We start from the raw sequence: 72,089 nt of genomic DNA, 5'->3' as shown, positions 1-72,089 counted from the left end.
AACTTCTCATATAAAGAGGAAAGTGGAATAAAAGGCTTCCCAACTAGATAACTAACTCCATTAACATAACAGGTAAACCAAAATGCAGGGGATACCCACACTCTGGTGACAGTCATTACAAAGATCCAAAGCAAACATAGTTCATCATGACAAACATAAATGCACAGGATAAGCAAACTACCCTGTCCAACTAAGACTGACTAAGAGCGAGACTAACGCTAAGACTATAGCTTCTATGTATATATTTTCGTATTAATTACAAGATCCGACTCTGACGATCTGTGGTTCTAAGTCTATCTTGGTCTTACAGTCGGGATTGCCATAAGACTGGTGTCCATGCCGAGGTGAGCGGTACGAGTGCTGAGTCCCAACGGGAGCGGGGGAACCATCGTCCAGGTGACGACGTTCCGCTCGCTTAGCCCGCAATTGGGCGATCTCAGCACGAGCCCTACTCAGCTCGTCTAATGCATGGTCCAGTTCCGTGTTTAGCACGGCGGCTAGGTTGACTGTGCTGCTCAACCTAGGATTGTCCTCACCGACAGGTGAAACAATCACGCCTCCTGTGCTGCCAGATGGACAGCGGAGGTAATACTTCAGGTTTAGACCGTCGGCTACCCCGCCGAAAACTGAGCAGTAGTGCGAAAGCGCACGCCGTGCGGTATCTTGCATGGCCGCAGCTGAGTCCCGCTCAGAGATAGAATAATGCTCTGAGCAGACCTGTGCACCCCGGAGACTGTTCTCCGGATGGTGCACCAAGCAGGTCGCCTCCCAGCGGTCCGGGTAGACCTCGCGACTGTGCTGGTAGACCACACAGCGATACTCGATGGACCAAGTACGTCGGTCAAGTGCCCGACGTAGCAGGGTGTCGAGTGCATCGTGGAAGTGACACCCGCGAGCAGCGTCGCGAGTGATGGGTCGAGCAACCCATCCTTCCGGCTCCTGGTCAGCAGAAAGGTCGGTGTCGTGGCTCGAGCTGATGTCGCCACCTCCGTCATCTGGGTCTCCTCCAGCAGCTACTCCAGGGGCTGGGGCGCCCAGTGGTGGTGCAGGGGGCGCCTCCAGGGGAAGCACGGGGGAGCAGCTCCTCACAGACTCTATCTCCTGCTGGAGCGAGAAAGAAGAGCCCTGCTGCTCCTATCGTCGACGCTCCTGCTCCTCATGCAGGCGGTGGTGCAGCCTCTCCAAGTGGCTGGACTGACCGGCCACGGGACGGCGAATTGGACGCTCAGCGAGACGAGAGGGTAAGAAGGGGATGATAGACTTCCGTGCAGTGTGTCTAAGACGAGCCATCTACAAAAGACACCGCAAGCATAAGAGTGAGAACAGAACTAGTATGACCAGCAAGTAATGACCCATAAATAAATGAAGGATTAGAATAAAACACAATTTTCAGCAAGGTATTTGTAACACCCTGAATTTGGGGGTATAAAATTTATTTTCTAATATCCACCAAATTCAGGTGTTACTCTCTCAGTTCTTCGCTTTCCTTTCTCTTTTCCCTGAAAATGGAGAATTATTTTGTTTTATAATAGCGTAAACCTAGTGGAATGAGCCCTAGATGCACTTTGGTTGTTGCATTCATGCCATTGCACGGTGTTTCTAAGTGCAAAATGTGTTTAAAACATGTTAACATATCTTATAGAAGCGCTCGGTAAATTTTCATATTTTTCGGAATATTTTTCTATTTTCCGGAAACCAAAATCTATTTATTTGAGGAACTTAAAAATGTTTTTAGAAACTCTAATTATGTTTTTTGAGTTCATTAGCTGCCAAAACATTTATAGGAATTTTTCTAGAATTTTTGAAAGCATATATAATATTTTGAGCACAAAATATGGATTTCTAAGCTTTTTCCGAATTTTAAAAATAGTAAAATCCGAATTTTAACCGAATTTTCATCTCATCCAAACCCTAGATATATATACATGTCCGGCTTCATCTCGTCGCGTCCGTTCCAGAACATTAAACATTTTCTCCAAATCCAATCCCTAGCTCCCGGTATTGCTCGCCAAAGTTCGGGGCGGTTCCAACTCCGGCGACAACTCCGGCGAGCAATTACTCCCAATCCGTGCATCGTCTACCAAATCCGAGGATACCGCTGCGTTCGTCTCGTCGAGGACTTCGTCGCAGCGTGTTCGGTTCGTCGATTGGATCCGCGAATCTCCGGCAATCGACGGATTTCTCCTCGGCTCCGGCGAAGGTCTTCTTCCCGGTGAGAAACCTCCATTGTTGTACCTAGGGTTTCTTCGTGTTCTTCGTTTTCCCGTCCACGCAGGGCCTCCCTCACTCTCCCTTCACCTTCCCCGGCGGCGGCACCCTTCCCCCTCCGTTTCCCCTCCCCGGCGGCGGCGGCGGTGGCCGGCGGTGGCGCCCGCGTTCCCGTGCTCCCGCGCCCGCGCGCCCCTCCCCGGCGGCTGTGGACGTGCCCCGCGCGCCCGGTGCGGCCGCGCCCGCTCCCGGCCGGCCCGGTCTCGTCCTCCCCTGCGCAGCCCCCTCCTCTTCCCCTCCTCTCTCTTCCATGGATGGGAGGCAGAAGATGAGAGGAAGAAGACGATGGCAATTCTGTAAATTTAGTCCGCGCGAATTACAGTATGTTTTGAAACATTCATAACTTTTGCGTTTTAAACCCGATTCGATCCATTCAAGTTGCGTTAGATTCGTATTAAAATTATCTTAATTTAGAAATATTTATCCCAATTTTTGCATATTTTATTTAATTTAGTTAAACGTTTGTTTAACCAGTGGCTACTAGAACGACGTTTCAATTTAATAACCTAATTTAGGAATTGGATTTGCGCATTTATACTTAGTCACCAATATGATTAACCTTAACTGAAATGTTATTTATTAATAATTATTTAGTTTAATCACGTTGTTTATTTATTAGTTTCGCATGTCGGTCCACGCGTGCCGCGGTGCTGTTTCGCGCACGTCGTCGCGTGTCGTTCGCGAGTGTCGCGCATGTTGTTCGCACGCGTTGTCGTGTGCCGTTCGCGTGTGTCGCGCGCCTTGCCGCGTGCCGTTCGCGCGTATCGCGCGTTGTCCGCGTGCTAAGTCGTTTGTGTCCGCTCGTTGCGCACATCGTGTTTACACGTCGTGCGTCGTTAATTCGTCTCGCTTATAATCGCTCATATTCATTAAGTTACTTGCTTAACTGTCAACTATTAAAATAGTAAGTTAGTCAAAACTAAGTAGTAGTATTAATTTACATTTGATTCATATCAATTAATATAATTATGTTGAATTGGATGTTCTAATTAGTACTTGTTTAACGTAAACGCGCTAACCCCTTCGACTGTAGCTTCGACTATCGTGGTTCTTTTCCTCACGTAACCGTAGAGGCGCTCTCTATTTTATATTGCTCGCTTTTATAACATTTTATCTTGTATGGTGTAATGTTCTTATGTATATATATATATATATATGTTTGTTTGATTGTGCCTGTTCGTCTTCGCGTCGCGTTGCAATTAGATCGCGGTTCATTTCTGAGCTTCGAGGAATCGACGATCAAGCATGGCGACCAAGTGATCGAACTCTTCGAGTTCTACGAGATCGAAGACCCTGAGCATCTGTTTGGTGAAGGCAAGTGTCCTCTGACCTATTATGTCCAATTTACTTTATAATTCATCAACCTGCATATCATGATCAACCTAAGGATTGACTAGCTTTGTATTTACCTTGTCCTTGATTACCTTTTGGGTTATTATTGTTTAGCTTTATGCTATTTCTCAACTCTAATCAATGAACATGATGAGAATTATCAATGATACGTTGTTTCCCTCCTTTATTATGATGTTGTATCTGTGGTATTCAAGGGGGCTCGAGCGGTTTCTCGAGTGCTTCTCCGTAAGGACCTGTTCGTTGGATGACCGCCCGGGAAAACAGTGCAACCATGAGGCTGGAATGGGATGCCCTTAGCTGAATAATTAGAGGAACCGGGGTGTAGTTCGCTTAGCCGTCGTGCCGTTAATGGGGCTCGGTGTATGCGGCTCGCTCTGCCAAGTTTGGTTCGCCCCTTGGGGAGGAGTGCGGTGCATTTAGGAAACCTAACGGGCGGCTACAGCCTCGGGGAATCTTTGTAAAGGCTACGTAGTGAAACCCTGCCTATTCACCTTGGTAGTGTTTAAGGGTTTGATCGGCCCGAGGCAAGAGGGAATCACGGCTTGTGGGTAAAGTGTGCAACCTCTGCAGAGTGTTATGAAACTGATATATCAGCCGTGCTCGTGGTTATGAGCGGCCAAGGGAGCTCCATTGATTAGTGATACTTGATCAGAGATGGTTGGTTTACAGATGATGATGAGGATGGTTATGATCATGCTTATGGTAATGGTAAGTGGTATTCTTTCCATTTGGAAAGGGTACTTTGGGTTAAGAACTTGGGTTAATGCTAAAACCTGGCTTTCTACTAGTAATAATAATCTGACCAACTAAAAGCAATTGCTTGACTTAACCCCACATAAAGCTAGTCCACTACAGCCAAACGGGACATTTGCTGAGTACGTTGATGTGTACTCACCCTTGCTTTCACAAAACACCAGGTTGCCTTTGGTGCAATCTATGCTCAGGTAAAGAAGGCGTCGAGGCGGATCTCCAGGAGTTCTAGGACGTCGACGAGTTCGAGGATTAGGCTAGCGACCTCCCCCAGTCAGCTGCCTGTGGTGGGTTGTTTACGTTGGCTACGTTTCGATTCTGTGTACTTTGATTCATATTATGTAAATGGCTCTAGTCTGTAATATTATTACTTACTCTTTGTTGTAATTCGAAGCATTGTGCTATGATGATTCATTTATGTAATCACTGTTTACGTGAATTTCTGATCCTGGCACGTACATGGTTCGCATTCGGTTTACCTTCTAAAACCGGGTGTGACATAAGTGGTATCAAAGCCGTGCTGACTGTAGGACCGCTAGCCTAGAGTAGCATTGGCCGTTTTAAGGATTTATTGATTATTACTTCACCTCATCCTTGATTCTGCTTCAAAATATTAGTCACCTCGACTAATTCTATGTTGTGCTCCTATATGCCCCCTTGCCAAAAGTATTTTATTCTAGTATGGTCTATACTTCTCTCAATTTATTAGATCTGATCTCACTCTTGTGCTTGCGACATCTTTGTAGATGCCCCTGACCATAGCCTTTAGTCTCTTTTGGGACTCTTTCCTCTTCCATTATTAAATTGCTACCATTTGACCTCTATTCCATTTTGTTATTGACATGCTCATATCCTTACATTTTTAATACCCTTATCCCTTGATCTAAAGTACTTACCCTTGTACCTTTGTTGCCTATTTAAACAATTCAGTTTATGTATCCATGACCTTCTTGTCTTCTGAGATCCTTTCTTATTCTGTTGTTAAGTCGCTATCTTTCGGCAATTACTATGCCCTTGGTCTTAGTATGCTCGTATCCTTGGAATCTTGCATATCTTATATTCTTATGTATGCTTATTTTCATACACCAATGAATGTTCAATACATTTCAGTTAACATGTCCTTGATCACCCCTGTTTCTTAACGGTCCATGAGCGATCATTTTATGTTGCCCATCCTTGGTGATCTCATTGTTCCTTTATAACTTCTCTCGATAATGAATTCTTACTTCAACCATTCTATTGCACCCTCACCTATCTTACCCTTAATTGTTTTCTCCACTTCACCACTTCGCGAGTCTTTCCTTCACTCTATCCTTTGTCATGCCTTTTGTTATTATCGCCTTCACCTTAGACACCTCTATATCTTACTTGATGTTTGTCTCATACCTGCCCTTTAAAATCACCTCTCTTCCGTCTCATTCTGAGAGCTATACTTTACCTATCTTTACCTTGGTCGTATCCTCTTCTTTGGCTTGCGAGTTTGTAACTTCGTCCTTTATTGTGCTTTTGTTTGTTATTTGTAACACCCTAAATCCATCAACTGAAAGTAATCTAGTTTAGATTATTAATTTACAATATAAAGAAAAATATTTATGTTTTCAAATAATAACATAGTCATATAAACAAAGATAAGTAATTTTTTAGCAATAAAATTTATCAAGTGTTTGATGCGTTCATGGGGAAACATGTGTTTTGATTGATGTGAATTTTGGATCCAATTTTTGGAATTAATCTTGTGAAGAGAAGCTCATTTGTTCAAATAATAATGAATTATTAAAATAATAAATTTGGTAAGTATGTATTTTGATTTGTTCATAATAAACTTGAGTTTATCTGTCACACCCGGCTTTAAAGAACAAAGCCAGGTGTATCTCATACATGCGCCAAGAAGACAACATATATAATAACAGAGTGTATAGAGATAAATGTCATAAAAACATCAGAGTATTTATTACATAGCGGAAGACTTATTACAAAATAAAAGAATAAACATAAAACGAACTAAGGATCGTTGGCGCCAATGTCAACTGAGAAACGCCACCTAGATCAGATCAAACTCCTCGCCTTGTGGCTCCTCCTGAACCACCTGTTCTTCTCCTGTGGGGGGGTGTGAGACAGCAAGAGTGAGCTCACACATGATCATCGCTCAACAAGTTGTGGGGAATAATGTGACATGAACTCACCAAAGGTGGGAGCTCATGGAGTGTAAGGCTTATCAAAGAGAATGGTTAAAGCTGAGCATTGCTTTTAATGTTGGTCAAACTTTTATTAGCAGTTACTAGATGTAAGTAAATACCAAACCTTAAATAAAGTAATAGAACAAATTAATAATAAACCCATGCAATGCAAATGACAAAATTGAATTTAAGTTCCATAATTTAAACATCAGAGAGTCCTGAGCTGCTCATGACCGTGAGCTCGGCTAGTATACCAGTTTTACACTCTGCAGAGGTTGTACCCTTTACCCACAAGTCATGTTACCCATCTGCCAAGGGGTCGCGAATCCCATACACCTCTACCTAGGAAGCGCGGCAGGGCAACACTACGAGGCCTTTACAAAGTTCCACTAGCTTCCGAAAACCCGCTACAGTTTATAGGAAGTTCCAATGCAGGGTTCCTGGCTGACCGCCATCGCAGCAAAATCAACCAGGGACCTCCCTACACTGACCACCCCCCTACTGCCCTTGCCCCTTTCGGGTAAGGTAGTCTTCCACTAGCTTTCCTAATTAGTCAGCCAAGGGCGTCCCATTAAACCCTTGTGGTGGCACGTGGTTCTCAAGTTAAGCTCTATGTTCCAATTAACAATAATGAACTTGACATGAACATAAACAGAATAACAAGAATAATTGGAACATAGATATAATAAATGATTATCCCAAAACCATGTAAAGCAATAGCAAACTACCCAAGTGATTCAGGGGTAAACAAGGTAATGAGATAAACAAATCTAGGGTGACCTATTGGGTCCCATCAAAATTAACCTATGCATGAATAAGTGATATTAAGAAACATTATTGGGTAAGAAGTGGTCAAGGGCACAACTTGCCTTCAATGAGCTCCTGCTCAGCTACTTCAACCTGCTGCTCACCAGGATCCTCAGCAACGGGCTCTTCTACTCGCCACAATACAAACAAGCACAGGATACAGGGAAAATTAACATTACACCAAGCATGTAAACAAAATACACAATAATAATCTACATATTAAAATAAAAACCTAGGCACTGGAATCATAATTTTCTGAGTTATAGAATTTAAGTTATGCATTTTCAAAGGTTTTGTGTGCTTTAAATAGGATTAAGTGATAAATAAATTTCTTACTGTTTTCATGACATAACAGAGGTTCTAGGTGATAGAGAATAAAAATACAAAATTTTAGGAAGTAGAGTGAGGTAATTTGGAGTTCATATGCATTTTCTATGATTTATTGAAGATCTAGCAATTATTTTCCTATTAAAAATCTATTTAATAATATTTTTCTCTGGTTTTATTATGTTCTGGACTGGGCCTCAAATTTGTAAAAGGGCAGGGTTCTCGGTGTAAGTTTCCTAAGACACAGGGAATAACACACTCTGGACTGCGGGTTGATTAAATGGAAGGCCAGGGGCTCTTTAACAAATAGGCACGACGAAGGGGTATATGCAATTCTCCATCGTTGGATCCTCAGCCAAGCGCCCAGATTAGACCGAGAACTCTACTGAACGGGTATACAACCACCACCGATGGATAAAGATCCAACGACATAGATCTCATCCTGCACTAACTAACCTCAACCACCCGATCGAGATCTAACAGTCGTGGGCGAAATGTTATCTAGATTTAATCTGGCGCGTTCATCAGAAGATCAATGGCCACCGCCACCCCACACCCGATCGGTACGCCGATGCCATCCAGATCGCTCATCGTGAGTTCGACGGCTGGAAAACATCTCACACAACCCCACCGGGTTTCTACAGGAACACCCCCAAATCCGGCGGCGCCATTGTCGACGACCGGAGCTACTCTCCCCCCCTCGGTGCCCTATTCCAAGCGCTAAAACTTGCTAGACGAAGCGGAGTATAGGTAGAATAAAATCGGGAATACCTTACTGTGAATCGCGCAGCAGCAAGCTTCGGCCACGGTGCATGGCGGCCCCGCGGCGGATGAAGAAATCCGGTGAGCAATTAATGGTTGCGCAGTCGCCGATCCCGCCCGACAGCGCCACGGAAAGCTTCACTACGACTCGGGGATTCCGATTGGCGGTGCGCCAAAGGTGGGGAGTTGGTACAGAGGCGGGTTACCGGTGGCGGCTTCCTCTGCATCCGGCGCACGACGGCGATAGGAGTTAGGGCTCGTAGTGCGGCGAAAACGGGTCCTTGGCAGGCGCGGCCGGTCGTCCGTATTTGTAGCCGAGGCGAGACGGACGGTTGCAAAGTCAGCTGGCTCCAACGGGGAGAGGATCTCGGTGGGGTAGCTGGCTTGCCGCGGATTTTGACCATACGGTTATGCTAGAACGAGCGAGCGGAGCGGAATCACGCTGACCGCGTGGTATACCGCTGACCTGGAGAACCACGGCGAAAAGGGGCCACAAGGCAGGAGCAAGGCGTGCGATTTGCCCGGTCTTCACGCGGCCGGATGCGCTATTCTGTTGCAGCGGAGAAGACAACGTCTGTTACGGAGCTCGAGCGGAGGAAGAAACTGGCGTTCCGGTCCCACGTGCAAGAGACTCAAGCGAGGGAGATGGCATCTGGTAGCGCGGGTCCACTTGCCATCGGCTTGCAGCGACGTAGGCGCGCGCGCGGTCACGAAATGGGCAAGCGGGCCCACTGGTCAGCGGGTAGCGCGTGGACGTGTTAGGCTGGGTTAGCGCGCGGGAGTGAAGAGCTGTGGGCTGAAATCGTTTATCCGTGGCCCAGGTAAGCCTTCTTCCCTTTTCTTTTTCTTTTATGTTTTATTTTATGTTTTATTTTATTCCTAATTATTTTGAATCAAATTTGAATTTTGAATATGAGTTTCTCCTTTGAACCCATTATACAAATTCAACCTTAATGTAGAAATATATATTTTTATTTCCTTATGTTTATTTAAATACTATTTGTTTTGCTTTTCCTTTCTAAATTCTAGGATTCTTATTTTTAAAAATTCTAAAGTTCCACTTTGGGATTTTATTGTATTTCTTGTCTCATTATTTCCATGAGTGGATGCACAAACATATAAACACCAGCATGATGCATGATTTAGTAGCATATCTTTTTATTAATTGTTCTTGGACATGGTGTTCACATAAGATGATGCATAAAGATCAAACTCACATAAAGAGGAATTGTTTCTCTATGGGTATTATTTCTAGCAATTTACAAAGTGGGTGTTACAAATCCTACCCCCCTTAAAAATAATCTCGTCCTCGAGATTTAAGAAGATCTAGGGAAAAGGTGGGGAAAATCTATGCGAAGCTCTTCTTCTCTTTCCCAAGTTGCTTCATCTTCACCGTGGTGACTCCATTGCACTTTGCACATCTTTATCACCTTATTTCTTGTAACTCGAGTCAAAGTATCCAAAATCTTGATCGGGTACTCCGTGTAAGTCAAATCACCCTGAACACTTAGCTCTTCCATCGGTAACTGCTCCTCGGGAACACGGAGACACTTCTTGAGTTGAGATACGTGGAATACATTATGCACGTCCGATAGGCTAGCAGGTAACTCAAGTTGGTATGCCATCTCTCCAATTCTCCTAAAGATCAAGAATGGTCCAATATAGCGAGGGGACAATTTGCCCTTAACTTTGAATCTCCTCATTCCACGAAGTGGTGACACCTTGAGATACACATAATCTCCTTCTTCGAATTCCAGTGGCCTCCTTCTATTATCAGCATAACTCTTTTGCCTGGTTTGAGCCACCCTCAAATTCTCCCGAATTATACGAACTTGTTCTTCTGCCTCTTGAATCAATTCAGGCCCAAAGAACTGTCTCTCACCAGTCTGATCCCAATACAAAGGAGTTCTGCACTTCCTCCCATATAAAGCTTCAAAAGGTGACATCTTCAGACTGGCCTGGTAACCATTATTATATGAGAACTCAGCATAAGGTAGACTCTTATCCCAACTTCCTCCATGCTGAAGGGCACATGCTCTCAACATATCTTCCAATACTTGATTAGTCCTTTCAGTCTGTCCATCAGTCTGAGGGTGATAAGCCGTACTAAAATTCAACTTTGTACTCATATTCTCATGAAAGCTTCTCCAAAACCTTGAGGTGAACTGTGAACCTCGATCAGACACGATCTTCTTTGGTACTCCATGTAAACACACAATCCGAGCCATATATAACTCTGCTAGCTGAGAACCTTTATAAGTAGTCTTCACAGGAATAAAGTGAGCCACTTTAGTCAATCTATCCACAATCACCCATATAGCATCATATCCTTTCTGGGTGCGAGGCAATCCAGTAATAAAATCCATACCAATCTCTTCCCATTTCCACTCGGGTATCTTCAGTGGATGCAGTAGTCCAGCTGGCCTCTGGTGTTTAGCCTTAACTCTTTGACATACATCGCACATAGCCACATGTGCAGCTACATCTCTTTTCAATCCATACCACCAATACTTCCGCTTCAAATCCTGATACATCTTGGTACTACCAGGATGAATAGAATAATCCGAGTCGTGGGCCTCTTTCAATATAGTCTCTCGAAGGCTTTCAATATCAGGAACACACATCCTGTCCTTGAACCATATAGTGCCTTGCTCATCTTCCGTGAATTCTGGACCTCGACCTTCAGTAATCAGATCCTTGATCTCTTTTATTTTAGCATCATCAAGTTGACCTCTGCAGATTTCTTGCTCCAAAGTAGGTTCCACATCAATAGTAACTCCTTCAGTATGAGCAACTATCCCCAGGTTAAGTCTCCTGAAATCCTCAACAATCTCATCGGGTAGCTGGGCAACAATAGCTGAATGAACATGCTCCTTTCGACTCAAGGCATCTGCAACCAAATTTGCCTTGCCCGGGTGATAGTGAATCTCCAACTCATAATCCTTAATAAGCTCTAACCAACGGCGTTGCCTAAGGTTGAGATCCTTCTGAGTGAATATATACTTCAAACTCTTGTGATCCGTATATACTTGACACTTGGTTCCCATAATGTAATGTCTCCAAATCTTAAGCGCATGCACAACGACTACCAGTTCTAAGTCATGAGTGGGGTAGCTTAACTCTTGTTTCCGCAACTGATAAGATGCGTAGGCGATCACATGTCCTTGCATGAGCACACAACCTAATCCTTGGCCACATGCATCATAATAAACATCAAATCCTTTTCGTAGATCTGGCATAACCAACACTGGTGGCGACATCAATCTCTTCTTCAATTGATCAAAACTATCTTGGCACTTCTCGTCCCACTTAAATTCTCTTCCCTTCTCCAGAAGCGAGGTCATAGGCTTGGCAATCTTAGAGAATCCTTCAATAAATCTCTGATAGTATCCTGCAAGTCCCAAGAAACTCCGAATCTTCGTAACTGTAGTGGGTATGCTCCACACCACTATATCCTTAACTTTAGCAGGATCCACTGAAATTCCTCCATTAGAAATAATATGACCAAGAAATGGCACCTCGCCAATCCAAAACTCGCATTTGCTGAACTTGGCATATAGCTGGTTATCTCGTAGCTTCTGCAGCACCAATCTCAGATGTTCCTCATGATCGTTATCACTCTGAGAATAAATAAGAATGTCGTCGATGAACACCACGACGAATCTGTCCAAATACTCCATAAACACCTTATTCATCAAGTTCATAAAATAAGCTGGTGCATTGGTTAGTCCAAATGACATAACGATGAACTCATATAATCCATATCAGGTAGAGAAATTCGTCTTGGGAATATCCGATGGTCTAATCCTCATCTGATGGTATCCGGATCGGAGATCAATCTTCGAGAATACTCTAGCACCTCTCATCTGATCAAATAAATCTTCAATACGGGGTAACGGATACTTGTTCTTCACTGTAACATCATTAAGAGATCTTTAATCCACACACATCCGCTGCGATCCATCCTTCTTCTGTACAAACAGAACTGGTGCTCTCCAAGGTGAAGACTCGAACGAATGTACCCAGCCTCTTGCAACTCCATTAAGTGCTTCTTGAGTTCTTTTAACTCTTCTACATACATCATATATGTCCATTTAGAAATAGGAGCAGTGCCAGGTAAGCGATCTATGACAAACTCAACTTCCGTATCTGGTGGCATGCCTGGTAACTCTTTTGGGAAGACATCTAAAAAAATCTCTAACCACACGGATGTTGACACCAACAAACTTCCCATCGACTAAGAATGCAGCTAGTTTGGTGGTGGTAGTTACTGCAACTTCAACTTTAAATCTTTGTCCTTTGGAACTGGTGAGCTCTATGGTCCCTTTAGCACAGTGTATAAACCGCCTTTGCCTTTCTTAACCATGACATACCAAGGATCACGTCTATAGTGCTCTCTTCTAACACTATAGGGGTAGTCAATCTAGGTTAGAAATACAGGTAAGAAAGGAATAATTGTAGACAAGGTGAGTAATTATGAGGCATGTTACTTTGGGGGATTTATTAGCTAAGTGTGTCGCCTACTAAAGCTAATTCATTACCTTATGGTGGTACATGCTAAGATGCCCGTCTATACTATTTCAATCAATCAAAGAAGCAAATCAGGCATTGATCATCAGCACAATCAACCAACATTTTTAAATATAGAAAATAGTTTTGGTTTAGTCTTAGGCCTCCTATCTCTTAAAAATGTCATAGGGGTAGGGATTCTAAGGTGTGAAATCCGTCTTGTCTTAGAGTAGAAAAGGTAAGAATGATCAAAAGTAGAATAGCAAAAGGTGAGACAGGATCAAGGCAAGATGAGTATAGAAAGAATCAGAGTAAGATAAGTAGGTAAGGGTTTGTCCATTTCTATCTAGGTTTCGTCCTACAGTCAACATTTCCTCTGATACCACTTCTGTCACACCCGGCTTTAAAGAACAAAGCCAGGTGTATCTCATACATGCGCCAAGAAGACAACATATATAATAACAGAGTGTATAGAGATAAATGTCATAAAAACATCAGAGTATTTATTACATAGCGGAAGACTTATTACAAAATAAAAGAATAAACATAAAACGAACTAAGGATCGTTGGCGCCAATGTCAACTGAGAAATGCCACCTAGATCAGATCAAACTCCTCGCCTTGTGGCTCCTCCTGAACCACCTGTTCTTCTCCTGTGGGGGGGTGTGAGACAGCAAGAGTGAGCTCACACATGATCATCGCTCAACAAGTTGTGGGGAATAATGTGACATGAACTCACCAAAGGTGGGAGCTCATGGAGTGTAAGGCTTATCAAAGAGAATGGTTAAAGCTGAGCATTGCTTTTAATGTTGGTCAAACTTTTATTAGCAGTTACTAGATGTAAGTAAATACCAAACCTTAAATAAAGTAATAGAACAAATTAATAATAAACCCATGCAATGCAAATGACAAAATTGAATTTAAGTTCCATAATTTAAACATCAGAGAGTCCTGAGCTGCTCATGACCGTGAGCTCGGCTAGTATACCAGTTTTACACTCTGCAGAGGTTGTACCCTTTACCCACAAGTCATGTTACCCATCTGCCAAGGGGTCGCGAATCCCATACACCTCTACCTAGGAAGCGCGGCAGGGCAACACTACGAGGCCTTTACAAAGTTCCACTAGCTTCCGAAAACCCGCTACAGTTTATAGGAAGTTCCAATGCAGGGTTCCTGGCTGACCGCCATCGCAGCAAAATCAACCAGGGACCTCCCTACACTGACCACCCCCCTACTGCCCTTGCCCCTTTCGGGTAAGGTAGTCTTCCACTAGCTTTCCTAATTAGTCAGCCAAGGGCGTCCCATTAAACCCTTGTGGTGGCACGTGGTTCTCAAGTTAAGCTCTATGTTCCAATTAACATTAATGAACTTGACATGAACATAAACAGAATAACAAGAATAATTGGAACATAGATATAATAAATGATTATCCCAAAACCATGTAAAGCAATAGCAAACTACCCAAGTGATTCAGGGGTAAACAAGGTAATGAGATAAACAAATCTAGGGTGACCTATTGGGTCCCATCAAAATTAACCTATGCATGAATAAGTGATATTAAGAAACATTATTGGGTAAGAAGTGGTCAAGGGCACAACTTGCCTTCAATGAGCTCCTGCTCAGCTACTTCAACCTGCTGCTCACCAGGATCCTCAGCAACGGGCTCTTCTACTCGCCACAATACAAACAAGCACAGGATACAGGGAAAATTAACATTACACCAAGCATGTAAACAAAATACACAGTAATAATCTACATATTAAAATAAAAACCTAGGAACTGGAATCATAATTTTCTGAGTTATAGAATTTAAGTTATGCATTTTCAAAGGTTTTGTGTGCTTTAAATAGGATTAAGTGATAAATAAATTTCTTACTGTTTTCATGACATAACAGAGGTTCTAGGTGATAGAGAATAAAAATACAAAATTTTAGGAAGTAGAGTGAGGTAATTTGGAGTTCATATGCATTTTCTATGATTTATTGAAGATCTAGCAATTATTTTCCTATTAAAAATCTATTTAATAATATTTTTCTCTGGTTTTATTATGTTCTGGACTGAGCCTCAAATTTGTAAAAGGGCAGGGTTCTCGGTGTAAGTTTCCTAAGACACAGGGAATAACACACTCTGGACTGCGGGTTGATTAAATGGAAGGCCAGGGGCTCTTTAACAAATAGGCACGACGAAGGGGTATAGGTAATTCTCCATCGTTGGATCCTCAGCCAAGCGCCCAGATTAGACCGAGAACTCTACTGAACGGGTATACAACCACCACTGATGGATAAAGATCCAACGACATAGATCTCATCCTGCACTAACTAACCTCAACCACCCGATCGAGATCTAACAGTCGTGGGCGAAATGTTATCTAGATTTAATCTGGCGCGTTCATCAGAAGATCAATGGCCACCGCCACCCCACACCCGATCGGTACGCCGATGCCATCCAGATCGCTCATCGTGAGTTCGACGGCTGGAAAACATCTCACACAACCCCACCGGGTTTCTACAGGAACACCCCCAAATCCGGCGGCGCCATTGTCGACGACCGGAGCTACTCTCCCCCCCTCGGTGCCCTATTCCAAGCGCTAAAACTTGCTAGACGAAGCGGAGTATAGGTAGAATAAAATCGGGAATACCTTACTGTGAATCGCGCAGCAGCAAGCTTCGGCCACGGTGCATGGCGGCCCCGCGGCGGATGAAGAAATCCGGTGAGCAATTAATGGTTGCGCAGTCGCCGATCCCGCCCGACAGCGCCACGGAAAGCTTCACTACGACTCGGGGATTCCGATTGGCGGTGCGCCAAAGGTGGGGAGTTGGTACAGAGGCGGGTTACCGGTGGCGGCTTCCTCTGCATCCGGCGCACGACGGCGATAGGAGTTAGGGCTCGTAGTGCGGCGAAAACGGGTCCTTGGCAGGCGCGGCCGGTCGTCCGTATTTGTAGCCGAGGCGAGACGGACGGTTGCAAAGTCAGCTGGCTCCAACGGGGAGAGGATCTCGGTGGGGTAGCTGGCTTGCCGCGGATTTCGACCATACGGTTATGCTAGAACGAGCGAGCGGAGCGAAATCACGCTGACCGCGTGGTATACCGCTGACCTGGAGAACCACGGCGAAAAGGGGCCACAAGGCAGGAGCAAGGCGTGCGATTTGCCCGGTCTTCACGCGGCCGGATGCGCTATTCTGTTGCAGCGGAGAAGACAACGTCTGTTACGGAGCTCGAGCGGAGGAAGAAACTGGCGTTCCGGTCCCACGTGCAAGAGACTCAAGCGAGGGAGATGGCATCTGGTAGCGCGGGTCCACTTGCCATCGGCTTGCAGCGACGTAGGCGCGCGCGCGGTCACGAAATGGGCAAGCGGGCCCACTGGTCAGCGGGTAGCGCGTGGACGTGTTAGGCTGGGTTAGCGCGCGGGAGTGAAGAGCTGTGGGCTGAAATCGTTTATCCGTGGCCCAGGTAAGCCTTCTTCCCTTTTCTTTTTCTTTTATGTTTTATTTTATGTTTTATTTTATTCCTAATTATTTTGAATCAAATTTGAATTTTGAATATGAGTTTCTCCTTTGAACCCATTATACAAATTCAACCTTAATGTAGAAATATATATTTTTATTTCCTTATGTTTATTTAAATACTATTTGTTTTGCTTTTCCTTTCTAAATTCTAGGATTCTTATTTTTAAAAATTCTAAAGTTCCACTTTGGGATTTTATTGTATTTCTTGTCTCATTATTTCCATGAGTGGATGCACAAACATATAAACACCAGCATGATGCATGATTTAGTAGCATATCTTTTTATTAATTGTTCTTGGACATGGTGTTCACATAAGATGATGCATAAAGATCAAACTCACATAAAGAGGAATTGTTTCTCTATGGTTATTATTTCTAGCAATTTACAAAGTGGGTGTTACATTATCCTAATTGTAGAATATATATATATATATATGTATATTTTGGAAATGGAAAATAAAAGAAAAATAAAAAAAATCATGCTCACTCACGCACGTCCAGCACATGCAAGCCCATTACGCGCCTCCCTCCCTCTTTCCTGGCATGTGGACCCCACTCACCCCTCCCAGCCCTGGTCGTCTTCCAGCTCCTCACCCGCACGCAAGGACAGCGCAGCCGCCGCTGGGACGTCTGCTGTCGTGCCCTTTTGCCTCCGCGCGGCCACCTCTACACCTCCCCGCTCTGGCCGCGAGTAGAGCAGGCTTATGCCTACACCTGTCCATTTCCTCTCCCCTTCCTCTTCTTTAGTGAGTCGGCAGTTTCCTCTCTTCCCAGCGCCATTAATGGCTACCGAGCTCTTACTCTCCCCTGTCGACCCGTCTCCCCGCCGTCTCCATTAATAGCGCAATCAAGCTTCCGTTTCTATCAATTACATGCTGTAATGGCCTTGATTTACTCTTCCGCCTATAAATGGAGCCCATGACGGAGCCTCCTCCTCATGCTCTGCCGCCGTGCCAAAAATTTCCCCACGCCGAACCTCCACTCGCCATGCTGCTCAAGACCCCCACAGTTCTCTGCTAGTGCTGTTCGCCGCGCACCTCAGTGCTCGCGGCCGATTCCCTGTCCGCATCGAACTCAGCCCCTGCTGCTGCGCCATCCTGTACGCCCACGCTCGCGTCGTGCTGCCGCGCTTGTCTATGTTATTTGGTGTCGACCCGGTTGCTCGCCGACGCCTCACTAGAGCTCGCACCGTCGTCGTCGCCCTGCGTCCCGCCATGCCGCTCGTTGTTCTGGCCTCCCGCACGTCCCATCGCCCATGCCTTTGCTGATTCATTGGACCGTCCACGCCTCTCGCCGGTGTCTGCCACTACGCTCGCTCACTGTCAATGTCGTTGTGGACGGAAGCCGGAGTAGCGTCCTGCTCGCCGTTGTGCCTCGCTGCTCACCGGAGACGTGCCCAAACACTCACTGACGATTTTGCCGTTCACTGCCCGTCGAACACTCTCCCTCGTCGACGTTCATCCAAGACCGCCGTTCATCCCAAGGTTGAAAACAACCCCGAAATATTTATTTGCTAAATCATGTTTTAAATTTATTGTGAATTATTGTTGTAATATTGATGCGATTTGGCGATTCACATGTATAATTTTAGAGATTCGATGTATACGTGTAACCAAAATTTAACACCGCGACAACGCTTTGAATATGCGTAAGATTTTATAATTTTAATAAGTACGGACACTATTCACTACTTCAGTGATTTTCATACTAGAAATGTTTATGGATTTATTTTCACTTTAGTGTGTGGAGCGATAATTGGTTAGTATTGCTATAAATATAATTTTAGTGATATAAGAAATTGAAATAGGAATTGAGCCACGTATTTCCGGTCAAATAAAAATATAGATGAATTCATAAGTATGGAACTTAACTTAGAATTAGTAAGACATTTATTTATGTCATAATAACCATGATTATGTTATTAAAAGTCTCATTTAGTAATTTACAATCAATTCTTAGAATATTAATGTTATAAGAATTAAGTAAACAATTTTAGCCACGCGTATAATTTCTATTTAAGAAAGAAAGGAGAAAACTGAAATAATAGAATTTTATTAAAATAACTTGATTAGGCACTTATACTTTCCTAATAAAGAAAATGATAATATGTTGATAAATATAGGTTTCTTACTAAAGAATTAGAGAATTTATTTCTAACTGTAAAACGACCTTTTAATAGACATCATGATTTTGATTTAATAAGATTCGTTATAGATATTTAAGTATAGCTGCACTAAATAGTAATATGTCTAATAATGATATAATGACTTAAATAAGTGCTCACACTGTCATAACTAAAATGATATTCAATAATATACTAATAAATATAGTATTCATTCTAATTACCTAGATCATTTGTTCCTACAATAGAATTTAAAGATAATTAATAGACTAATTATCCTTTATCATAATCGAACCGATAGTCAATTTGTTCTTAACTAGATTTATGGCATGATTAATGATTTCATAGAATTTAATCCACATTATATACGAATCACTTAGCTTTTCTTAAAGGATAAAATAAAGTAATAAGAGTTTAAGTTCTTTTATAACTTAAAATGTTACTTTATATATATTGACTTCGAATATAATAATATAGGATATTTGTTTTAATGAAATTAAAAGATAGTTATTTGTTTATTACCCTTTTGCATGAAAATCCACTTAAGACTCATAACCTAACTTGTCTTAAATAGGTGATTAATAATATAATTATGATCTTTCCACATAAAAAGTTGTTTAGGCTATTTATGAGCTTGTTATAAAAGTAATGTTTAATAATGTGTTTTATAACTCATTAACCTTAGATATATAACATATATCTTCTCTAAAAAGTTTAAAAGGTTTAATATTGTTATAACATGTTTTATCGTGTTATAAACCCTTTATCTTAGACGTTTCACGTATGACATTTTATAAATGATTAAATTGGCAAACCTAATATTTGTATATTTTAATTAAGATAATTTAAGCTCATGTCTTGTGTTATAAAGTATAGATCACACATTTTTGAAAAGAATACCTTTTTATTATAACTCGTGCGTGTAATGTTTTTGAAAAGCGAACGCTATTTTCGTTAGGCTTTCTTTTAGCTTTACGTATGGTGAATGTTGTATGTTATTGAGTGGTGTTTGTTCTTCTTGTTTGTTTGTGTGATATTCAGTGGTTGATCTAATAGTTGAGAATCAAGTGCTATTCCGTGGAAGAACCTCAAATTTTCAGTAAGCAAGGCAAGTGGACTTCTCCCTCTGCATACTCTGTTTGATCCCAAACAATACATTTAATAAAGTTTATTCTTTTGGATATATATGCATAATTTGACGGGTTACCTATTTAGATAACCTTTCCAACCTTATTCCTTGATCAAACCTGGGAATTATAATTTAATCAAGTAGCTATGCTATTGCTATAACTTAACTTTATGCAGTCACTCCTGTTTATGATATTAATGTTCCAAATGGTAAGTTTACATTATTGTTGTTAACCCGATGGTTAAACAAGATTATTGCATATTAATTGGAACATGGAGTGACCACCCGGGAAAACAGTGCTACCATGAGAACTATCATGGCTCTGGTCTTGGCTAAATAACTAGGGAAGTCTTATGTTGGGTGCTGGTCGTGGTCGACAGGAACGGGGGCATCTGGCAAGCTCTTATAGTTCCGGCTCAGGCAGATTGGATACGGGCATAGTTCCCAAAGCTTTACCCTGTAGTCTGGACTATAAGTTGGTTACGGTAGGTGTGCCTTATGCAGTTTGACCATTTCCAGCATTTGCGTAATGAGGACTCTAGGGAGAAGCCTCGTAGTGAGACCCTGGCCATTCACCTCGGAAGTGAATACGGGTCTAGCTAACCCGGGCTAGAAGGGAATCACGACTCATGGGTAAAGATGCGCCACCTCTGCAGAGTGTAAAACTGATATATCAGCCGTGCTCACGGTTATGAGCAGCCTGGACTCCTCACATGATAATCGAACTTGAAGATGAAAATAAATCGAGATCCGATGATCTGCCAATGGTTTGCTTAAGTGGTTTCACTTAAGTGTTTTTTTGATATACTCTTGTACCTTTGCTTAATGGGAATACTTGGGATTCACACTTATTAGTAAGACAGGTGTTGTTAATAAAATGTTGACCAACTAAAATGCTTACTGCTCAACCTCAGCCTCACCTTGTTAGACTTGCATTAGTTTTTCCCCCACTTGCTGAGCCCCGACCATAAGTGAGCTCACCCTTGCTTAATTTTGATCAGAAGTTTGCAGATGAAGTTATGATGCTGAACTCCATGGATGCTAGTCTAGTGATACCCCCGGTCATCTTCCTGTGGATGGATGTCCATGTTCGTTGTACTTTGATGAATAAAGGTTAAGACATTATGTCTGTTCGAAGTGTAATATGTTAATATAATCGTTATTTATGCTCTTATGCATTGTTCTTTTGATATATTACACTTGTGACGTCATCATATGTGTGGAAATAGATCCTGGCACACATATGTTATGCGCTCGGTTCCACCCCCTGGAACCGGGTGTGACAGAAGTGGTATCAAAGCAATGTGACCGTAGGTCGCTAGATTAGTTAGAAATGGAAAGCCCAGTCAGTCGTTCAAAACTTGACTTAATTGTCTTTATAAAAATTTACTTTATATCAAACTCGTCTCTTTTATTTTCAACTCTTCTTATCTGATTCTTCGTCTATCAGAAGGTTCTAATGAGAAGCATTGCAAGATGATCAAGCTAGGATTTTAGAACTTGAAGCAAAGTTTGCCGGAAGGAACCCTTTCGAAGCTATCAACGATGCTCTGTTCTCTGTCTTATCCCCACTCAGCAAGAAGTTTTGTTATGGGTCCCCTAGATCTATTATTTGACTTCTTGGCTAAGGTGATAGGATTGTTCTTTAGTATTAAGATGTTCGACTAGATCGGTAATGGCGATATTATATTATATTATAAGTGGTTTTCTAATCCCTAATATTGCTATATAACCCTTGACTTCTTATACTTTTGTTTCCTTGCCATTGTATTGCCATCCTTAGACAATATCTACCTTGATATATTAAACTTTTGCCTCTCTACTTTTCCCCTTGATAATGCTTTCTCCCTAACTCACTTCATATCCTTGGTTGTATCATTTATCCTCATTTTAATAGTTCATGGTTATCTTATTTCACTCTTGGCCACCAACAAATTTGTCTTGCCTAACTCCTTGATAATTCTTACCTGACTCCTTGATGTCATAATATCTTTCTTATTTCAAACCTCGTCTCACCTTTTTGTTTTGGTTGAATGAGTAGAATTGGATTGTGTTGTGCTGGTATGCTTGAATTCATTGTCCTTTGTGTTCATGTTTGATTTGCTTCTTTGAAATGATTGTTGGTGTATTGTGTGACTTTTGTCCACAATAGCATCAGTTAACTAGGTAAAACCTTAGATAGATGGGTTTTCTCTGCTCTCTATAATCTGTCTTTGCTCAACCCTATCGTCCCTTCCATTCTTCCATACCCATACAGATGTCAGACCTTGGAATGTCAACGACAAGCGATGTCACTAAATGCAAAGAATGCGGTGTGTTGGCAAATCAAAACAACACTATGAATAAAACAACTGATGAACAGAAATTCAAGACCCAAAGGGATGCACAACCGAACCAACAAACAATTAACCCTGGAACCTGTTGTTGTTGCGAGTATTATGGAATTCCTTGTCGCCAGATCAGTACAAACGAAAGTGAAACTGCAAAACAGAAGAACCGGATTTTATTTTCTGGCATAAACAAACAGATGTCTCCCCAAGAACAACTAATAGCAGATTCTCTCATACCTAATGCACTGTCAGTTGATGAATTGCAAAGTATTCCAGAAAGGAAACATCACAAGGATGCCCAGCCCCAAGAAGAAACACATGAGTGTTACATTGATGGATGGACTATTACTTGCACACAATTTCAACCTCGTCGTCGCATCAGGTCCAAGAAACGAAAAGGGAAACATGGAAAAAGTCAAGAGATAACTTCAAGAAAAGCTTGCTATCAATGTGGACGTGAAGGTCATTACTTCCGTAGTTGTCCAGAGAAGAGTTCACTACAGATCACCTCCGAGATGAAGCTATCTCAGTCTTCAGACATGGAATATGAACAGAAATGCACAGAAACTTCTACCAACAACGTAAAGACAACTCCACCATGTAACTTATCAAGTCGTGCTTGCTTTGGCTATGGTGATACCGGCCATCTTGTTAATGGTTGCCCTAAGAAAGATGTGGAGATCAATAAGGTCCAAAAGAAAAGACAACACCCTCAAACTCATGCATCAACAAAGAATAAACAACGGAAAGAGACCACAAGAAGGATAAGTTATACAGTAACAGGAACCATCCCATATGATAATGCAGTAATTTTTGGAACACTAGTCATTCACACAACCATCGCCACCGTGTTGTATGATCCTCATACAACACATTCTCTTATCAGTGCCCAGTTTGCAACAAAGTATGGTATCTTTAAGTGTCCCTTAAGATCAAGAAAGACCATCAGTACACCCGAAGGAAAAATGTTAGTGGACTACATATGTCCAAAAGTAAGCGTTAAAATCAACGGGATAGATTTTCCAGCTGATCTCCTAGTCATAGAAACAATGGGAAAGGATGTGATTCTTGGAAAGAATTGGTTACAAAGAACTAAAGCAGTAATCCAACATACTGAGAGAACCATGTGTTTGGAAACTCCATCTGGAGAAAGAATAGTAGTTGAAGACAATCGACCTCCAGCTCAGATTGATGCATCTGACAAGGAAGAATAATATATCATTTAGCTAGAAGAAGGAGTATGTCTCTCGAAAAAAAATGTCAAGGTGTTGCCCCTTTCAAGATTTGTAATTGTGCTAAGTGATATATGAATAAATTTGGAGAATCTCTCGCACCTATTGTGTTTTGCTCTTTATAAGGAGAATAAAGTGTGATGCCATCTACTATATGCAAACAATGTGATGCTCTACTCTAGTTGCCCTAAAATCCCGCTCAAGTCTTTCTCTCAATTTGTGCTCAAAGAAATACTCTTGGATCAGAAAGATTATTTGGATATCATGCTCTGAAATCTATAAGGTTCAAAAGATCTTTGTTAAGAAATATAACACCTGTAAACTCTCAAAGTACGATGAAGCTAGTAGGAATATGAAACCACCCTTGTTCCTTGACTAATCTTGGAAATCAAAAAGTTGTGTTCGCCCTTTATCTTCATATCGTACAAGCCTCTTATGCAGTCTGTCTCACTAACCCTTTTACCCTCTGACTAGATGATGAACCCCAATGGAAATGAAGTAAATGATGCCAACGACAATATTCCTACCTTAACAACTATGAACGAGAAAAATGAGTCACCGAGATATTCGATGAACGGAATGAAGAACAACAAAAGGAATAGAAAAATGTTTGGATACATGATTAGTCCACCTCAAGCAAAAGCCACGAAACACATGGATACCCAAACAGAAGAATCAAGTCAGGCTCAGCTACATGAGATACAGACACCCAATGAACCCTCACCCCCTTTTGGTCAAGCAAAGTTAACTCGCAAAGAACTCAAAGCAAGAGGTGCTTGCTACTACTGCAAAAATGAAGGACATCTTATTCGTGATTGCCCCAAGAAGCGTCTAGACCGACTAGAGAAGAAAGCTGCCAAGCATGACCTAAGCAATAATTCAGAAGACCCACCATTTTATAAGTATGATGATGAAGATCGCTTGATTAGCATTCAATGCGGAGTGAAGATACAATAAGTCCCTTATATTTAGAAGAGTTAAAGGGTGAACCAAGATCCTACAAATAACCATATATCTCCTTTGCTTTTCGTGCTAGCCTTTCTTAATCTCGAGGACGAGATTCTTTTTAAGGGGGTAGATTTTGTAACACCCTAAATCCATCAACTGAAAGTAATCTAGTTTAGATTATTAATTTACAATGTAAAGAAAAATATTTATGTTTTCAAATAATAACATAGTCATATAAACAAAGATAAGTAATTTTTTAGCAATAAAATTTATCAAGTGTTTGATGCGTTCATGGCGAAACATGTGTTTTGATTGATGTGAATTTTGGATCCAATTTTTGGAATTAATCTTGTGAAGAGAAGCTCATTTGTTCAAATAATAATGAATTATTAAAATAATAAATTTGGTAAGTATGTATTTTGATTTGTTCATAATAAACTTGAGTTTATCCTAATTGTGGAATATATATATATATATGTATATTTTGGAAATGGAAAATAAAAGAAAAATAAAAAAATCATGCTCACTCACGCACGTCCAGCACATGCAAGCCCATTACGCGCCTCCCTCCCTCTTTCCTGGCATGTGGACCCCACTCACCCCTCCCAGCCCTGGTCGTCTTCCAGCTCCTCACCCGCACGCAAGGACAGCGCAGCCGCCGCTGGGACGTCTGCTGCCGTGCCCTTTTGCCTCCGCGCGGCCAACTCTACACCTCCCCGCTCTGGCCGCGAGTAGAGCAGGCTTATGCCTGCACCTGTCCATTTCCTCTCCCCTTCCTCTTCTTTAGTGAGTCGGCAGTTTCCTCTCTTCCCAGCGCCATTAATGGCTACCGAGCTCTTACTCTCCCCTGTCGACCCGTCTCCCCGCCGTCTCCATTAATAGCGCAATCAAGCTTCCGTTTCTATCAATTACATGCTGTAATGGCCTTGATTTACTCTTCCGCCTATAAATGGAGCCCATGACGGAGCCTCCTCCTCATGCTCTGCCGCCGTGCCAAAAATTTCCCCACGCCGAACCTCCACTCGCCATGCTGCTCAAGACCCCCACAGTTCTCTGCTAGTGCTGTTCGCCGCGCACCTCAGTGCTCGCGGCCGATTCCCTGTCCGCATCGAACTCAGCCCCTGCTGCTGCGCCATCCTGTACGCCCACGCTCGCGTCGTGCTGCCGCGCTTGTCTATGTTATTTGGTGTCGACCCGGTTGCTCGCCGACGCCTCACTAGAGCTCGCACCGTCGTCGTCGCCCCGCGTCCCGCCATGCCGCTCGTTGTTCTGGCCTCCCGCACGTCCCATCGCCCATGCCTTTGCTGATTCATTGGACCGTCCACGCCTCTCGCCGGTGTCTGCCACTACGCTCGCTCAGTGTCAATGCCGTTGTGGACGGAAGCCGGAGTAGCGTCCTGCTCGCCGTTGTGCCTCGCTGCTCACCGGAGACGTGCCCAAACACTCACTGACGATTTTGCCGTTCACTGCCCGTCGAACACTCTCCCTCGTCGACGTTCATCCAAGACCGCCGTTCATCCCAAGGTTGAAAACAACCCCGAAATATTTATTTGCTAAATCATGTTTTAAATTTATTGTGAATTATTGTTGTAATATTGATGCGATTTGGCGATTCACATGTATAATTTTAGAGATTCGATGTATACGTGTAACCAAAATTTAACACCGCGACAACGCTTTGAATATGCGTAAGATTTTATAATTTTAATAAGTACGGACACTATTCACTACTTCAGTGATTTTCATACTAGAAATGTTTATGGATTTATTTTCACTTTAGTGTGTGGAGCGATAATTGGTTAGTATTGCTATAAATATAATTTTAGTGATATAAGAAATTGAAATAGGAATTGAGCCACGTATTTCCGGTCAAATAAAAATATAGATGTTACTATTCATAATAAATGAATTCATAAGTATGGCACTTAACTTAGAATTAGTAAGACATTTATTTATGTCATAATAACCATGATTATGTTATTAAAAGTCTCATTTAGTAATTTACAATCAATTCTTAGAATATTAATGTTATAAGAATTAAGTAAACAATTTTAGCCACGCGTATAATTTCTATTTAAGAAAGAAAGGAGAAAACTGAAATAATAGAATTTTATTAAAATAACTTGATTAGGCACTTATACTTTCCTAATAAAGAAAATGATAATATGTTGATAAATATAGGTTTCTTACTAAAGAATTAGAGAATTTATTTCTAACTGTAAAACGACCTTTTAATAGACATCATGATTTTGATTTAATAAGATTCGTTATAGATATTTAAGTATAGCTGCACTAAATAGTAATATGTCTAATAATGATATAATGACTTAAATAAGTGCTCACACTGTCATAACTAAAATGATATTTAATAATATACTAATAAATATAGTATTCATTCTAATTACCTAGATCATTTGTTCCTACAATAGAATTTAAAGATAATTAATAGACTAATTATCCTTTATCATAATCGAACCGATAGTCAATTTGTTCTTAACTAGATTTATGGCATGATTAATGATTTCATAGAATTTAATCCACATTATATACGAATCACTTAGCTTTTCTTAAAGGATAAAATAAAGTAATAAGAGTTTAAGTTCTTTTATAACTTAAAATGTTACTTTATATATATTGACTTCGAATATAATAATATAGGATATTTGTTTTAATGAAATTAAAAGATAGTTATTTGTTTATTACCCTTTTGCATGAAAATCCACTTAAGACTCATAACCTAACTTGTCTTAAATAGGTGATTAATAATATAATTATGATCTTTCCACATAAAAAGTTGTTTAGGCTATTTATGAGCTTGTTATAAAAGTAATGTTTAATAATGTGTTTTATAACTCATTAACCTTAGATATATAACATATATCTTCTCTAAAAAGTTTAAAAGGTTTAATATTGTTATAACATGTTTTATCGTGTTATAAACCCTTTATCTTAGACGTTTCACGTATGACATTTTATAAATGATTAAATTGGCAAACCTAATATTTGTATATTTTAATTAAGATAATTTAAGCTCATGTCTTGTGTTATAAAGTATAGATCACACATTTTTGAAAAGAATACCTTTTTATTATAACTCGTGCGTGTAATGTTTTTGAAAAGCGAACGCTATTTTCGTTAGGCTTTCTTTTAGCTTTACGTATGGTGAATGTTGTATGTTATTGAGTGGTGTTTGTTCTTCTTGTTTGTTTGTGTGATATTCAGTGGTTGATCTAATAGTTGAGAATCAAGTGCTATTCCGTGGAAGAACCTCAAATTTTCAGTAAGCAAGGCAAGTGGACTTCTCCCTCTGCATACTCTGTTTGATCCCAAACAATACATTTAATAAAGTTTATTCTTTTGGATATATATGCATAATTTGACGGGTTACCTATTTAGATAACCTTTCCAACCTTATTCCTTGATCAAACCTGGGAATTATAATTTAATCAAGTAGCTATGCTATTGCTATAACTTAACTTTATGCAGTCACTCCTGTTTATGATATTAATGTTCCAAATGGTAAGTTTACATTATTGTTGTTAACCCGATGGTTAAACAAGATTATTGCATATTAATTGGAACATGGAGTGACCACCCGGGAAAACAGTGCTACCATGAGAACTATCATGGCTCTGGTCTTGGCTAAATAACTAGGGAAGTCTTATGTTGGGTGCTGGTCGTGGTCGACAGGAACGGGGGCATCTGGCAAGCTCATATAGTTCCGGCTCAGGCAGATTGGATACGGGCATAGTTCCCAAAGCTTTACCCTGTAGTCTGGACTATAAGTTGGTTACGGTAGGTGTGCCTTATGCAGTTTGACCATTTCCAGCATTTGCGTAATGAGGACTCTAGGGAGAAGCCTCGTAGTGAGACCCTGGCCATTCACCTCGGAAGTGAATACGGGTCTAGCTAACCCGGGCTAGAAGGGAATCACGACTCATGGGTAAAGATGCGCCACCTCTGCAGAGTGTAAAACTGATATATCAGCCGTGCTCACGGTTATGAGCAGCCTGGACTCCTCACATGATAATCGAACTTGAAGATGAAAATAAATCGAGATCCGATGATCTGCCAATGGTTTGCTTAAGTGGTTTCACTTAAGTGTTTTTTTGATATACTCTTGTACCTTTGCTTAATGGGAATACTTGGGATTCACACTTATTAGTAAGACAGGTGTTGTTAATAAAATGTTGACCAACTAAAATGCTTACTGCTCAACCTCAGCCTCACCTTGTTAGACTTGCATTAGTTTTTCCCCCACTTGCTGAGCCCCGACCATAAGTGAGCTCACCCTTGCTTAATTTTGATCAGAAGTTTGCAGATGAAGTTATGATGCTGAACTCCATGGATGCTAGTCTAGTGATACCCCCGGTCATCTTCCTGTGGATGGATGTCCATGTTCGTTGTACTTTGATGAATAAAGGTTAAGACATTATGTCTGTTCGAAGTGTAATATGTTAATATAATCGTTATTTATGCTCTTATGCATTGTTCTTTTGATATATTACACTTGTGACGTCATCATATGTGTGGAAATAGATCCTGGCACACATATGCTATGCGCTCGGTTCCACCCCCTGGAACCGGGTGTGACATTATTGCCTCCACCTTTCTCATCTCTCAATCTTACCTTGGTGATTACACTATGTTCGTTATCTAAAACCTCCAATCTCCCACCTTAGTTCAAGCGTGGTCTCTTACTTATCTCACCCGTGGTTATATCCTATAATTTACGTCTTGCAAGACTTATCTTATCTCTATTCTTGATTGTACCTAGATTCCTGGTTTTTTATGCACATTTACCTCTTCCTTTATATCCTTGCCTATTATCACCTTTGACCCTTGACCTCTCTCCATATTTACCATGATGTTTACCTATTTCTTAGCCTCACTTATTCCATTTCAATCCGAGAGTGTTATTTTCCCTATCCTGCTCTTATTCGTTTCCTTTCCCTTTGTCGCTTTGCAAGTCTTGTCTTACCTTAACTTCATCCTTTGTTGAGCTTTTGTTTGATATCATCCTTACCTTTGTAATCTGTAGATCTTGCCTTGATACTTATCTTAGGTCTGCTTGTTGAAATCCCCTCTTTTCTATCTCAATTCGAGAGATATGTTTTACTTATCTCACCCTTGACTATATCCTCTTCTTTACCGCGTGTAGGCCTAGACTTAACTCCATTCGTTATTGTATTTGTACCACTTGCTCTTCTATGCCTTTATCTTTTCTCTTACACCCTTGTCCGTTATCGCCTTTGGCCCTTGCGATATTTATGTCTTCTACCTAAATGCTTACCTTAAATTTATCCTTTAAATCCTCCCCTTTCTTTCAACCCAGTTTGAGAGTTGCGAGTTACCTACCTCTCCCTTGATTTCTCTTCACTTCTTTTCGCCTTACAAGTGTTGTCTTAATTCCATCCTTTGCTGTGTTTTGATTTCCTATCACCATCACCTTGTCATCCATCGATCTTGCCTTGATACTCATCTTTATTCATACTAAAAAAAATCTCCGCTCTTCCACCTCAAATTGAAAGTGGTAGCTCACCTATCTGGCCCTTGGACGTACCCTCTCCTTTTCCATTTGCAAGTCCTAACTCCATCTTTATGGTACTTGTATCTTTTGTCTTATGCCTATCTACCTCCTCTAATACATCCTTGTCCGTTATTACCCTTAAAACCCGCGTGATACCTATGCCCTTGCCCACATGCTTATCTTGAACCTACCCTTTAAAGCCTGCTCTTTTTCATTGCTGTTTGAGGATAATGCCTCACCTACTTCACCATTGATTGCTTCCCCTTCTTTGATGCCTCACAAGTTTTGTCTAAAATACATCCTTGGTTGTGTTTGTCTGTTATCACCTTAACCCTTGTCATCCCTTGAACTTTACCATGATGCTTATCTTGCACCTGCATTTTAAAGCCTCCCCTCCCATTTCAGTTCAAGAGTGTTGTCTTACCCCTCCCCGCTCTTGTTCGTTCCCTTTTTCCTCTGTCGCATTGCAAGTCTTGTCCTAACTCTATCTTTTGGTGTGTTTTTGCCTTTCACCTTCCTTACCATTGTAATCTCTAGATCTTTCTATGATGTTATCTTATGCCTACCTTTTGAAATATCATCTTTTCCATCTCGATTTGAGAATGGTGTTTTACCTATCCTGACCTTGGTTGCATTCTCTCCCTTGTCGGTTACAATCATTGCTTTAGCTCCATCCTTTATTATGCTCATGCCCCTACCCTCCATGTCTTATTATTCCCCTTTCCTTTCGATGGCCTTAGAATAGTTTCCCCTTGGTAAGGAAAGACCACCATTTAATTAAAAGTTACGTATAGCAACGAGATGTTTCCCCTTGTGTTGTTTGTCTTTGTGTTATGACTGATTTGCTTCTTCGTGGTGAGTGTTGATGTGTTGTGGCCCTTGGACCGCAATGGAATCTGTTTACTAGGTGAGTGCCATAGAGTTAAGTAGTTGGGTTCTCCCCCTGCTCTCTCTAATCCGTCTATACTTACCTTTTCTCGTTATTCTTTCCTCTTACACATGTCCTTTTGGCAACCTCCAACTCCTCCAAATAAGTCAAGATCAGAGTCGGTAACATCTTCATCAAGTGTGTATCAATGCTCTTGTTAAGGGGGTTAGCCGCTAACCCTGATGAAGACAATGCGATCAACATCAACCAACAAGATCAGAGTGGCGTAGCGAAAGCGTGTGTGGGTCCTAACCCACAGGTCCAGGAGATCCTCAAGAATTGCATCAATCGGTCTCAAGCATCTGATGGTCAAAGCAACCAATTCACAAGTCAAGCCGGCGGAGGCAAAGTTGAGTTAGAAAAATCTATGAAAGACTAATGAACCAATCTCATTTTCTTGCTAGCCTCTTCTTGAATCTCGAGGACGAGATTCTGTTAAGGGGGTTAGATTTGTAACACCCTGAATTTGGGGGTATAAAATTTCTTTTCTAATATCCACCAAATTCTGGTGTTACTCTCTCAGTTCTTCGCTTTCCTTTATCTTTTCCCTAAAAATGGAGAATTATTTTGTTTTATAATAGCGTAAACCTAGTGGAATGAGCCCTAGATGCACTTTGGTTGTTGCATTCATGCCGTTGCACAGTGTTTCTAAGTGCAAAATGTGTTTAAAACATGTTAACATATCTTATAGAAGCGCTCGGTAAATTTTCATATTTTTCGGAATATTTTTCTATTTTCTGGAAACCAAAATCTATTTATTTGAGGAACTTAAAAATGTTTTTAGAAATTCTAATTATTTTTTTTGAGTTCATTAGGTGCCAAAACATTTATAGGAATTTTTCCAGAATTTTTGAAAGCATATATAATATTTTGAGCACAAAATATGGATTTCTAGGCTTTTTCCGAATTTTAAAAATAGTAAAATCCGAATTTTAACTGAATTTTCATCTCATCCAAACCCTAGATATATATACATGTCCGGCTTCATCTCGTCGCGCCCGTTCCAGAACATTAAACGTTTTCTCCAAATCCAATCCCTAGCTCCCGGCATTGCTCGCCGAAGTTCGGGGCGGTTCCAACTCCGGCGACAACTCCGGCGAGCAATTACTCCCAATCCGTGCATCGTCTACCGAATCCGAGGATACCGCTGCGTTCGTCTCGTCGAGGACTTCGTCGCAGCGTGTTCGGTTCGTCGATTGGATCCGCGAATCTCCGGCAATCGACGGATTTCTCCTCGGCTCCGGCGAGGGTCTTCTTCCCGGTGAGAAACCTCCATTGTTGTACCTAGGGTTTCTTCGCGTTCTTCGTTTTCCCGTCCACCCAGGGCCTCCCTCACTCTCCCTTCACCTTCCCCGGCGGCGGCACCCCTCCCCCCTCCGTTTCCCCTCCCCGGCGGCGGCGGCGGTGGCCGGCGGTGGCGCCCGCGTTCCCGTGCTCCCGCGCCCGCGCGCCCCTCCCCGGCGGCTGTGGCCGTGCCCCGCGCGCCCGGTGCGGCCGCGCCCGCTCCCGGCCGGCCCGGTCTCGTCCTCCCCTGCGCGGCCCCCTCCTCTTCCCCTCCTCTCTCTTCCATGGATGGGAGGAAGAAGATGAGAGGAAGAAGACGATAGCAATTCTGTAAATTTAGTCCGCGCGAATTACAGTATGTTTTGAAACATTCATAACTTTTGCGTTTTAAACCCGATTCGATCCATTCAAGTTGCGTTAGATTCGTATTAAAATTATCTTAATTTAAAAATATTTATCCCAATTTTTGCATATTTTATTTAATTTAGTTAAACGTTTGTTTAACCAGTGGCTACTAGAACGACGTTTCAATTTAAAAACCTAATTTAGGAATTGGATTTGCGCATTTATACTTAGTCACCAATATGATTAACCTTAACTGAAATGTTATTTATTAATAATTATTTAGTTTAATCACGTTGTTTATTTATTAGTTTCGCATGTCGGTCCACGCGTGCCGCGGTGCTGTTTCGCGCACGTCGTCGCGTGTCGTTCGCGAGTGTCGCGCATGTTGTTCGCACGCGTTGTCGTGTGCCGTTCGCGTGTGTCGCGCGCCTTGCCGCGTGCCGTTCGCGCATATCGCGCGTTGTCCGCGCGCTAAGTCGTTTGTGTCCGCTCGTTGCGCACATCGTGTTTACACGTCGTGCGTCGTTAATTCGTCTCGCTTATAATCGCTCATATTCATTAAGTTACTTGCTTAACTGTCAACTATTAAAATAGTAAGTTAGTCAAAACTAAGTAGTAGTATTAATTTACATTTGATTCATATCAATTAATATAATTATGTTGAATTGGATGTTCTAATTAGTACTTGTTTAACGTAAACGCGCTAACCCCTTCGACTGTAGCTTCGACTATCGTGGTTCTTTTCCTCACGTAACCGTAGAGGCGCTCTCTATTTTATATTGCTCGCTTTTATAACATTTTATCTTGTATGGTGTAATGTTCTTATGTATATACTAGTTAGGTGCCCGTGCGTTGCAACGGCATATAATAACGGAAACAGACTTTCAGACGTAATTATCGCTACCTTCTTTGTTCGACCAATACAAACAAAGTTTATGGTTAGATAACAAGTATGAAAAACAAAGCATGGTGGTGATATCGAATTCCAAGATGTTAGCATTGTTCATAGTGTGCATCCCTCGCAAAATAGTATACACTCAATCTCAAATACATCTCGAATTAACAAGCGAACAGATAGATAGACATTTGAAGCATGATCTTGTTTCTCCTGCAGCAGCTACATGGTATCACTAACCTCATCAATACTTTTGCCAGCACTGCTTAAGTCGTTTAAATAGCCGATCTTCTATATGATCACTAAGAACAGTTCTTGGCAAATCTTTTGCCCCCAAGAACAACACACTATGATAAAGGTTTGCGCAACCCACATTTGACCTCCTCAACGTAGCAATTGGGACAAGTATATTCAGCTTGTCCTTCATCATTCCTTCTTCCATCAAATAGAGCACAAATTTGGTGTTGCTAGCATTCACATTTGTCACATTGAACCCACCGCAGAATGCATGATTCAAAAATGTTTAGCACAAAAGAAAAATATTACAAACATTTGAGCTTTTATGTCACTATCGTATCAATGGAATTGTAGAACTTACCCGTTCTTCACCTTCGAAAATGTTTGATTCCATATATACCACCAGGAGCATTAAAAGAGTACAGAGGAAAAGGGTACTGAAGCATCCAAGGAGACACCAACAGCACGAGGGGAGGGAACTTTTCACTCTTGCTCTTAGCATTTGCATGAGTAATGGACCTTCCTTTCTGTAAAAAAAAGGATATGCACAAGTTAGTGATATTGTCGAGTTTGCTTTATGGTATTATGGGCTTCCTTTTTTACCATGGCGGACAAGAATGAGAGGATCTATCGTGAAGTCTACGTGGATGTAGGATGTAATTCACAAAACGTAGAGCTTATGTGAAATATTGAATGTGCGAAGACTAACTCTATTCTAAGCTTATCTTATTAAAATCTAAAAAAGATCATGTCACAGTAACAAACTGTACCATAAGTAACAAGTTCATTCAACATACATCAATATTTACTTGAAGTTCAGTATTTGCCTCTCAGGCTGAAACTGCCTTAGGTCGATCACATGTTCTCCGTCTTCTTGGATCCATCACCATTAGCTCTACCACCAGAAGCTCTCTGTCTTATCCATGGCTCCTATAATCTCGACTCTCAGCAAACTACTGTTAGCAAATGAAAAAACTAAGACCATGAATGAATAAGGAGAAGAAAGTGATTATTTTAGTGCTCAAGAGATCTGATACGACCCAACAATATTCTATATAATAGTGATGAACCTATCTGTTATTGTAAAAAAATGCTATGACCAGTTAACTGGACAGTGTTTGCTTCGATGGCCTGAGAATTAGGTCCTAGTGCCGCCAGTGCCTTCTCTATCTGGAGCTTCCTTTACAGCAAACAAATTTGTTAAAATTAGCATACAAAATGATCCAGGACATTCAAATTATATTTTAGACTTCCCCTTCAAGAGATAATCAAATGCCCCGCAGAGTTGCCATGTGTAGGAGAAAAAACCAGTTTTGTTTAGTTGTTCAACAACATCAACTCGTAACTCATAAACCCGCTTAATTTGTCGATCTCCGATTTAACTCAGACCAAAGCTATTATAGAATTTCAGCTTGAACCTACAGTTAACTGGTGTTCTGCAGGCATATGCTCCAAAGACAAATTTCAACATATAGGTAAAAGAGCCGCATAACAGAATGCTCTTCCAAGGCAGGCAGAAAAGACTAAATGACAGGAACAAGCTAAAACAGTCATGAGGTGCCAAATGACCAAAAGCACATTTGTAGGTTCTCCAACTGAAAGCAATATACCTCATTGAACATTAGAAAATGTAGGAGGAGAGCGGGTCTCCAACTGAAAGCACATTTGTTTCTCTGTTTTTAGTATCCTTGTGTTTCTCTGTTTTTAGTATCCTGCTCTCATCCTACTATTGTTTTGGTGGGCAAGAACCTGCATATGCTCAACATTGTTATCACGGAAGGTTTGCATTCTGCTATGCTGATCTGTTTATAAAATCTTTTCTTTCCATTTGACACTTGAGCAACCAATTTTAGTACAAAACACCAACAATTCTAAAAATGTTATTTCATGACAAATTTTATAATTACAAAACCATGAATAGGGCTAAGGAGTAATTGATGAAACAAATCTTCATGTATTGAAATGCTTGGATATGCAATTTCACTTGAATAAAACGTTGCTGCTGGTTAGTAGAGAAAAGCGTAACAAACCAATAGCCTGGGATAAATATTGTCTGAACAGATTGGATGAGGCGTTCAGCTAGTTCTCCTTACAGCTCGAAAATTCTCCTCCCTTCTTGATAGTTGCTCCCAAACGCAGTTCTTGATATAACATCTCCAGTAAGATTCTGGAACTCAGGCCAGACATGTATCTCAGAAGATCCCTCAGAAGGCATTGAATTATCCCATCTAGTAATCATTTCAATACAGCAAGTAGAAAATACTGGCATCATCCCCTGTGAATAGAACAACACCAGTAGTCTATTTAGGGAACTTGTATCACAAATGCAATGTAAAATAGTAAAAAAAAATCCATTTATAGAACAAGCAGCTAGAAAACACCTTTATTTTTTCATGGTGAAATGCAGGATTAAGAATTCTCCTGTGCTTTGCCCATTTTTCACCATCATGATTTACAAGCAGCTAGTTCTCCTTGCAGCTAGAAAATACCAAATGTGCAGAAGGTTGTCGTTGCCTCCGCTGGCCAGCTGCTGCCCTGCTCCAGACCACTTGAGTCCGCACACCTCCTGGCCAGCTGCTGCCCTGATCCCAAATGTGCCTCTCGTATGTCTGCACAACATGGTTTATAATCCTCACGTCATTGTTCACAATCTTGCCATCCATGCCAGGATGCTATTGTTCCATGCCAGCGAGCCTACCCTTGCCTCATGCACACCTCTCAGTGTTCTCGGCTGCACAGAAAAAAAACAATTTAATTCAGCGACAGAGAATGTGCATTGCAGTTTTCGGATGAAGCAGGACAGTGCACGTACCAGTCGATTGGAGCTGGTGTCCCAAAGCTGGACGTCGGACGAGTTGATCCCGACAGCAATGTGCCGACCATCAGGAGCCTAGCTAACGCTGGTAATAGGACCGCTGTCCTCATCGATGGTCACAAGCTCAGATGTGGATCCGCTCGATGCATCCCGCAGGCACCCTGTGTTTCCTAAAGCAATGGACATCACGTTGTTGCTCCCCCAGTCAAGCAGGTTGAGGTAGTAGTCATCAACAAGCTCTGGTGCGTTTACGGTCCTCTCGGCAGACTGTACATATTTTGACTCAACCACATCAGTGATCCACCATTTTCATATGCCACTACACCGTTGCATAAGATTGCTAGATGTGGAATCAGAAGAGCTATTACACGTACCTAGGGAATGTGGCGCCGCTGCTTGGCCGGCTCGGCCTACAGGTTGGAGGAAGCGACATTGGTGATAGACACGTTCTCGGGTTCTGGCAGCTTGTTCCTGAAGGCGAGGATTTGTGTCTGGTTGTTGAACAGCTTCCTCGCGAGCAGCCTCCTATATGCCTCCTTGGACGGGGATGCCACCATGCCCGCCACGTTCTCCTTATCCTTCCTAGGCGCTGTGAGCAGATAGTGTGCCATGTCCATGTCCATCGCCGACCTGTCGGGGATGAACCTGTCGCCGTGCAGGACACAACACATGAGGAGAAGTGGAGAACCAGACAAACTTGGTCAGGCAAACCATCGAACACCCACCATGCTTGCCCAAGTAGCAAGAGAATGGACTCACGTAGCACTTGGCCGACGGGTTACAAGATCTCGAGCTCAGCATGGCATGTAGGGGCGAAAGCCCGCCTCCTGCGGCGGCGGCCGGGGCACGGCGGCGTGGCTCTTCTCCGAGGAGATCGAGTGAGAGCCTGCGTCCATGGTTAGAGCAAACAAAAAAAAGAGGGCAAGCACAACAGCAGAAGCGATGGAGTTAAAAGGCTAACTAACCAATAGCAGGTTAGAATCAAACACAAAATAAGATGGTGCAATCAAACAAGAAGATTAACAGCAAAAAAAGATGCGCGGAGAATTAAGTGAGATTTTCGTATTGCCTGCACCGACGCGGGAGCGTCGCCCGAGACCGCGCGCCAGAGAGCTTCTGTAAGAAGAGGGCGAAGAGGACGACCATGAGGAGGAGGACGTGGGTATTCCTGAGGCGCAGCCAGGACGCCGCCATCGGCAGCGCCGCGCTGCGCACGCACGAGATGGCGGCATACGCGCGCGCCCGCAGGCGCCACAGAGAGCTGAAGAGGAGCACGCGGAGTGTCACCCCGCGGCCCAGCAGCATCGACGACCCGATCCTAAAGGAGTCGACGCTCGCTTCCCCGGACTCCCGCACCAGGGCCTGGGGCACGACGGGGGAAGGGAGAGATCCACCGGTGTGTTGGCGAGATCCGTGGCCCCGCGGGCGTGACACGGTGGGGGCAAGGAGCCGTGCATCGAGGGCACAGCGGGGGCGAGATCCACGCCTGCCTGATCCGGCGTGGGCGAGATCCCTACCTGCCTGCTCAGGCGTGGGCAGGATCTGGTAGGATCCGTGGCTTCCTGCTCGGGCGTGGGCGTGCTCGGTGGGTAGAGCGCTTCGCGGGGGCGGGGGCAGGGCTACAGGGGCACAGGCAGCCGGGGGCGGCGGGCGCGTTGGAGACAGGAGGGGGCGCGGGCTCGGGGGCGGAATACCCGGCGGCGATGGGTGGCGGGGCGCGTGCGGCATGTCGGCAGCGGGGAAGGAAGACGCGCGTGGGGAGATTGGCGGGGGCACGGTGATGCTTGGTGGACGCCCTCACTGTGTCCTTAAGGTATAGTAGAGATATATATGTTTGTTTGATTGTGCCTGTTCGTCTTCGCGTCGCGTTGCAATTAGATCGCGGTTCATTTCTGAGCTTCGAGGAATCGATGATCAAGCATGGCGACCAAGTGATCGAACTCTTCGAGTTCTACGAGATCGAAGACCCTGAGCATCTGTTTGGTGAAGGCAAGTGTCCTCTGACCTATTATGTCCAATTTACTTTATAATTCATCAACCTGCATATCATGATCAACCTAAGGATTGACTAGCTTTGTATTTACCTTGTCCTTGATTACCTTTTGGGTTATTATTGTTTAGCTTTATGCTATTTCTCAACTCTAATCAATGAACATGATGAGAATTATCAATGATACGTTGTTTCCCTCCTTTATTATGATGTTGTATCTGTGGTATTCAAGGGGGCTCGAGCGGTTTCTCGAGTGCTTCTCCGTAAGGACCTGTTCGTTGGATGACTGCCCGGGAAAACAGTGCAACCATGAGGGTGGAATGGGATGCCCTTAGCTGAATAATTAGAGGAACCGGGGTGTAGTTCGCTTAGCCGTCGTGCCGTTAATGGGGCTCGGTGTATGCGGCTCGCTCTGCCAAGTTTGGTTCGCCCCTTGGGGAGGAGTGCGGTGCATTTAGGAAACCTAACGGGCGGCTACAGCCTCGGGGAATCTTTGTAAAGGCTACATAGTGAAACCCTGCCTATTCACCTTGGTAGTGTTTAAGGGTTTGATCGGCCCGAGGCAAGAGGGAATCACGGCTTGTGGGTAAAGTGTGCAACCTCTGCAGAGTGTTATGAAACTGATATATCAGCCGTGCTCGCGGTTATGAGCGGCCAAGGGAGCTCCATTGATTAGTGATACTTGATCAGAGATGGTTGGTTTACAGATGATGATGAGGATGGTAATGATCATGCTTATGGTAATGGTAAGTGGTATTCTTTCCATTTGGAAAGGGTACTTTGGGTTAAGAACTTGGGTTAATGCTAAAACCTGGCTTTCTACTAGTAATAATAATCTGACCAACTAAAAGCAATTGCTTGACTTAACCCCACATAAAGCTAGTCCACTACAGCCAAACGGGACATTTGCTGAGTACGTTGATGTGTACTCACCCTTGCTTTCACAAAACACCAGGTTGCCTTTGGTGCAATCTATGCTCAGGTAAAGAAGGCGTCGAGGCGAATCTCCAGGAGTTCTAGGACGTCGACGAGTTCGAGGATTAGGCTAGCGACCTCCCCCAGTCAGCTGCCTGTGGTGGGTTGTTTACGTTGGCTACGTTTCGATTCTGTGTACTTTGATTCATATTATGTAAATGGCTCTAGTCTGTAATATTATTACTTACTCTTTGTTGTAATTCGAAGCATTGTGCTATGATGATTCATTTATGTAATCACTGTTTACGTGAATTTCTGATCCTGGCACGTACATGGTTCGCATTCGGTTTACCTTCTAAAACCGGGTGTGACATAAGTGGTATCAAAGCCGTGCTGACTGTAGGACCGCTAGCCTAGAGTAGCATTGGCCGTTTTAAGGTTTTATTGATTATTACTTCACCTCATCCTTGATTCTGCTTCAAAATATTAGTCACCTCGACTAATTCTATGTTGTGCTCCTATATGCCCCCTTGCCAAAAGTATTTTATTCTAGTATGGTCTATACTTCTCTCAATTTATTAGATCTGATCTCACTCTTGTGCTTGCGACATCTTTGTAGATGCCCCTGACCATAGCCTTTAGTCTCTTTTGGGACTCTTTCCTCTTCCATTATTAAATTGCTACCATTTGACCTCTATTCCATTTTGTTATTGACATGCTCATATCATTACATTTTTAATACCCTTATCCCTTGATCTAAAGTACTTACCCTTGTACCTTTGTTGCCTATTTAAACAATTCAGTTTATGTATCCATGACCTTCTTGTCTTCTGAGATCCTTTCTTATTCTGTTGTTAAGTCGCTATCTTTCGGCAATTACTATGCCCTTGGTCTTAGTATGCTCGTATCCTTGGAATATTGCATATCTTATATTCTTATGTATGCTTATTTTCATACACCAATGAATGTTCAATACATTTCAGTTAACATGTCCTTGATCACCCCTGTTTCTTAACGGTCCATGAGCGATCATTTTATGTTGCCCATCCTTGGTGATCTCATTGTTCCTTTATAACTTCTCTCGATAATGAATTCTTACTTCAACCATTCTATTGCACCCTCACCTATCTTACCCTTAATTGTTTTCTCCACTTCACCACTTCGCGAGTCTTTCCTTCACTCTATCCTTTGTCATGCCTTTTGTTATTATCGCCTTCACCTTAGACACCTCTATATCTTACTTGATGTTTGTCTCATACCTGCCCTTTAAAATCACCTCTCTTCCGTCTCATTCTGAGAGCTATACTTTACCTATCTTTACCTTGGTCGTATCCTCTTCTTTGGCTTGCGAGTTTGTAACTTCGTCCTTTATTGTGCTTTTGTTTGTTATTGCCTCCACCTTTCTCAGCTCTCAATCTTACCTTGGTGATTACACTATGTTCGTTATCTAAAACCTCCAATCTCCCACCTTAGTTCAAGCGTGGTCTCTTACTTATCTCACCCGTGGTTATATCCTATAATTTACGTCTTGCAAGACTTATCTTATCTCTATTCTTGATTGTACCTAGATTCCTGGTTTTTTATGCACATTTACCTCTTCCTTTATATCCTTGCCTATTATCACCTTTGACCCTTGACCTCTCTCCATATTTACCATGATGTTTACCTATTTCTTAGCCTCACTTATTCCATTTCAATCCGAGAGTGTTATTTTCCCTATCCTGCTCTTATTCGTTTCCTTTCCCTTTGTCGCTTTGCAAGTCTTGTCTTACCTTAACTTCATCCTTTGTTGAGCTTTTGTTTGATATCATCCTTACCTTTGTAATCTGTAGATCTTGCCTTGATACTTATCTTAGGTCTGCTTGTTGAAATCCCCTCTTTTCTATCTCAATTCGAGAGATATGTTTTACGTAATGGTAAGTGGTATTCTTTCTATTTGGAAAGGGTACTTTGGGTTAAGAACTTGGGTTAATGCTAAAATCTGGCTTTCTACTAGTAATAATAACCTGACCAACTAAAAGCAATTGCTTGACTTAACCCCACATAAAGCTAGTCCACTACAGCCAAACGGGACATTTGCTGAGTACGTTGATGTGTACTCACCCTTGCTTTCACGAAACACCAGGTTGCCTTTGGTGCAATCTATGCTCAGGTAAAGAAGGCGTCGAGGTGGATCTCCAGGAGTTCCAGGACGTCAACGAGTTCGAGGATTAGGCTAGCGACCTCCCCCAGTCAGCTGCCTGTGGTGGGTTGTTTACGTTGGCTACGTTTCGATTCTGTGTACTTTGATTTATATTATGTAAATGGCTCTAGTCTGTAATATTATTACTTACTCTTTGTTGTAATTCGAAGCATTGTGCTATGATGAGTCATTTATGTAATCACTGTGTACGAGAATTTCTGATCCTGGCACGTACATGGTTCGCATTCGGTTTACCTTCTAAAACCGGGTGTGACAGTATTATATATAGTAGAACATAGTTTTGGTCGATATGACTAACTTTTGAAGGGATACCAAAGTCAAGGCAGGGACAGAGGTCTATAATCCTTAGAACGACCATTCTACTCTAGGTTAGCGGTCCTACAGTCAACCTGGCTTTGATACCACCTATGTCACACCCGGTTTTAGAAGGCAAACCGAATGCGAACCATGTGCGTGCCAGGATCAGCAATTCACGTACACAGCAGTTACATAACATGGACATCATCACACAGTGCTCAAATAGTATTAAAAAGGGAAATAATAGTCAATTATATCATATGTCTGAGACATCCACATAGTCTTTACAATAATCAAAGTGCGAAAATGAAATGTAGATAAACGTGGCCTTCACAGGCAGCCGACTGGGGGGTTGCCGCTAACCCACGCCTAAAACTCGTCGTAGTCTTGGAACTCCTGGAAGTCTCCTTCCACGGCTTCATCTTCTCCTGAGCAGTGGTTGCAATGCTGACAACCTGGGGATGGGGGGGGGGGTTTGGTGTGTAGAGCAAGGGTGAGTACACATCAACATACTCAGCAAGTATCCTGTTTGGCTGTAGTGGACTAGCTTTATGTGGGGGTAAGTCAAGCAGTTGCTTTTAGTTGGTCAGATTATTATTACTAGTAGAGAAAGCCAAGTTTTAGAATTAACCCACGTTATTAACCCAAACGTACTCCTTTCCAAATGGAAAGAGTACCACTTACCATTACCAGAGTCAAAACCAAGAACCATCAGTCTCATTGACACCTGCAAACCGAACATCTCTGATCAAGTACCACTAATCACTGGAGCTCTCTTGGCCGCTCATAACCGCGAGCACGGCTGATATATCAGTTTTCTAACACTCTGCAGAGGTTGTGCACTTTACCCACAAGTCGTGATTCCATTTCTGCCCGGAGAGAGCTACTCCCCATTGACCACTACCTAGGTGGTCCAACAGGGCATCACTACGTAGCCTTTACAAAGATTCCCCGGGGCTGTAGTCGCCCGTTAGGTTTCCTAAATGCACCGCACTCCTCCCCAAGGGGCGAACCCAAGCTTGGCAGCGCGAGCCGCATACATCGAGCCCCATTGACGGCACGACGGCTAAGCGAACTACACCCCGGATCCTCTAATTATTCAGCTAAGGGCACCCCATTCAAGCCTCATTGTTGCACTGTTTTCCTGGGCGGTCATCCAACGAACAGGTCCTTACGGAGAGGCACTCGAGAAACTGCTCGAGCCCCCTTGAAGACCACAAGTATAACATCATAATAAAAGAAGGGAAAACATCGTATCATTGATAATTCTCATCATGTTCATTGGTTAGAGTTGAGCAATAGCATAAAGCTAAACAATAATAATCCAACCCAAATAGGTAAACAAGGACATGGATAACAAAAGCTAGTCAATCCTTAGGTATAAATGTGTAATGCAGGAGGTGAATTAAAGAATGTATAGGACAGAGATAGGTTAAGGGACACTTGCCTCCACCAACCGACTGCTACTCAGGGGCTTCTCCTGCGAGCTCTTCGGGCTCTTCAACCAGATCGTTCTCTATGCGAGCGCAAACATACATACATCCACACATTTAATACAAAAGAACAGTACACCATACAATAGGATGCAATAAATAAATAGACGTTCCACGCGGGCTAGCAATTACGGTTAAGAGAGAAAGAGGAAAAGACAGTCGAGAAACGATCACGTTACATTATTATAAATTAAACCACTCGCTTAACTGAAGGGCATTAGTTTGGATACTACGTTTAGCATAAAGTAAAGTCATGTTTCATGTCTAATCATTATAAGCAGATGAAGATAAATTAAAAGGATTGTCGCGCAGCGGGACGCGCGACATAACACTCTAAATCAAATTAAGAAATCAACGACTCATCGTGCGACAGAGCGCACGACGAGGCACTTGCATTAATTATAAAGAGACGTTAAGCATCGCGTGACGAAACGCACGATGGCATACGTTCACAGAACTGAGTTTAAAGTGGAACGTCGCGTGACTGGACGCGCGACGTCACAGATTAGACAACCTGAAATTAAAATGGATCGTCGCGCGACGAAGCGCGCGACGCAGCGCGCGACGCAGCACATTAATAGAATCTGAAATTAAACAAATTCGTCGTGTGGCGAAGCACGCGACGCAGCACGCTAACTAACAGAGTTTGAAATTATTTAAAAACCAAGAATAAGCACCGCGCGTGTGGGGTTGCGCACGCGGGAACGCGTTAGGGGTAAACGGGGGTGCGCGAGGCCACGTCGAGGCCACACGAGCTGCGCCGGGGGGCTGGGACGCTGCGCACAGGTGCCGAAGGCCGCACGCAAGGGCCGAGGCCGCGCGTAGGGGGCCGGGAACGCCACGCCGGGGGCCGGGTCCGCGTGCCGGGGGCGGGGAACGCCGCGCCGTGGGCGTGACTGCCGCGTCGGGGGCTGGACCACCGCGCTGGGGGCCGGACCGCCGCGGGGGAGGGAGCAGGGGGCGGGCGGGCTGCGCCGGGGACGGGAACCGCCACCGGGGGGGGCAGGGTCGCGCAGGGGAGGGAGCAGGGGGGTGGGCGGGCTGCGCCGCCGTGGGAGGGGCAGGGGAAGCAGGGGCGGGGCGAGCGCCACGCCGGGGGCCGAGGCGGGGGCGAGCACCGCCGCGCAGGGGGCCGGGGCGGGGTCGCGCCGCGCCGCCGCAGGTAGGGATGGGCGGGCCGCGCGGGGGAGGGAGAGAGAGGAGAAGGGAGGGGAGGGGCTCACCTCAGGGATCCAACTCCGGCGATCACCGTCTCCAAAACCTAGGGCACCACGGGAGAGAGAGAGATGGGAGAGAGAGAGGTTGCTGCACAGGAAAAATCAAATGAGCCAAACAGATCTGGGGAAGGGGGGCGCGCATGGGGAGGGCAGGGGCGTCAGGGGCGCGTGGGCCGGACCAGGCCGGGCTGGGCCGGGTAGGGTCACATCACGGATCGAAACCCACGACACGCACAACCATCAAACGGGCTCTAATCGCGAACCAAAATCCGAGACGGAACGGGACGGACACGCGACATCAGACAAAGAAATGCGCTTCGGCATGATGCAACACCCATGACACTTAGGTTTTGGTTTATACATAACACGGACACCTGTCACTATACTGGTTTGAAACTGGGAAGAAGGAAGCGAAACGGGAAGAGAAAAGAGAGTAACGCCCAAATTTGGTGAGTGGAAAGAAGAAAAAATTCTACCCCCAAATTCAGGGCGTTACAAACCTATCCCCCTTAAAATAATCTCGCCCTCGAGATTCAGGGTTGGCTAGCAAAGAGCTCAGGGTATTTAGCCATCAGATCATCTTCACGCTCCCAGGTTGCTTCTTCCTCAGAGTGATGATTCCATCTGACTTTGCACATTCTAATGGCCTTCCTTCAGATGACTCTATCTGCAGTCTCAAGGATTTGCGTTGGCTTCTCAATGTAGGTCAAGTCCTCTTGGACTTCAAGACCTTCCACTGGCAACTGCTCTTCTGGCACTCGCAGACACTTCTTCAACTGAGACACATGGAAGACATCATGCACTGCGGAGAAGCCTTCTGGCAAACTGAGCTGATATGCCACTTCTCCACGCCTTGCGAGAATCTGATACAGACCAATGTAGCGGGGTGCTAACTTGCCTTTGACTCTGAACCTTCTGACTCCTTTGATCGATGACACTTTCAGATAGACAAAATCTCCAACCTCGAAACTCAGCTCTCTTCTTCTTGTGTCTGCATAGCTTCGCTGCCTCGATTGCGCTATCTTCAGATTCTCTCGAACCATCTTGATGTTCTCTTCAGCTTCAAGCAGAATGTCTGGCCCGAATACTTGCTTCTCTCCAGGCTGATCCCATTGCAGTGGAGTTCTACAACTCATTCCATAAAGCGCCTAAAATGGTGACATCTTCAAGCTGGCCTGGTAACTGTTGTTATAGGAAAACTCTGCATAAGGCAATCTCTTGTCCCATCCGGACTGATCTTGCAACGCATAGGCTCTCAACATGTCTTCAAGGATTTGATTGGTCCTTTCGATCTGACCATCTGTCTGCGGATGATAAGCTGAAGTGAAATTCAGATGTGTACCCAAGGCTTCATGCAACTGCTGCCAGAAATGAGAGGTGAATTGCGTCCCTCTGTCTGACACTATCTTCTTTGGCACACCATGAAGACAAACGACCCGAGACATGTACAACTCTGCCAATACTGCACTGCTGTAGTTGGTCTTGACTGGTATGAAGTGGGCTGACTTGGTCAAGCGGTCCACCACTACCCAAATGGAATCGTAGCCGGCTCGAGTGCGAGGCAATCCTACTATGAAATCTATACCGATTTCATCCCATTTCCACTGAGGAATTTGCAATGGTTGCAACAATCCAGCGGGTCTCTGGTGCTCTGCCTTGATCCGCCGACAACTATCACACATAGCCACATGCTCTACGATTTCTCTCTTCATTCCGTACCACCAGAATTTCTTCTTCAAATCCTGATACATCTTCTCACTACCAGGATGAATCGAATAAGCTGTCTCATGAGCTTCCTTGAGAATCAATTCCCGAATAGACTGGACATTGGGGACACACAAGCGGTCTTTGAACCATATCACACCTTCTGCATCTTCCCGAAAATCTTTGCCTCTGCCATCTAGAATCAGTCGCCGTATTTCGCTGATCTTCTCATCATTCTTCTACGCTTCTTTGATTTCCCGCTCCATGGTAGGTTCCAACTCAATTGTGACTCCTTGCGTGTTGTTCAGAAATCTGAGACTCAACCTATCAAACTCATTGGCCAACTCATAAGGCATCGGACGAGCGACCATCAGATTGACTTGACTCTTCCTGCTCAAAGCATCTGCTACTACGTTCGCTTTGCCTGGATGGTAATGAATCTCCAATTCATAGTCTTTGATCAGCTCTAACCATCTTCGCTGCCTCATATTCAACTCTGACTGAGTGAATATGTACTTAAGACTCTTGTGGTCTGTGTAAACATCACATTTCTGCCCATACAGATAGTGCCTCCAGGTCTTCAATGCGTGAACCACTGCTGCCAACTCTAGGTCATGGATTGGGTAATTCTTCTCATGAACTTTCAACTGTCGGGACGAGTATGCCACAACTCTTCCCTCCTGCATCAACACACATCCCAAACCAGTGTAACAAGCATCGCAATACACCGAGAAAGGCTTGTGCACATCAGGCAAGACTAAGATAGGCGATGTAGTCAACTTCTCTTTCAGCGCTTCGAAGGCCTCTTCACATTTCTGGGTCCACTTGAACCCAACCTTGTTGCCTAGCAAAGCTGTCATTGGTTTCACAATCTTCGACAACCCTTCGATGAATCGCCGATAATATCCGGCCATTCCAATAAAGCTCTTGATTCCTCGAGCATCTGTTGGCGCTTCCCAGTTCAGAATGTCTGTCACTTTCTTCGGATCCATAGCCAATCCTTCTTTGTTGATTATGTGACCCAGGAACAGGACTTCACTGATCCAGAACTCGCACTTGCTCAACTTTGCATACAACTGGTGCTCTCGCAATCTCTGTAATACTCTCTTCTTCGCTTTGAGAGTATATCAGAATGTCATCAATAAATACCACCACAAACTTATCAAGATAATCCATGAATACACTGTTCATCAAGTTCATGAAGAAAGCCGGTGCATTGGTTAGACCGAAAGACATCACAGTGAACTCATACAACCCATACTTGGTAATGAATGCCGTCTTCGGAATGTCCAAAGGTTGGATCCTGAGCTGATGATAACCTGACCTCAGATCTATCTTTGAGAACATGCTGGCTCCTCTCAACTGGTCAAACAAGTCTTCTATTCTGGGCAAGGGGTATTTGTTCTTGATGGTGACCTCATTTAGAGCTCGATAATTGATACACATCCTTATGGTGCCATCTTTCTTCTCCACGAATAGGACAGGGGCGGCCCAAGGCGAGGTGCTTGGCCAGATGTAACCTTTCTCTGACAACTCATCAATCTGCTTCTTAAGCTCAACCAACTCTGGTCCAGATACTTTGTAAGCTCTCTTAAAGATGGGGGCGGTGCTAGGAAGAAGCTCTATGGCAAATTCAACTTTCCGCTCTGGTGGCATACCTGGCAAGTCCTTTGGAAACACATCTGGGAACTCAGACACAACCTTGATACTCTCAATTGGGTCTGCTTCACTGCTATCGACAGCCATCTGATAACAACTTCCTTTCTTCGGCTCAGGCGGGACTAACTCGGTCACCACTTCCTCTCCTAGTGGGGACACCAATTTGATTGTCCTCTTATCACAACTGATAACTGCCTGATACTTATCTAGCCAATTCATCCCCAGGATGACATCTATTCCCTGAGTACCCATTACTATGAGGTTAGCGGGAAACACTATCCCCCTTATTTCCACACTTACATTCAAACAAATGCTATCGGCTCGAATTCTACCATCGGCTGAGTCAATTTGAATGGGGGTTGACATGGTAGTTATTGGAAGATTATGTGCTTCTACCCATGATGCAGTAATGAATGAATGCGTTGCTCCAGTATCAAATAACACTTCTGCAATATGGGAGTCGACTGGGAACATACCTACTATCATGCCGGGGGTCTCCTGAACTGCTTCAGCCTCCAAGTGGTTCAATCTCCCATGATTATAGAGTGGCTGAGAGCGGCTGCCTACTCCAGGCTGAGACACATTCTGCTTTGCTGGGGCATTGGGGCCTGACTGCTGCTGGGCTGCCTTCTTCGGACATTGCATCACCCAATGGCCTTGCTCTCCACAATGGAAACATGCTCTGTTTCCAACCTGAGCTGGTGCTGCCTGATTGTTTTGCTGGTTTGCTGGGGCAGGAAGACGATGTGCCTGCTGATTCTGCCTCTGAAACAGACCTCCTCCTGACTGATTGTTCTGGCGATTCTGATATTGGTGCTGAGGATACTGCCTTTGGAACTGCTGATGCTGAGGTGGACGCTGGTTCTGCCTGAACTGCTGAGGTTGATTGCCTGAGAAACGAGGACGATTGCTGCTTCCAGGCTGGGGTCCACTGATCTTGCGCTTGTGATCCTCCATCTCCTTACGCTTCCTCTCTGTCATGATTGCTCTATCAATCAGGTGCTGGAATGTCGGGAAGGTATGATTCATCAGCTGATACTGCAGAGGGTCAACCAAGCCTCTCAGGAAACGATATTGTCTCTTGGCGTCGGTATTGACATCTTCAGGAGCATAGCGGGACAACTGCAGAAACCTGTCCCGGTACTCACTGACAGACGATGACCCTTGCTTGAGGGCTAGGAACTCCTCCTTCTTCACTGTCATCAGACCTGCATGAACATGGTACTGATGAAAGCTACCTCTGAATTCTTCCGAGGTGATGGCGTCGGGGTTGGCATGGGTGGCGAGATAAGACTCCCACCAAGACTGGGTTGCTCCTCTCAACAGACGGGGACCATACAGAACTTTCTCCCTGTCATCACACTGAGCGGTATGCAACTCTCGCTCCACAGTGCGCAGCCAGTCTTCAGCATCCATGGGGTCAGAAGAATGAGAAAACGTTGGGGGATGACCTCTCATGAATTCAGCACGCTTGTCTCTGGGCATCTGAGGCATCTGAGGCTGAGGTGGTGGCTGTTGCTGCTGTTGCTGAATGGCGGCTAAAGTCTGACCAATGGCTTGAACTGCCTGGGTCTGCATCAGGAACATCTGCTCGATGGACATCGGGGGCGGGGGCGGCAGTTGCTATTGCTGGGGTACCTCATCCTGCTGAGCGGCTTGCTCCCGCTGAGCACGCCTTCCTCCTCTGCGCCTGTTTTCTGACATCTGCAGAATGCAACCACACATCAGAACTGATCTTGCAAATCTTGCAGCATAAGAAAAGAGTATAGAATTCTCCACAACACTGAACAGATGAGCATCTTCACTGATATCCAACACAGACCAACACAGCTTCTCAGATAAAGAGGAAAGTGGAATAAAAGGCTTCCCAACTAGATAACTAACTCCATTAACATAACAGGTAAACCAAAATGCAGGGGATACCCACACTCTGGTGACAGTCATTACAAAGATCCAAAGCAAACATAGTTCATCATGACAAACATAAATGCACAGGATAAGCAAACTACCCTGTCCAACTAAGACTGACTAAGAGCGAGACTAACGCTAAGACTATAGCTTCTATGTATATATTTTCGTATTAATTACAAGATCCGACTCTGACGATCTATGGTTCTAAGTCTATCTTGGTCTTACAGTCGGGATTGCCATAAGACTGGTGTCCATGCCGAGGAGAGCGGTACGGGTGTTGAGTCCCGACGGGAGCGGGGGAACCATCGTCCAGGTGACGACGTTCCGCGCACTCAGCCCGCAACTGGGCGATCTCAGCACGAGCCCTACTCAGCTCGTCTAATGCATGGTCCAGCTCCGTGTTTAGCACGGCGGCTAGGTTGACTGTGCTGCTCAACCTAGGATTGTCCTCACCGACAGGTGAAACAATCACGCCTCCTGTGCTGCCAGATGAACGGTGGGGGTAATACTTCAGGTTGAGACCGTCGGCTACCCCGCTGAAAACTGAGCAGTAGTGCGAAAGCGCACGCCGTGTGGCATCTTGCATGGCCACCTCAGCTGAGTCCCGCTCAGAGATAGAATAATGCTCTGAGCAGACCTCTGCACCCCGGAGACTGTTCTCCGGACGGCGCACCAAGCAGGTCGCCTCCCAGCGGTCTGGGTAGACCCCGCGACTGTGCTGGTAGACCACACAGCGATACTCGATGGACCAAGTACGTCGGTCAAGTGCCCGACATAGCAGGGTGTCGAGCGCATCGTGGAAGTGACACCCGCGAGCAGCGTCGCGAGTGATGGGTCGAGCAACCCATCCTTCCGGCTCCTGGTCAGCAGAAAGGTCGGTGTCGTGGCTCGAGCTGCTGTCGCCACCTCCGTCATCTGGGTATCCTCCAGCAGCTACTCCAGGGGCTGGGGCGCCCAGTGGTGGTGCAGGGGGCGCCTCCAGGGGAAGCACGGGGGAGCAGCTCCTCACAGACTCTATCTTCTGCTGGAGCGAGAAAGAAGAGCCCTGCTGCTCCTATCGTCGACGCTCCTGCTCCTCATGTAGGCGGTGGTGCAGCCTCTCCAAGTGGCTGGACTGACCGGCCACGGGATGGTGAAGCGGACGCTCAGCGAGACGAGAGGGTAAGAAGGGGATGACAGACTTCCGTGCAGTGTGTCTAAGACGAGCCATCTACAAAATACACCGCAAGCATAAGAGTGAGAACATAACTAGTATGACCAGCAAGTAATGAACCATAAATAAATGAAGGATTAGAATAAAACACAATTTTCAGCAAGGTATTATATATAGTAGAACATAGTTTTGGTCGATATGACCAACTTTTGAAGGGATACCAAAGTCAAGGCAGGGACAGAGGTCTATAATCCTTAGAATGACCATTCTACTCTAGGTTAGCGGTCCTACAGTCAACCTGGCTTTGATACCACCTATGTCACACCCGGTTTTAGAAGGCAAACCGAATGCGAACCATATACGTGCCAGGATCAGCAATTTACGTACACAGCAGTTACATAACATGGACATCATCACACAGTGCTCAAATAGTATTAAAAAGGGAAATAATAATCGATTACATCATATGTCTGAGACATCCACATAGTCTTTACAATAATCAAAGTGCGAAAACGAAACGTAGATAAACGCGGCCTTCACAGGCAGTCTCTGGGCATCTGAGGCATCTGAGGCTGAGGTGGTGGCTGTTGCTGCTGCTGCTGAATGGCGGATAAAGTCTGACCAATGGCTTGAACTGCCTGGGTCTGCATCAGGAACATCTGCTTGATGGACATCGGGGGCGGGGGCGGCAGTTGCTATTGCTGGGGTACCTCATCCTGCTGAGCGGCTTGCTCCTGCTGAGCACGCCTTCCTCCTCTGTGCCTGTTTTCTGACATCTGCAGAATGCAACCACACATCAGAACTGATCTTGCAAATCTTGCAGCATAAGAAAAGTGTATAGAATTCTCCACAACACTGAACAGATGAGCATCTTCACTGATATCCAACACAGACCAACACAGCTTCTCAGATAAAGAGGAAAGTGGAATAAAAGGCTTCCCAACTAGATAACTAACTCCATTAACATAACAGGTAAACCAAAATGCAGGGGATACCCACACTCTGGTGACAGTCATTACAAAGATCCAAAGCAAACATAGTTCATCATGACAAACATAAATGCACAGGATAAGCAAACTACCCTGTCCAACTAAGACTGACTAAGAGCGAGACTAACGCTAACACTATAGCTTCTATGTATATATTTTCGTATTAATTACAAGATCCGACTCTGACGATCTATGGTTCTAAGTCTATCTTGATCTTACAGTCGGGATTGCCATAAGACTGGTGTCCACGCCGAGGTGAGCGGTACGGGTGTTGAGTCCCGACGGGAGCGGGGGAACCATCGTCCAGGTGACGACGTTCCGCGCGCTTAGCCCGCAACTGGGCGATCTCAGCATGAGCCCTACTCAGCTCGTCCAATGCATGGTCCAGCTCCGTGTTTAGCACGACGGCTAGGTTGACTGTGCTGCTCAACCTAGGATTGTCCTCACCGACAGGTGAAACAATCACGCCTCCTGTGCTGCCAGATGGACGGTGGGGGTAATACTTCAGGTTGAGACCGTCGGCTACCCCGCCGAAAACTGAGCAGTTGTCACACCCGGGTTTTAGGGGCACCGAGACCCAGGCGCGAACATAATCACCAGGTGTGCTAGGACCAAGTCTCACACATATGATGAATCATGGCACAGGATCGAATGCCACATCTTTACTACATAACAGGAGTTCTATACAAAATAAATAATTAATTACAAATAAGGAGACAACGGTCCAGCAACCCAAAGTTGACTGGGAGACGACGGCCTAGACCACTCACGAACTCGTCACAGCATCCTCCAAGCGCCTCATCATGTGGTACCTGTTCTTGACCTGTGGGGGTGTGAGACAGCAAGAGTGAGCTCACATACGTTCATCGCTCAACAAGTTGTGGGGAATAATGTGCATGAACTCGCCAAAGGTGGGAGCTCACGTGAAGTGTAAGGCTTACCAAAGAGGATGGTTAGAGCTGAGCATTGCTTTTAAAGTTGGTCAAAGTTTTATTAGCAGTTACTAAGTATAAGTAAATACCAACCCAATTAAGCAGTAGAACAAAAGTAACAACATCACCTGCGATGCAATGCATTTGACAAATTGAATTTAGTTACATAAATTAATCATGTGAGGGTCCGATCTGCTCATGACCGTGAGCACGGCTAGTATACCAGTTTTACACTCTGCAGAGGTTGCACATCTTTACCCACAAGTCATGTTACCCATCTGCCAAGGGATCGCGACTTCCCATACACCTCTACCGAGGAGGCGAGGCAGGGTAACACTACGAGGCCTTTACAAAGTTCCACTAGCTTCAGAAAACCCGCTACAGTTTATGGGAAGCTCCAATGCAGGGTTCTTGCCTGACCGCCATCGCAGCAAAATCAACCAAGGACCTCCCTACACTGACCACTCCCCTACTGCCCTTGCCCCTTTCGGGTAAGGTAGTCCTCCACTAGCTTTCCTAATTAATCAGCCAAGGGCGTCCATAAACCCTTGTGGTAGCACTGTTTTTCCGGGTGGTCGCTCCATGTTCCAATTAACATAATGATCTTATCATGAACAGTGATAATAAACAGATAATAAAAGTGTGATCATGAATAATGTATCTTCATACCCAAAACCACATAAAAGCACTAGCAAGTACTACCCAAAAAGTTCAGTGGTAAACAAGGTATAAAGATAGATAAACTAGGGTAACCTATTAGGTCCCATCAAAATTAACCTATGCAGATCATTATGATTAATCAGAACATGGCTGGGTAAAAAGAAGTGATCAAGGGCACAACTTGCCTGGCACTTGAGATTCCAGGTACCAACTTGCTTTTCAGATGACACGTGTCCTCGCGCTAGTCGTAGCAATACAAACAAACAGTGTATAGACAAAATTAACATTACACCAAACATAAGAACAACTGAATAATAATAATTTACGCGTTGCTACGAGACTAACAGAACTTGAACGGATTAAATCGGAGTTAAAACAGAGGAGTTATGATTTTCTGAAGATTCTATGTGTTTTGTACAAGATTAAATGGGATATAAATTTTAATGTGACAGACATGTCAACACAGTGGTACTAGATGATAAACAATAATATTATAAAATTATAGGATCTGGAATGGATTAAATTGGACTTCATATGAATTTTCTATGGGTTTAACAAATTCTAGAAATTATTTTTATATTAAAAATGGATTTCTATTTCATTTTCCCTGGATTTTCTATCTCCGGGTGTGCGCGCTAATTTCTGGGAAGGGCAGGGGTCTCTGCGCAAGCTTTCAAGGACTCTGCGCACAGTCCCAGTGGACCGCGGGTTCATTTCTGTAAAGTTCAGGGCTTCTTTTGCAAAGCTGTCGGCCGAAGGGGGTACGGGCGATCTCGAGCCGTTGGATTGTCATTGCGCGGCGCAGATTAAATCATATCCTCATCAAAGCGGTACCGAATCGCAGCCGTCAGATCGAAATCCCACGGCTGATGATTCCCTAAACCCGTTCTACAATACCCGCCGTCAGATCCAGATTGGGCGGCTACGATCCAACCTATCCAACCGTTATTCCCCATCTAATCCCAGTCGTTCCGCGCGGATCCAATGCTTCACATCCGCGCGCCCACATCCAGGCCGGAGCAGGGTGGCGAGGCTGAGCTCCACGGCGGAGCAGTCCCGACCGGGTGTGGTGATTGTGATTGAGCCCCCTAAATCTACCTCCGAAAGGTGCTATGCGCAACGGTGAGTGAGACAAAGAGGATGGGGGTGGTTTTACCTCAAATCGGGGCAGTGAATGCTCTGCCCACGAGACGATGCGGCTCCGCGGCGGAGCACTAGCAACGGCAATGAATCGCCGGTTCTCCGGCCACCGAATCCGGACGAGGACACCGTGGACACCCTCCAAAGCTCCCAGTGGACCCCCGGACACCAGCCGTGGCGAGGACAACGCCAGCGACCACCCGGTTCGCAGCACCCACAGCGTGATGGCGGGCAATTTCCTGGAGCCTGACCGCCCTTGCGCCAATGCAATCAACAGCCCAGCATCAACTCCTCAATCTCTCCCATTGTTGAATCTCTCTGATGCAGCAGGCATCAGTCAGGGCACCAAGGCAGGGCTACCGGGATCCTAGCGACCTGGCGAGGCAGACCGACAGTGCGGCCGCGCGGCATGGTGGCAGGAGAGAAAGAGGAGGAGGGCGCGGTGCAATTTTATCCTAGCGCGAGCAACGACCGACGAGGATACCGGCGAGGTTCACTGCGGCATTACGGACTCCAGGGGAACCCGCGGACTAGCGATGCCAGGCATGGAAGCGACTGCGCACGGAGAGGTTGTGAGGCGGATTAGCCCTACTTGTAGACCCATATGAGCCAAATCTGGGCGGTGGTTGAACGGAATCTGCGAGGTCCGCGCCGGAGCTTCCGGAGGATAGGATCATCGGGGACGATCCACAGTGAAAGGGAGGGCGGTAGGCGCGTGGGGAAGGACGGCCCGTGAATCGGATGCTGGGTTCCCAGCCGGCCATATGAATGGCAGGTGGGCCCCCCCAGCGACAACACAGCAGAGACGTGCGCGGGCGACTTACAAACCGGGCCCACGCAGCAGTGGCATCGGTTAGATGGGCCAGCGTCGGAGAGAAGGAAAGAAGTGGGCCGCGGGAAAGGAGATTCGGTCCTAGAGTGACAGCCGTTTTCCCCCTTTCTTTTTTTATTTCTATTTTATTTCTATTTTCACTTTCCCTTCCATTCGAATCTTTATTTTAGATTCAAATTCACACTCAGGTTTTGAATTTAAAATGCACAACCAATTAAGACTCAGCATGAAATGCATATTTATTTATTTATTTATTTATTTATTTATTTGTTATTTGCATAATTTAATGCCATTAGTTGAGTATGCAAAGAAAAATGAATTCAAGGAATCCCTAAACACCCTCTTATAAATTTATTTATTTTATATATTTTTTTCCTACCAATTTTGGGCTTTACAAATCCTACCCCCCTTAACAGAAATCTCGTCCTCGAGATTTGCAAGAAAAGGGATACATAAGTATTGGTTTGTGATTCAGTTTTTTTATTGATTGGTTCAAAATCTAGAGTCTCATTTTTTATAGTCAGTAGTGGGTGATTAGGAGAGCATAGGTATCCAGCTACTTATTCTGTAGGATATAAGAGATGGATAAGTTAGGGCAAGAATAGCCAAGGGTAAGAAGGTTTATGATGTGGAAAAACTCCGTGTTGGGTGGTAATGCTTCTGAAGATTGAGTTTGACTTCTCTCCTTCCTTGACGAGGTTGATTTTTTTCTTCTCCAGTCTTGGTCTCTTTAATTTGAGGTTAGTGTATATCATCGGAGTTGGGTGATATAGTGAAGATAGATATGGGTGAGATAGACTACATGATGTAGGTCAAAAGTTTGTTTGAGGTTAGGTGGGGATAGACAGATTATGCAATCTATCATGACACTATTGGTTGGGTTAGCTCTTATGCTCACGGTTGAGTTGGTCTAATGCACTAATTTAGGTTTAAGTGCATTAGGAGAGAACAAGATTTATAGGAGTAGGATCCAGTTTATTTTACTAGTGTTAACTTGTTAAGGGACTGTCCTTAGATTAGCTCAACTTAAGGTTAGACTTCATCAGGTTAGATTAGCCTATTAGGTTGGATCAGATCTAGAATAAATCGATATGACTATTTTAGACTAGATAAGATCTAAATAAATTTTGGATTAGCTCATGGTTGTTATTCTAGAGTGGGATAAATATGCTAATTAGGGCAAGATGAATCCATAAGGATAAGATAGAATCTTTTGAGGTCAGTTAAATTTGTTAGGATAAGATAAAATCTTTTCAAGATAAGATATGTTTATTTAGGTAAGCGAGTATCTTTTAAGATAAGGTAAATCTATTAAGCTAGATTAGGATAAGTTAGGACCTTTTGAGAGGAGATGGATCTATGAGTGTAGGATAGAATCTTTTAAGATGAGATAGATATTGTTAGGCTAGCTGCATTAATGAGGAATAATCTAGTTTGTCTAGTTATCATTTTTATAAGCATTTTTTTCTATATGCATATGCAGTTGTAATTGTGGACATTACTCCACAACTCATCACACTCAATCAAAGATCCAAATCAAACAAGTATCATAAGAACAACACTCAAGCGTATAGATACCTATAAAAATTAGTTTCGTTTTTGTTCATAAGAGTAGGTCTCCTATTCCTAAAAGTCACTTTAGGTACAGGATTTCAAAGTGTGAAATCCAAGTTTGTCTTTATAAGGAAAAGGTAAGAATAATCAGAGTAAGCGGAAATAGATGAGCAAGATTAAGAAAAGTTTAGAAAAGAATCAGAGTAGCAAAGGTAAGTAGTAATGGTTGTCCAGTTCTATCTAGGTTTCGTCCTACAGTCAACATTCCTCTGATACCACTTCTGTCACACCCGGGTTTTAGGGGCACCGAGACCCGGGCGCGAACATAATCACCAGGTGTGCTAGGACCAAGTCTCACACATATGATGAATCATGGCACAGGATCGAATGTCACATCTTTACTACATAACAGGAGTTCTATACAAAATAAATAAATAATTACAAATAAGGAGACAACGGTCCAGCAACCCAAAGTTGACTGGGAGACGACGGCCTAGACCACTCACGAACTCGTCACAGCATCCTCCAAGCGCCTCATCATGTGGTACCTGTTCTTGACCTGTGGGGGGTGTGAGACAGCAAGAGTGAGCTCACATACGTTCATCGCTCAACAAGTTGTGGGGAATAATGTGCATGAACTCGCCAAAGGTGGGAGCTCACATGAAGTGTAAGGCTTACCAAAGAGGATGGTTAGAGCTGAGCATTGCTTTTAAAGTTGGTCAAAGTTTTATTAGCAGTTACTAAGTATAAGTAAATACCAACCCAATTAAGGAGTAGAACAAAAGTAACAACATCACCTGCGATGCAATGCATATGACAAATTGAATTTAGTTACATAAATTAATCATGTGAGGGTCCGAGCTGCTCATGACCGTGAGCACGGCTAGTATACCAGTTTTACACTCTGCAGAGGTTGCACATCTTTACCCACAAGTCATGTTACCCATCTGCCAAGGGATCGCGACTTCCCATACACCTCTACCGAGGAGGCGAGGCAGGGTAACACTATGAGGCCTTTACAAAGTTCCACTAGCTTCAGAAAACCCGCTACAGTTTATGGGAAGCTCCAATGCAGGGTTCTTGCCTGACCGCCATCGCAGCAAAATCAACCAAGGACCTCCCTACACTGACCACTCCCCTACTGCCCTTGCCCCTTTCGGGTAAGGTAGTCCTCCACTAGCTTTCCTAATTAATCAGCCAAGGGCGTCCATAAACCCTTGTGGTAGCACTGTTTTTCCGGGTGGTCGCTCCATGTTCCAATTAACATAATGATCTTATCATGAACAGTGATAATAAACAGATAATAAAAGTGTGATCATGAATAATGTATCTTCATACCCAAAACCACATAAAAGCACTAGCAAGTACTACCCAAAAAGTTCAGTGGTAAACAAGGTATAAAGATAGACAAACTAGGGTAACCTATTAGGTCCCATCAAAATTAACCTATGCAGATCATTATGATTAATCAGAACATGGCTGGGTAAAAAGAAGTGATCAAGGGCACAACTTGCCTGGCACTTGAGATTCCAGGTACCAACTTGCTTTTCAGATGACACGTGTCCTCGCGCTAGTCGTAGCAATACAAACAAACAGTGTATAGACAAAATTAACATTACACCAAACATAAGAACAACTGAATAATAATAATTTACGCGTTGCTACGAGACTAACAGAACTTGAACGGATTAAATCGGAGTTAAAACGGAGGAGTTATGATTTTCTGAAGATTCTATGTGTTTTGTACAAGATTAAATGGGATATAAATTTTAATGTGACAGACATGTCAACACAGTGGTACTAGATGATAAACAATAATATTATAAAATTATAGGATCTGGAATGGATTAAATTGGACTTCATATGAATTTTCTATGGGTTTAACAAATTCTAGAAATTATTTTTATATTAAAAATGGATTTCTATTTCATTTTCCCTGGATTTTCTATCTCCGGGTGTGCGCGCTAATTTCTGGGAAGGGCAGGGGTCTCTGCGCAAGCTTTCAAGGACTCTGCGCACAGTCCCAGTGGACTGCGGGTTCATTTCTGTAAAGTTCAGGGCTTCTTTTGCAAAGCTGTCGGCCGAAGGGGGTACGGGCGATCTCGAGCCGTTGGATTGTCATTGCGCGGCGCAGATTAAATCATATCCTCATCAAAGCGGTACCGAATCGCAGCCGTCAGATCGAAATCCCACGGCTGATGATTCCCTAAACCCGTTCTATAATACCCGCCGTCAGATCCAGATTGGGCGGCTACGATCCAACCTATCCAACCGTTATTCCCCATCTAATCCCAGTCGTTCCGCGCGGATCCAATGCTTCACATCCGCGCGCCCACATCCAGGCCGGAGCAGGGTGGCGAGGCTGAGCTCCACGGCAGAGCAGTCCCGGCCGGGCGTGGTGATTGCGATTGAGCCCCCTAAATCTACCTCCGAAAGGTGCTATGCGCAGCGGTGAGTGAGACAAAGAGGATGGGGGTGGTTTTACCTCAAATCGGGGCAGTGAATGCTCTGCCCACGAGACGATGCGGCTCCGCGGTGGAGCACTAGCAACGGCAACGAATCGCCGGTTCTCCGGCCACCGAATCCGGACGAGGACACCGTGGACACCCTCCAAAGCTCCCAGTGGACCCCCGGACATCAGCCGTGGCGAGGACAACACCAGCGACCACCCAGTTCGCAGCACCCACAGCGTGATGGCGGGCAATTTCCTGGAGCCTGACCGCCCTTGCGCCAATGCAATCAACAGCCCAGCATCAACTCCTCAATCTCTCCCATTGTTGAATCTCTCTGATGCAGCAGGCATCAGTCAGGGCACCAAGGCAGGGCTGCCGGGATCCTAGCGACCTGGCGAGGCAGACCGACAGTGCGGCCACGCAGCATGGTGGCAGAAGAGAAAGAGGAGGAGGGCGCGGTGCAATTTTATCCTAGCGCGAGCAACGACCGACGAGGATACCGGCGAGGTTCACTGCGGCATTACGGACTCCAGGGGAACCCGCGGACTAGCGATGCCAGGCATGGAAGCGACTGCGCACGGAGAGGTTGTGAGGCGGATTAGCCCTACTTGTAGACCCATATGAGCCAAATCTGGGCGGTGGTTGAACGGAATCTGCGAGGTCCGCGCCAGAGCTTCCGGAGGATAGGATCATCGGGGACGATCCACAATGAAAGGGAGGGCGGTAGGCGCGTGGGGAAGGACGGCCCGTGAATCGGATGCTGGGTTCCCAGCCGGCCGTTTGAATGGCAGGTGGGCCCCCCCCAGCGACAACACAGCAGAGACGTGCGCGGGCGACTTACAAACCGGGCACACGCAGCAGTGGCATCGGTTAGATGGGCCAGCGTCGGAGAGAAGGAAAGAAGTGGGCCGCGGGAAAGGAGATTCGGTCCAAGAGTGACAGCCGTTTTCCCCCTTTCTTTTTTTTATTTCTATTTTTTTCTATTTTCACTTTCCCTTCCATTCGAATCTTTATTTTAGATTCAAATTCACACTCAGGTTTTGAATTTAAAATGCACAACCAATTAAGACTCAGCATGAAATGCATATTTATTTATTTATTTATTTATTTGTTATTTGCATAATTTAATGCCATTAGTTGAGTATGCAAAGAAAAATGAATTCAAGGAATCCCTAAACACCCTCTTATAAATTTATTTATTTTATATATTTTTTTCCTACCAATTTTGGGCTTTACAGCAGTAGTGCGAAAGCGCACGCCGTGTGGCATCTTGCATGGCCACCTCAGCTGAGTCCCGCTCAGAGATAGAATAATGCTCTGAGCAGACCTCTGCACCCCGGAGACTGTTCTCCGGACGGCGCACCAAGCAGGTCGCCTCCCAGCGGTCTGGGTAGACCCCACGACTGTGCTGGTAGACCACACAGCGATACTCGATGGACCAAGTACGTCGGTCAAGTGCCCGACATAGCAGGGTGTCGAGCGCATCGTGGAAGTGACACCCGCGAGCAGCGTCGCGAGTGATGGGTCAAGCAACCCATCCTTCCGGCTCCTGGTCAGCAGAAAGGTCGGTGTCGTGGCTCGAGCTGCTGTCGCCACCTCCGTCATCTAGGTATCCTCCAGCAGCTACTCCAGGGGCTGGGGCGCCCAGTGGTGGTGCAGGGGGCGCCTCCAGGGGAAGCACGGGGGAGCAGCTCCTCACAGACTCTATCTTCTGCTGGAGCGAGAAAGAAGAGCCCTGCTGCTCCTATCGTCGACACTCCTGCTCCTCATGTAGGCGGTGGTGCAGCCTCTCCAAGTGGCTGGACTGACCGGCCACGGGATGGTGAAGCGGACGCTCAGCGAGACGAGAGGGTAAGAAGGGGATGACAGACTTCCGTGCAGTGTGTCTAAGACGAGCCATCTACAAAATACACCGCAAGCATAAGAGTGAGAACATAACTAGTATGACCAGCAAGTAATGAACCATAAATAAATGAAGGATTAGAATAAAACACAATTTTCAGCAAGGTATTATATATAGTAGAACATAGTTTTGGTCGATATGACCAACTTTTGAAGGGATACCAAAGTCAAGGCAGGGACAGAGGTCTATAATCCTTAGAACGACCATTCTAGTCTAGGTTAGCGGTCCTACAGTCAACCTAGCTTTGATACCACCTATGTCACACCCGGTTTTAGAAGGCAAACCGAATGCGAACCATATACGTGTCAGGATCAGCAATTCACGTACACAGCAGTTACATAACATGGACATCATCACACAGTGCTCAAATAGTATTAAAAAGGGAAATAATAGTCGATTACATCATATGTCTGAGACATCCACATAGTCTTTACAATAATCAAAGTGCGAAAACAAAACGTAGATAAACGCGGCCTTCACAGGCAGCCGACTAGGGGGTTGCCGCTAACCCATGCCTAAAACTCGTCGTAGTCTTGGAACTCCTGGAAGTCTCCTTCCACGGCTTCATCTTCTCCTAAGCAGTGGTTGCAATGCTGACAACCTGGGGATGGGGGGGTTTGGTGTGTAGAGCAAGGGTGATTAGACATCAACATACTCAGTAAGTATCCTGTTTGGCTGTAGTGGACTAGCTTTATGTGGGGGTAAGTCAAGCAGTTGCTTTTAGTTGGTCAGATTATTATTACTAGTAGAGAAAGTCAAGTTTTAGAATTAACCCACGTTATTAACCCAAATGTACTCCTTTCCAAACGGAAAGAGTACCACTTACCATTACCAGAGTCAAAACCAAGAACCATCAATCTCATTGCCACCTGCAAACCGAACATCTCTGATCAAGTACCACTAATCACTAGAGCTCCCTTGGCCGCTCATAACCGCGAGCACGGCTGATATATCAGTTTTCTAACACTCTGCAGAGGTTGTGCAATTTACCCACAAGCTGTGATTCCCTTTCTGCCCGGAGAGAGCTACTCCCCATTGGCCACTACCTAGGTGGTCCAGCAGGGCATCACTACGTAGCCTTTACAAAGATTCCTCGGGGTTGTAGTCGCCCGTTAGGTTTCCTAAATGCACCGCACTCCTCCCCAAGGGGCGAACCCAAGCTTGGCAGCGCAAGCCGCATACACCGAGCCCCATTGACGGCACGACGGCTAAGCGAACTACACCCCGGATCCTCTAATTATTCAGCTAAGGGCACCCCATTCCATCCTCATGGTTGCACTGTTTTCCTGGGCGGTCATCCAACGAACAGGTCCTTACGGAGAGGCACTCGAGAAACCGCTCGAGCCCCCTTGAAGACCACAAGTATAACATCATAATAAAAGAAGGGAAAACAACGTATCATTGATAATTCTCATCATGTTCATTGGTTAGAGTTGAGCAATAGCATAAAGCTAAACAATAATAATCCAACCCAAATAGGTAAACAAGGACATGGATAACAAAAGCTAGTCAACCCTTAGGTATAAATGTGTAATGCGGGAGGTGATAGTCGCCTAGAGGGGGGGTGAATAGGGCGAAACTGAAATTTACAAATATAAACACAACTACAAGCCGGGTTAGCGTCAGAAATATAAACGAGTCCGCGAGAGAGGGCGCAAAACAAATCGCGAGCAAATAATGAAGTGTGACACACGGATTTGTTTTATCGAGGTTCGGTTCTCTCAAACCTACTCCCCGTTGAGGAGGCCACAAAGGCCGGGTCTCTTTCAACCCTTCCCTCTCTCAAACGGTCCCTCGGACCGAGTGAGCTTCTCTTCTCAAATCAAAGCCGGGAACAAAACTTCCCCGCAAGGGCCACCACACAATTGGTGCCTCTTGCCTTGATTACAATGGAGTATTGATCACAAGAACAAGTGAGAAAGAAAAGAAGCAATCCAAGCGCAAGAGCTTAAATGAACACGGCAAATCACTCTCACTAGTCGCTAGGGCTTTGTGTGGAATTGGAGAGGATTTGATCTCTTTGGTGTGTCTAGAATTGAATGCTAGAGCTCTTGTAGTAGTTAGGAAGTGAAAAACTTGGATGCAATGAATGGTGGGGTGGTTGGGGTATTTATAGCCCCAACCACCAAAAGTGGCCGTTGGGAGGCTGTCTGCTCGATGGCGCACCGGACAGTCCGGTGCACACCGGACAGTCCGGTGCCCCCTGCCACGTCATCACTGCCGTTGGATTCTGACCGTTGGAGCTTCTGACTTGTGGGCCCGCCTGGGTGTCCGGTGCACACCGGACATGTACTGTTTGCTGTCCGGTGTGCCAGCATGGGCGATCCTGACTCCTGCGCGCGCAGAGCGCGCATTAAATGCGCGGCAGAGAGCCGTTGGCGCGGAGATGACCGTTGCTCCGGAGTCGCACCGGACAGTCCGGTGCACACCGGACAGTCCGGTGAATTTTAGCGGACTAGCCGTTGGAGTTTCCCGAAGCAGGCGAGTTCCTGAGGCCGACCTCCTTTGGCGCACCGGACACTGTCCGGTGGTGAATTATAGCCGAGTCGCCTCAGGGAATTCCCGAAGGTGGCGAGTTTGAGACTGAGTCCCCCTGGTGCACCGGACATGTCCGGTGGCGCACCGGACAGTCCGGTGCGCCAGACCAGGGGTGCCTTCGGTTGCCCCTTTTGCTCCTTTGTTGAATCCAAAACTTGGTCTTTTTATTGGCTGAGTGTGAACCTTTTACACCTGTATAATCTATACACTTGGGCAAACTAGTTAGTCCGATTATTTGTGTTGGGCAATTCAACCACCAAAATTATTTGGGAACTAGGTGTAAGCCTAATTCCCTTTCAATCTCCCCCTTTTTGGTGATTGATGCCAACACAAACCAAAGCAAATATAGAAGTGCATAATTGAACTAGTTTGCATAATGTAAGTGTAAAGGTTGCTTGGAATTGAGCCAATAAAACTACTTACAAGATATGCATGGAATGTTTCTTTCTTATTTAACATTTAGGACCACGTTTGCACCACATGTTTTGTTTTTGCAAATCCTTTTGTAAATCCATTTCAAAGGTCTTTTGCAAATAGTCAAAAGGTAAATGAATAAGAGTTTGCAAAGCATTTTCAAGATTTGAAATTTTCTCCCCTTGTTTCAAAGGCTTTTCCTTTGACTTAACAAAACTCCCCCTAAATGAGATACTCCTCTTAGTGTTCAAGAGGGTTTTGATATACCATTTTTGAAATACTACTTTCTCCCCTTTTTGAACACAATAGGATACCAATTGAAAAATACTTTTGGAAAGTACTAAGTTTTTGAAATTGGTGGTGGTGCGGTCCTTTTGCTTTGGGCTCATTTCTCCCCCTTTTTGGCATGAATCGCCAAAAACGGAATCATTAGAGCCGTCAAAGTAATTTCTTCCCCTTTGGTCATAAGTAAATGAGTTAAGATTATACCAAAGACGAAGTCCGGTCCTTTTGCTTTGGGCTTTTACTCTCTCCCCCAAAGACAAGGTCCTTTTCTTGGAGCGATGGCGAAGGATGAGTTACGGAGTGGAAGCCTTTGTCTTCGCCGAAGACTCCAATTCCCTTTCAATATACCTATGACTTGGTTTGAAATAGACTTGAAAGCACATTAGTCATAGCATATAAAAGAGATATGATCAAAGGTATTCAAATGAGCTATGTGTGCAAGCTAGCAAAAGAAATTTCTAGAATTGTGATATCCTGGCCCCTGGGATGGGATGTCCTGGCCCAAGGCTAAATAGAATTAATAGTGTAATCATACCAACAAGGTGCATCTTCTTTTTCGGAAGCCTATCTCGAAAGAACCTCCAAGTTAAGCGTGCTTGGCTTGGAGCAATTTGGGATGGGTGACCGACCGAGAAGTTTTCTCGGGTGCGCATGAGTGAGGACAAAGTGCGCACAAAAGACTCGTGTTGGTCTGTGGGGACAATATATGATCCTAGAGAGCTGCCAGGAGTAAGTACCCCGGTCCAGGGATTGGACGGGGTGTTACAAGTGGTATCAGAGCCGACCCTCGCGGTTTCACGGGTGTGTGTGGGCTAGGGGGTTCAGGTATATGGCGCATGGCGCATGTGGGCCCGGAGTGGTCACATGGCATGGCATATGACGACACTAGACATACAGACGTGGCCAAGAGGGGAGGTTCCTGGATTGGGGTTGACCGACAAGGACGTCGGTCTTCTAAGGGGGGTGGATTGTGATATCCTGGCCCCTGGGATGGGATGTCCTGGCCCAAGGCTAAATAGAATTAATAGTGTAATCATACCAACAAGGTGCATCTTCTTTTTCGGAAGCCTATCTCGAAAGAACCTCCAAGTTAAGCGTGCTTGGCTTGGAGCAATTTGGGATGGGTGACCGACCGAGAAGTTTTCTCGGGTGCGCATGAGTGAGGACAAAGTGCGCACAAAAGACTCGTGTTGGTCTGTGGGGACAATATATGATCCTAGAGAGCTGCCAGGAGTAAGTACCCCGGTCCAGGGATTGGACGGGGTGTTACAAGAATCAAGAATATTGAGCTCATGCCTAAGTCTGGTAAAAGATTGTTCATCAAGAGGCTTGGTGAAGATATCGGCTAATTGATCTTTAGTGTTAATGTAAGAAATCTCGATATCTCCCTTTTGTTGGTGATCCCTAAGAAAATGATACCGAATGGCTGTGTGCTTAGTGCGGCTATGCTCGACGGGATTGTCGGCCATTTTGATTGCACTCTCATTATCACATAGCAAAGGGACTTTGGTTAATTTGTAACCGTAGTCCCGCAGGGTTTGCCTCATCCAAAGCAATTGCGCGCAACAATGGCCTGCGGCAATGTACTCGGCTTCGGCGGTGGAAAGAGCGACCGAATTTTGCTTCTTTGAAGCCCAAGACACCAAGGATCTTCCCAAGAATTGGCAAGTCCCCGATGTGCTCTTCCTATTAATTTTGCACCCTGCCCAATCGGCATCCGAATAACCAATCAAATCAAATGTGGATCCCCGAGGGTACCAAAGCCCAAACTTAGGAGTATAAGCCAAATATCTCAAGATTCGTTTTACGGCCGTAAGGTGGGATTCCTTAGGGTCGGATTGGAATCTTGCACACATGCAAACGGAAAGCATAATATCCGGTCGAGAAGCACATAAATAGAGTAAGGAACCTATCATCGACCGGTATACCTTTTGATCCACGGACTTACCTCCCGTGTCGAGGTCGAGATGCCCATTGGTTCCCATGGGTGTTTTGATGGGCTTGGCATCCTTCATTCCAAATTTGCAAAGAATGTCTTGAGTATACTTGGTTTGGCTAATGAAGGTGCCCTCTTGGAGTTGCTTGACTTGAAATCCTAGAAAATACTTCAACTCCCCCATCATAGACATCTCGAATTTCTTTGTCATGATCCTACTAAATTCTTCACATGTAGATTCGTTAGTAGACCCAAATATAATATCATCAACATAAATTTGGCATACGAACAAATCACTGTCAAGAGTTTTAGTGAACAAAGTAGGATCGGCCTTGCCGACTTTGAAGCCATTTGCAATAAGAAAATCTCTAAGGCATTCATACCATGCTCTTGGGGCTTGCTTGAGCCCATAAAGCGCCTTAGAGAGCCTATAGACATGGTTAGGGTACTCACTGTCTTCAAAGCCGGGAGGTTGCTCAACATAGACCTCTTCCTTGATTGGTCCGTTGAGGAAGGCACTTTTCACGTCCATTTGATAAAGCTTAAAGCCATGGTAAGTAGCATAGGCCAATAATATGCGAATTGACTCAAGCCTAGCTACGGGTGCATAGGTTTCACCGAAATCCAAACCTTCGACTTGGGAATATCCCTTGGCCACAAGTCGTGCTTTGTTCCTTGTCACCACACCATGCTCATCTTGCTTGTTGCGGAAGACCCATTTGGTTCCTACAACATTTTGGTTAGGACGTGGAACTAAATGCCATACCTCGTTCCTTGTGAAATTGTTGAGCTCCTCTTGCATCGCCATCACCCAATCCGAATCTTGAAGTGCTTCCTCTACCCTGTGTGGCTCAATAGAGGAAACAAAAGAGTAATGTTCACAAAAATGTGCAACACGAGATCGAGTGGTTACCCCCTTATGAATGTCGCCGAGGATGGTGTCGACGGGGTGATCTCGTTGGATTGCTTGGTGGACTCTTGGGTGTGGCGGCCTTGGTTCTTCCTCATCCTCCTTTTCTTGATCATTTGCATCTCCCCCTTGATCATTGCCATCATCTTGAGGTGGCTCATCTTCTTGATTTTGCCCTTCATCAACTTGAGCCTCATCCTCATTTTGAGTTGGTGGAGATGCTTGCGTGGTGGAGGATGGTTGATCTTGTGCACTTGGAGGCTCTTCGGATTCCCTAGGACACACATCCCCAATGGACATGTTCCTTAGCGCGATGCCCGGAGCCTCTTCATTACCTATTTCATCAAGATCAACTTGCTCTACTTGAGAGCCGTTAGTTTCATCAAACACAACGTCACATGAGACTTCAACTAGTCCAGTGGACTTGTTAAAGACTCTATATGCCCTTGTGTTTGAGTCATAACCAAGTAAAAAGCCTTCTACAGTTTTAGGAGCAAATTTAGATTTTCTACCTCTTTTAACAAGAATAAAGCATTTGCTACCAAAAACTCTAAAGTATGAAATGTTGGGCTTTTTACCGGTTAGGAGTTCATAGGATGTCTTCTTGAGGATTCGGTGAAGATATAACCGATTGATGGCGTAGCAGGCGGTGCTGACCGCTTCGGCCCAAAACCGGTCCGGTGTCTTGTACTCATCAAGCATGGTTCTTGCCATGTCCAATAGAGTTCGATTCTTTCTCTCCACTACACCATTTTGTTGAGGTGTGTAGGGGGAAGAGAACTCATGCTTGATGCCCTCCTCCTCAAGGAAGCCTTCAATTTGAGAGTTCTTGAACTCCGTCCCGTTGTCGCTTCTTATTTTCTTGATCCTTAAGCCGAACTCATTTTGAGCCCGTCTCAAGAACCCCTTTAAAGTCTCTTGGGTTTGAGATTTTTCCTGTAAGAAGAATACCCAAGTGAAGCGAGAATAATCATCCACTATTACAAGACAATACTTACTCCTGCCGATGCTTATGTAAGCAATCGGGCCGAATAGATCCATGTGGAGTAGCTCAAGCGGCCTGTCGGCCGTCATGATGTTCTTGTGTGGATGATGGACTCCAACTTGCTTCCCCGCCTGGCATGCGCTACAAATCCTGTCTTTCTCAAAATGAACATTTGTTAATCCTAAAATGTGCTCTCCCTTTAGAAGCTTATGAAGATTCTTCATCCCAACATGGGCTAGTCGGCGGTGCCAGAGCCAACCCATGTTAGTCTTAGCAATTAAGCATGTGTCGAGTTCAACTCTATCAAAATCTACCAAGTATAGCTGACCCTCTAACACACCCTTAAATGCTATTGAATCATCACTTCTTCTAAAGACAGTGACACCTACATCAGTAAAGAGACAGTTGTAGCCCATTTGACATAATTGTGAAACGGAAAGCAAATTGTAATCTAATGAATCAACGAGAAAAACATTGGAAATAGTATGGTCAGATGATATAGCAATTTTACCCAATCCTTTGACCAAACCTTGATTTCCATCCCCGAATGTGATAGCTCGTTGGGGATCTTGGTTTTTCTCATATGAGGAGAACATCCTTTTCTCCCCTGTCATGTGGTTTGTGCACCCGCTGTCGAGTATCCAACTTGAGCCCCCGGATGCATAAACCTATAAAACAAATTTAGTTCTTGACTTTAGGTACCCAAACGGTTTTGGGTCCTTTGGCATTAGAAACAAGAACTTTGGGTACCCAAACACAAGTTTTTGATCCCTTGTGTTTGCCCCCAACAAATTTGGCAACTACCTTGCCGGATTTGCTTGTAAGCACATAAGAAGCATCAAAAGTTTTAAATGAAATAACATGATCATTTGATGCAATAGGAGCTTCCTTTCTAGGCAACTTGGCACGGGTTGGTTGCCTAGAGCTAGATGTCTCACCCTTATACATAAAAGCATGATTAGGGCCAGAGTGAGACTTCCTAGAATGAATTTTCCTAATTTTGCTCTCAGGATAGCTGGCAGGGTACAAAATGTAACCCTCGTTATCCTGAGGCATGGGAGCCTTGCCTTTAACAAAGTTGGATAGGTTCTTTGGAGAGGCATTAAGTTTGACATTGTTTCCCCTTTGGAAGCCAATGCCATCCTTGATGCCAGGGCGTCTCCCATTATAAAGCATGCTATGAGCAAATTTAAATTTCTCATTTTCTAAGTTGTGCTCGGCAATTTTAGCATCTAGTTTTGCTATATGATCATTTTGTTGTTTAATTAAAGCCATATGATCATGAATAGCATCAATATCAATATTTCTACATCTAGTACAAATAGTGACATGCTCAATGGTAGATGTAGATGGTTTGCAAGAATTAAGTTCAACAATCTTAGCACAAAGTATATCATTCTTATCTCTAAGATCGGCAATTGTAACTTTGCAAACATCAAAATCTTTAGCATTAGCAATCAAATTTTCATTCTCTAATCTAAGGCTAGCAAGAGAAATGTTTAATTCTTCAATCCTAGCAAGCAAATCATCATTATTATCTCTAGGATTGGGAATTGAAACATTACAAACATGAGAATCAACTTTAGCATTTAAACTAGCATTTTCATTTCTAAGGTTGTCAATCATCTCACGGCAAGTGCTTAGCTCACTAGACAATTTTTCACATTTTTCAACTTGTAGAGAGTAAGCATTTTTAACCTTAACATGTTTCTTATTTTCCTTGATTAGGAAGTCCTCTTGGGAGTCCAAGAGATCATCCTTTTCATGGATGGCACTAATTAGCTCATTTAATTTTTCTTTTTGTTCCATGTTAAGATTGGCAAAAAGGATGCGCAAATTATCTTCCTCACCACTAGCATTATCATCACTAGACGATTCATATTTGGTGGAGGAGTTGGATTTAACCTTCTTCCTTTTGCCGTCCTTTGCCATGAGGCACTTGTGGCCGACGTTGGGGAAGAGAAGTCCCTTGGTGACGGCGATGTTGGCGGCGTCCTCGTCGTCGGAGGAGTCGCTTGAGCTTTCGTCGGAGTCCCACTCCCGACAAACATGGGCATCACCGCCCTTCTTCTTGTAGTACCTCTTCTTCTCCTTTCGCCTCCCCTTCTTGTCGTCACCTCGGTCACTGTCACTAGATATAGGACATTTAGCAATAAAATGACCGGGCTTACCACACTTGTAGCAAACCTTCTTGGAGCGGGACTTGTAATCCTTCCCCCTCCTTTGCTTGAGGATTTGGCGGAAGCTTTTGATGACAAGCGCCATTTCCTCATTGTCGAGCTTGGAGGCGTCTATTGGTTGTCGACTTGGTGTAGACTCCTCCTTCTTCTCCTCCGTTGCCTTGAATGCAACGGGTTGAGCTTCGGATGTGGTGGCATCATCAAGCTCGTTGATCTTCCTCGAGCCTTCGATCATGCACTCAAAACTCACAAAATTCCCAATAACTTCCTCGGGGGTCATTTTAGTATATCTAGGATTACCACGGATTAATTGAACTTGAGTAGGGTTAAGGAAAATAAGGGATCTTAGAATAACCTTAACCATCTCGTGGTCATCCCACTTTACGCTCCCGAGGTTGCGCACTTGATTCACCAAGGTCTTGAGCCGGTTGTACATGTGTTGTGGCTCCTCCCCTTTGCGAAGCCGGAACCGACCGAGCTCCCCCTCGATCGTTTCCCTCTTGGTGATCTTGGTGAGCTCGTCTCCCTCGTGCGCGGTTTTGAGCACATCCCAAATCTCCTTGGCGCTCTTCAACCCTTGAACTTTGTTATACTCCTCTCTACTTAGAGAGGCGAGGAGTATTGTTGTTGCTTGAGAGTTGAAGTGCTCGATTTGGGCCACCTCATCCTCATCATAGTCCTCATCCCCTACTGACGGTACCTGTGCACCAAACTCAACAACATCCCATATACTTTTGTGGAGCGAGGTTAGATGAAATCGCATTAAATCGCTCCACCTAGCGTAATCTTCACCATCAAAAGTTGGTGGTTTGCCTAATGGGACGGAAAGTAAAGGTGTATGTTTGGAAATGCGAGCGTAGTGTAGGGGGATCTTACTATACTTCTTGCGCTCTTGGCGCTTAGAAGTGACGGAGGGCGCATCGGAGTCGGAGGTGGATGTTGATGAAGTGTCGGTCTCGTAGTAGACCACTTTCCTCATCCTTTTGTGCTTGTCGCCTTTCCGATGCGGCTTGTGGGAAGAAGATTTTTCCTTCCTCTCTTTGTGGTGAGAAGAGGAAGACTTTTTCTCCTTCCGTTTGGAGGAGTTCTTCTTCTTCTCCTTCCTCTTGGTGCGGGACTCTTCCGATGAAGTGCTCCCGTGGCTTGTAGTGGGCTTTTCGCCGGTCTCCATCTCCTTCTTGGCGTGATCTCCCGACATCACTTCGAGCGGTTAGGCTCTAATGAAGCACCGGGTTCTGATACCAATTGATAGTCGCCTAGAGGGGGGGTGAATAGGGCGAAACTGAAATTTACAAATATAAACACAACTACAAGCCGGGTTAGCGTCAGAAATATAAACGAGTCCGCGAGAGAGGGCGCAAAACAAATCGCGAGCAAATAATGAAGTGTGACACACGGATTTGTTTTACCGAGGTTCGGTTCTCTCAAACCTACTCCCCGTTGAGGAGGCCACAAAGGCCGGGTCTCTTTCAACCCTTCCCTCTCTCAAACGGTCCCTCGGACCGAGTGAGCTTCTCTTCTCAAATCAAAGCCGGGAACAAAACTTCCCCGCAAGGGCCACCACACAATTGGTGCCTCTTGCCT

The 72,089-nt window shown here is 44.4% G+C and overlaps 1 pseudogene; it reads right to left on the bottom strand.

The window, feature by feature from the left end:
* Positions 1–35,931: 35,931 nt before the first annotated feature.
* LOC103629260 (cell division cycle 20.1, cofactor of APC complex-like) lies at positions 35,932–37,148 on the bottom strand (annotated as a pseudogene).
* Between the last annotated feature and the right edge of the window lie 34,941 nt (positions 37,149–72,089).

The sequence above is a fragment of the Zea mays genome, chromosome 6, assembly GCF_902167145.1.
Source record: "Zea mays cultivar B73 chromosome 6, Zm-B73-REFERENCE-NAM-5.0, whole genome shotgun sequence".
NCBI classification, from domain to species: Eukaryota; Viridiplantae; Streptophyta; class Magnoliopsida; order Poales; family Poaceae; genus Zea; species Zea mays.
Note: the sequence above shows the minus strand (reverse complement) of the source record. Positions and strands in the feature narration are given on the sequence as shown.